This window comes from Oncorhynchus mykiss, chromosome 7 (genome assembly GCF_013265735.2).
Source record: "Oncorhynchus mykiss isolate Arlee chromosome 7, USDA_OmykA_1.1, whole genome shotgun sequence".
Lineage (NCBI taxonomy): Eukaryota > Metazoa > Chordata > Actinopteri > Salmoniformes > Salmonidae > Oncorhynchus > Oncorhynchus mykiss.
The window spans coordinates 5,007,847-5,079,935 of NC_048571.1; the positions used below are offsets into that span (position 1 = coordinate 5,007,847).

Sequence of the window (72,089 nt, forward strand, 5' to 3'; positions counted from 1 at the left end):
TGATGATTGATGATGATGATTGATGACATGGGGTCATACTGTAACTGAATGTTCACTGAGGCATGCCTTTAGTCTGGATACAACAATTTTGGAAATAATATCAGAATTCAGTTGGTGAAGGTTCATAAATAAATCAACAACAAATAGTTTCCTCATCTCTGATATTGTTTGTCAGCGTTTAAATCGTTGCCATGCAAATGACAAGCAAAATATCATCAGTCACGTGACCGGACCGGTTATAGCAGAGGCAGTAGCTTTCGCTGGTGGTCATTAAATTAAACTCTGGTTAGGATCCACCGAGCGAGCGCCTGTCCAAATGGAGGAGCGTCTACAGCGGACCGGTTGCCTTCGGAAATCTTTTGAGAGAATACATCTTTTTCATTGGACCTCCTCTCTCCTGATGTAAGGATCTACTTTTTGAAAGGACTAGTTTAACTTCCACCCCTTCGCAGCACCCGCGTTATCGCACCGATACCCCTCTGATGTCCGCCCGGTAGCAGCAACAACCGCAGCTTCCCCAGAGCCCCATCGCGTGCCACTTGCCAATGCAAACCAAGCGTAAGTGGGGAGAAGCGCTCCGTGGGTAAGGATTTTTACATTTTATAGCCTATTATTTCATGTCTGCGTAATCTAGGTTATTATTCATCACCATAATTCCTATATAATTACCTATTCAGGCGTCCAATGTAGGCTAATGAGCACGGGGAGCATCTGAGCGAGATTTATTGAGAAGTTCTGGAGTAGTTCATGCCCAAGCAGATTTAAATGTATATCTATGAGTGATGGTGAAACATAATTTCATCAACATTTATAATTCAATAACGTTAATAAACATTAATATTAATAAACATTAATAAACATGTAATACCTTCCTATGAACGAAGTGTTTTGGACATCTGTGTTGATATCTGTTAATAGCAAAGTGCAATACATCGATACATCAGATCCCCAAAGTATTGGCTGACGTCATGGAGATAAGAGATAATCAGAAGAGAAGAGATACTGTTTTAACCAGTACTTCCCGTTTGTTTGTTCATAAAACAGGTTCAGGACATTTCTACTGTCCAGGACATGAAGGCCTACAGATAGATGCAAATAGGCTACTGTTGGCTCTAGTTTAAAACACATTTCCTTATTCAGAATGACTTCGTTCATAGGAAGGTATTACATGTTTATTAATGAACCATCACTTTAGGGGTGATCCTACGTCTGATCCTACCACTGTGCTTAACAAATCTAAGTATTTTTACCACAGACAAGCCCCCCCCCCCCCCACCCCCACCCCACAGCCTGTCCTACAGCCTGCCATATTCCTATGGAGAAATCTAGTTGATAGAACCAGTATGATATACTACTATACAGTTCCTGCTTCCAGTCTGTAGTGAAAGACTACTATACAGTTCCTGCTTCCAGTCTGTAGTGGGGGCAAATGAGAGATGGAGGTCACATCCCAAATGGTACCCTATTCCCTATGAAGTGCACTACGTTTGACCAGAACCCCATAGAGAACTGGTCAGAAATAGTGCACTATATAGGGAATAGGGTGCCATTTGGGACGTATCCAGAGTTTCCTCCTACTACACAGCATCCTCACCCTCCCAGCCTCTGGAACCTTCCTCCAGCACTGCTCAGCGCTGAAGAGAGCACCTGACCTCTAACCTTTAACCCCAGGGGAAGGACATTTTTAAGCCATATTAAAACAGTAGAAGTTGTGTAACTGCTTGGCCGAATTCCACCGCAGCTCTAAATTCCTAAGGCAGAAATCTTAGTCCCTTGTGCACACAACCCCCCCTCCCTCTCCCCTCCCCCAGCTCCAGTCTGGTGGCTAAAAATACGATACAGGGCTCGCCGGGTCTGGGTTGGAGAATGTTTCCCAGCCGCTGTGACTGACGGTCCAGACATCCGGTCACATTCAGAAGGGCTCTGATCTCTCTGGTCACTGCAGCAGATCTACAGGTCTCTCTGGTCACTGCAGCAGAACTACAGGTCTCTCTGGTCGCTGCAGCAGAACTACAGGTCTCTCTGGTCGCTGCAGCAGAACTACAGATCTCTCTGGTCACTGCAGAAGAACTACAGGTCTCTCTGGTCACTGCAGCAGAACTACAGGTCTCTCTGATCTCTCTGGTCACTGCAGCAGAACTACAGGTCTCTCTGGTCACTGCAGCAGAACTACAGATCTCTCTGATCTCTCTGGTCACTGCAGCAGATCTACAGATCTCTCTGGTCACTGCAGCAGAACTACAGGTCTCTCTGGTCACTGCAGAATAGCTACATGTCTCTCTGGTCACTGCAGCAGAACTACAAGTCTCTCTGGTCACTGCAGCAGAACTACAGGTCTCTCTGGTCACTGCAGAAGAACTACAGGTCTCTCTGGTCACTGCAGCAGAACTACAGGTCTCTCTGATCTCTCTGGTCACTGCAGCAGAACTACAGGTCTCTCTGGTCACTGCAGCAGAACTACAGGTCTCTCTGATCTCTCTGGTCACTGCAGCAGAACTACAGGTCTCTCTGATCTCTCTGGTCACTGCAGCAGAACTACAGGTCTCTCTGGTCACTGCAGCAGAACTACAGATCTCTCTGATCTCTCTGGTCACTGCAGTAGAACTACAGGTCTCTCTGATCACTGCAGCAGAACTACAAGTCTCTCTGGTCACTGCAGCAGAACTACAGGTCTCTCTGGTCACTGCAGAAGAACTACAGGTCTCTCTGGTCACTGCAGCAGAACTACAGATCTCTCTGGTCTCTCTGGTCACTGCAGCAGAACTAAAGGTCTCTGGTCGCTGCAGCAGAACTACAGGTCTCTCTGGTCGCTGCAGCAGAACTACAGGTCTCTCTGGTCACTGCAGCAGAACTACAGGTCTCTCTGGTCACTGCAGCAGAACTACAGGACTCTCTGGTCACTGCAGCAGAACTACAGATCTCTCTGATCTCTATGGTCACTGCAGCAGAACTACAGGTCTCTCTGGTCACTGCAGCAGAACTACAGGTCTCTCTGATATCTCTGGTCACTGCAGCAGAACTACAAGTCTCTCTGGTCACTGCAGCAGAACTACAGGTCTCTCTGGTCACTGCAGCAGATCTTTAGATCTCTCTGATCTCTCTGGTCACTGCAGCAGAACTACAGATCTCTCTGATCTCTCTGGTCACTGCAGCAGAACTACAGGTCTCTCTGGTCACTGCAGCAGAACTACAGGTCTCTCTGGTCACTGCAGCAGAACTACAGGTCTCTATGGTCACTGCAGCAGAACTACAGGTCTCTCTGATCTCTATGGTCACTGCAGCAGAACTACAGATCTCTCTGGTCACTGCAGCAGAACTACAGGTCTCTCTGGTCACTGCAGCAGAACTACAGATCTCTCTGGTCACTGCAGCAGAACTACAGGTCTCTCTGGTCACTGCAGCAGAACTACAGGTCTATCTGGTCACTGCAGCAGAACTACAGATCTCTCTGGTCACTGCAGCAGATCTACAGGTCTCTCTGGTCGCTGCAGCAGAACTACAGGTCTCTCTGGTCACTGCAGCAGAACTACAGGTCTCTCTGATCTCTCTGGTCACTGCAGCAGAACTACAGATCTCTCTGGTCACTGCAGCAGAACTACAGATCTCTCTGGTCACTGCAGCAGATCTACAGGTCTCTCTGGTCACTGCAGCAGAACTACAGGTCTCTGGTCACTGCAGCAGAACTACAGATGTCTCTCTGGTCACTGCAGCAGAACTACAGGTATCTCTGATCTCTCTGGTCACTGCAGCAGAACTACAGATCTCTCTGGTCACTGCAGCAGAACTACAGATCTCTCTGGTCACTGCAGCAGATCTACAGGTCTCTCAGGTCACTGCAGCAGAACTACAGGTCTCTGGTCACTGCAGCAGAACTACAGATGTCTCTCTGGTCACTGCAGCATAACTACAGATCTCTCTGATCTCTCTGGTCACTGCAGCAGAACTAAAGGTCTCTCTGGTCACTGCAGCCGAACTACAGGTCTCTCTGGTCACTGCAGCAGAACTACAGGTCTTTCTGGTCACTGTAGCCGAACTACAGGTCTCCCTGGTCACTGCAACAGAACTACAGTTCTCTCTGGTCACTGCAGCAGAACTACAGGTCTCTCTGGTCACTGCAGCAGAACTACAGGACTCTCTGGTCTCTCTGGTCACTGCAGCAGAACTACAGATCTCTCTGGTCTATCTGGTCACTGCAGCAGAACTACAGGTCTCTCTGGTCACTGCAGCAGAACTACAGGTCTCTCTGGTCACTGCAGCAGAACTACAGGTCTCTCTGGTCACTGCAGCAGAACTACAGATCTCTCTGGTCTCTCTGGTCACTGCAGCAGAACTACAGGTCTCTCTGGTCACTGCAGCAGAACTACAGGTCTCTCTGGTCACTGCAGCAGAACTACAGGTCTCTCTGGTCACTGCAGCAGAACTACAGATGTCTCTGGTCGCTGCAGCAGAACTACAGGTCTCTCTGGTCACTGCAGCAGAACTACAGATCTCTCTGGTCTCTCTGGTCACTGCAGCAGAACTACAGGTCTCTCTGGTCACTGCAGCCAAACTACAGGTCTCTCTGGTCACTGCAGCAGAACTACAGGTGTCTCTGGTCGCTGCAGCAGAACTACAGGTCTCTGGTCACTGCAGCAGAACTACAGATGTCTCTGATCTCTCTGGTCACTGCAGCAGAACTACAGGTCTCTCTGGTCACTGCAGCAGAACTACAGGTCTCTCTGGTCACTGCAGCAGAACTACAGGTCTCTCTGGTCACTGCAGCAGAACTACAGATCTCTCTGGTCTCTCTGGTCACTGCAGCAGAACTAAAGGTCTCTGGTCGCTGCAGCAGAACTACAGGTCTCTCTGGTCACTGCAGCAGAACTACAGGTCTCTCTGGTCACTGCAGCAGAACTAAAGGTCTCTGGTCGCTGCAGCAGAACTACAGGTCTCTCTGGTCGCTGCAGCAGAACTACAGGTCTCTCTGGTCACTGCAGCAGAACTACAGATCTCTCTGATCTCTCTGGTCACTGCAGCAGAACTACAGATCTCTCTGATCTCTCTGGTCACTGCAGCAGAACTACAGGTCTCTCTGGTCACTGCAGCAGAACTACAGGTCTCTCTGATCTCTCTGGTCACTGCAGCAGAACTACAGATCTCTGGTCGCTGCAGCAGAACTACAGGTCTCTCTGGTCACTGCAGCAGAACTACAGATCTCTGGTCACTGCAGCAGAACTACAGGTCTCTGGTCACTGCAGCAGAACTACAGGTCTCTGGTCACTGCAGCAGAACTACAGGTCTCTCTGGTCACTGCAACAGAACTACATTGTCTATAGACTGCATGACTAGTATAAGAAATAGCATCATCATATAAATAAACACTAAAATCATCTGTAACAGTGAGAGAAGGGTCTGTTTTATCAGCTGAAAGACCCTTGATGTATTACTGACTCACCACATCTCACCTGTCTAGGTATTACTGACTCACCACATCTCACCTGTCTAGGTATTACTGACTCACCACATCTCACCTGTCTAGGTATTACTGACTCACCACATCTCACCTGTCTAGGTATTACTGACTCACCACATCTCACCTGTCTAGGTATTACTGACTCACCACATCTCACCTGTCTAGGTATTACTGACTCACCACATCTCACCTGTCTAGGTATTACTGACTCACCACATCTCACCTGTCTAGGTATTACTGACTCACCACATCTCACCTGTCTAGGTATTACTGACTCACCACATCTCACCTGTCTAGGTTTTACTGACTCACCACATCTCACCTGTCTAGGTGTTACTGACTCACCACATCTCACCTGTCTATGAATTACTGACTCACCACATCTCACCTGTCTAGGTGTTACTGACTCACCACATCTCACCTGTCTAGGTATTACTGACTCACCACATCTCACCTGTCTAGGTATTACTGACTCACCACATCTCACCTGTCTAGGTATTACTGACTCACCACATCTCACCTGTCTAGGTATTACTGACTCACATCTCACCTGTCTAGGTATTTAGTGACATCACACTTCACCCCTACCTATATGTACAAATTACCTCAACTAACCTGTATCCCGCACACTGACTGGGTACCGGTACCCCCTGTATATAGCCTCCACACTGACTCGGTACCGGTACCCTCTGTATATAGCCTCCACACTGACTCGGTACCGGTACCCTCTGTATATAGCCTCCACACTGACTCGGTACTGGTACCCTCTGTATATAGCCTCCACACTGACTCGGTACTGGTACCCTCTGTATATAGTCTCCACATTGACTCTGTACCGGTACCCCCTGTATATAGCCTCCACACTGACTCTGTACCGGTACCCCCTGTATATAGCCTCCACACTGACTCTGTACCGGTACCTCCTGTATATAGCCTCCACACTGACTCTGTGCCAGTACCCCCTGTATATAGCCTCCACACTGACTCTGTACCGGTACCCCCTGTATATAGCCTCCACACTGACTCTGTACCGGTACCCCCTGTATATAGCCTCCACACTGACTCTGTGCCAGTACCCCCTGTATATAGCCTCCACACTGACTCTGTACCGGTACCCCCTGTATATAGCCTCCACACTGACTCTGTGCCAGTACCCCCTGTATATAGCCTCCACACTGACTCTGTACCGGTACCCCCTGTATATAGCCTCCACACTGACTCTGTACCGGTACCCCCTGTATATAGCCTCCACACTGACTCTGTGCCAGTACCCCCTGTATATAGCCTCCACACTGACTCTGTACCGGTACCCCCTGTATATAGCCTCCACACTGACTCTGTACCGGTACCCCCTGTATATAGCCTCCACATTGACTCTGTACCGGTACCCCCTGTATATAGCCTCCACATTGACTCTGTACCGGTACCCCCTGTATATAGCCTCCACATTGACTCTGTACCGGTACCCCCTGTATATAACCTCCACATTGACTCTGTACCGGTACCCCCTGTATATAGCCTCCACATTGACTCTGTACCGGTACCCCCTGTATATAGCCTCCACATTGACTCTGTACCGGTACCCCCTGTATATAGCCTCCACATTGACTCTGTACCGGTACCCTCTGTATATAGCCTCCACATTGACTCTGTACCGGTACCCCCTGTATATAGCCTCCACATTGACTCTGTACCGGTACCCCCTGTATATAGCCTCCACATGGACTCTGTACCAGTACCCCCTGTATATAGCCTCCACACTGACTCTGTACCGGTACCCCCTGTATATAGCCTCCACATTGACTCTGTACCGGTACCCCCTGTATGTAGCCTCCACATTGACTCTGTACCGGTACCCTCTGTATATAGCCTCCACATTGACTCTGTACCGTAATACCCTGTATATAGCCTCCACATTGACTCTGTACCGGTACCCCCTTTATATAGCCTCCACACTGACTCTGTACCGGTACCCTCTGTATATAGCCTCCACATTGACTCTGTACCGGTACCCCCTGTATATAGCCTCCACATTGACTCTGTACCGTAATACCCTGTATATAGCCTCCACATTGACTCTGTACCGGTACCCCCTGTATATAGCCTCCACATTGACTCTGTACCGGTACCCTCTGTATATAGCCTCCACATTGACTCTGTACCGGTACCCCCTGTATATAGCCTCCACATTGACTCTGTACCGGTACCCCCTGTATATAGCCTCCACATTGACTCTGTACCGGTACCCCCTGTATATAGCCTCCACATTGACTCTGTACCGGTACCCCCTGTATATAGCCTCCACATTGACTCTGTACCGGTACCCCCTGTATATAGCCTCCACATTGACTCTGTACCGGTACCCCCTGTATATAGCCTCCACATTGACTCTGTACCGGTACCCTCTGTATATAGCCTCCACATTGACTCTGTACCGGTACCCCCTGTATATAGTCTCCACATTGACTCTGTACCGGTACCCCCTGTATATAGCCTCCACATTGACTCTGTACCGGTACCCCCTGTATATAGCCTCCACATTGACTCTGTACCGGTACCCCCTGTATATAGCCTCCACATTGACTCTGTACCAGTACCCCCTGTATATAGCCTCCACACTGACTCTGTACCGGTACCCCCTGTATATAGCCTCCACATTGACTCTGTACCAGTACCCCCTGTATATAGCCTCCACATTGACTCTGTACCGGTACCCCCTGTATATAGCCTCCACATTGACTCTGTACCGGTACCCCCTGTATATAGCCTCCACATTGACTCTGTACCGGTACCCTCTGTATATAGCCTCCACATTGACTCTGTACCGGTACCCTCTGTATATAGCCTCCACATTGACTCTGTACCGGTACCCCCTGTATATAGCCTCCACATTGACTCTGTACCGGTACCCTCTGTATATAGCCTCCACACTGACTCTGTACCGGTACCCCCTGTATATAGCCTCCACACTGACTCTGTACCAGTACCCCCTGTATATAGCCTCCACATTGACTCTGTACCGGTACCCCCTGTATATAGCCTCCACATTGACTCTGTACCGGTACCCTCTGTATATAGCCTCCACACTGACTCTGTACCGGTACCCCCTGTATATAGCCTCCACATTGACTCTGTACCGGTACCCCCTGTATATAGCCTCCACATTGACTCTGTACCGGTACCCTCTGTATATAGCCTCCACACTGACTCTGTACCGGTACCCCCTGTATATAGCCTCCACATTGACTCTGTACCGGTACCCTCTGTATATAGCCTCCACATTGACTCTGTACCGGTACCCTCTGTATATAGCCTCCACATTGACTCTGTACCGGTACCCCCTGTATATAGCCTCCACATTGACTCTGTACCAGTACTCCCTGTATATAGCCTCCACATTGACTCTGTACCAGTACCCCCTGTATATAGCCTCCACATTGACTCTGTACCGGTACCCCCTGTATATAGCCTCCACATTGACTCAGTAATGGTACCCCCTGTATATAGCCTCCACATTGACTCTGTACCGGTACCCTCTGTATATAGCCTCCACATTGACTCAGTAATGGTACCCCCGGTATATAGCCTCCACATTGACTCTGTACCGGTACCCCCTGTATATAGCCTCCACATTGACTCAGTAATGGTACCCCCTGTATATAGCCTCCACATTGACTCTGTACCGGTACCCTCTGTATATAGCCTCCACATTGACTCTGTACCGGTACCCCCTGTATATAGCCTCCACATTGACTCTGTACCGGTACCCCCTGTATATAGCCTCCACATTGACTCTGTACCGGTACCCCCTGTATATAGCCTCCACATTGACTCTGTACCGGTACCCTCTGTATATAGCCTCCACATTGACTGTACCATAACACCCTGTATATAGCCTCCACATTGACTCTGTACCGGTACCCCCTGTATATAGCCTCAACATTGACTGTACCATAACACCCTGTATATAGCCTCCACATTGACTCTGTACCGGTACCCCCTGTATAAAGCCTCGTTGTTGTTATGTTATTGTGTTACTTTTGATTATTTTGATTTGGTAAATATTTTCTTAACTCTTCTTGAACTGCATGGTTGGTTAAGGGCTTGTCAGTAAGCATTTCACGGTAAGGTCTACCTACACATGTGACAAATAAAGTTAGATTTTATCTCACCTGTCTAGGTATTTAGTGACATCACATCTCACCTGTCCTCTCCTTCTCTCCTCTTCTAGGTCTCCCTCCTCTATGGCCTCTTTTCCCTCCATCCCATCCCCCCTTCCCCTCCTCTCCCTCTTCCTCCTCCTCTCCATCCCTCCAGTGGCTCCTATCCAGCCCCAATGGCCCCTGCAACGCGTCCCTGTGGTCTTACCCCAGGTGACAGAGGACCGACCCGCCCCTCACTTCCAGGCTGACGCCCGATTGGACGTCGCCTCCCCATGTGACCCAGAATGTCACAAGAAGGCTCTTCCCCCCAGCTACTGGGACCTGCGTAGCATCCTGTCATACGAGACACTCCATAGCAACAGTCGCCTCACGGAAACCGCCGTGGGGATCTACGGGTACACTGCCCGCACCCAGACCACGCCGGCACTGCCTTCCCGACGCAAACGTCAGATCTTTGGCCATGACGGGCGTTTCAGCATTGTAGGGCAAGACTTCCTGTTGAACTACCCATTCTCTGCAGCGGTCAAGCTGTCCACCGGGTGTTCCGGAACACTGGTGGGCGACCGGCACGTTCTGACCGCCGCCCACTGCGTCCACGACGGGAAGAACTACGTGAAGGGGGCGCAAAAGCTCCGGGTGGGTTTCCTGAAGCCAAAGCAGCGTGACTCTCCCAATCCGGCCTCTGCCACCAATGCATCAAACACCCATCCATCACCCCCAGATAAGATGAAGTTCCAGTGGATTCGTGCCAAGCGCACCCACGTGCCCAAAGGCTGGATCAAGGGCAACGGCAACGACATCGGAATGAACTACGACTACGCCTTGTTAGAGCTCAAGAAGGCCCACAAACGACGCCACATGAAGCTGGGCGTCTCCCCGCCGGCGAAGCAGCTGCCCGGGCGCAGGGTCCAATTCTCCGGCTATGACAACGACCGGCCGGGCCAGCTGGTCTACCGGTTCTGCCGGGCTGGAGAGGAGACGCCAGACCTGCTCTACCAGCACTGTGACGCCCAGCCCGGGGCCAGCGGCTCGGGGATCTACGCTCGTATGTGGGACCGGAGGAGGCGGCGCTGGGAGAGGAAGGTGATCGGGGTGTTCTCAGGGCACCAGTGGGTGGATCGAGACGGGGCGTCGCAAGAGTTTAACGTGGCGGTGAGGGTGACGCCTCTGAAATACGCCCAGATCTGCTACTGGATCAAAGGAAACTATGTAGACTGCCGAGAAGGATGAAGAAGAGGTGGACATGTCATGCACATACTGTACACACACACACACACACAGAGGATTGATGGAGGACAAAGGGGGTCTTCACTTCCCTTGCTGAGGAAGTTTACAAGTGGACATGTCGTTCATACACATGCAGAACACACTTCATCATGCATTAATACTGTTTCATTACTAATACATACCATCGTTCTGCATGCAGAGACATCCCACCCAACACACAACTAGAACGACTCACATTTACATCCAGGAAGTCCTACTGTACATACATACATCCTCACTAACCCTTTCCGTCGTACATTAAATCAAATGTAAAACATGTATTCGTGCCCTTCTTACTGCATGATCAACACTGTGCTTTGAAACACAACTGAAAGGTGTTATGACTGAGCTTCAGAAGATGGCTTTGACCAGGGACTCCCTGTACTTCAGAAGATGGCTTTGACCAGGGACTCCCTGTACTTCAGAAGATGGCTTAGACCAGGGACTCCCTGTACTTCAGAAGATGGCTTTGACCAGGGACTCCCTGTACTTCAGAAGAGGGCTTTGACCAGGGACTCCCTGGACCAGCCATGTTATGACTGAGCTTTAGAAGATGGCTTTGACCAGGGACTCCCTGGACCAGCATGTCATGACTGAGCTTCAGAAGATGGCTTTGACCAGGGACTCCCTGGACCAGCGTGTTATGACTGAGCTTCAGAAGATGGCTTTGACCAGGGACTCCCTGTACTTCAGAAGATGGCTTTGACCAGGGACTCCCTGTACTTCAGAAGATGGCTTAGACCAGGGACTCCCTGGACCAGCATGTTATGACTGAGCTTTAGAAGACGGCTTAGACCAGGGACTCCCTGTACTTCAGAAGATGGCTTAGACCAGGGACTCCCTGGACCAGCATGTTATGACTGAGCTTTAGAAGATGGCTTAGACCAGGGACTCCCTGTACTTCAGAAGATGGCTTAGACCAGGGACTCCCTGTACTTCAGAAGATGGCTTAGACCAGGGACTCCCTGTACTTCAGAAGATGGCTTAGACCAGGGACTCCCTGTACTTCAGAAGATGGCTTTGACCAGGGACTCCCTGGACCAGCGTGTTATGATGGTGAAGAGAACATTTAATGCACTGAAAGAAAGGATGAAATAGGAGGAACAAGAAGATGTGTAAGAGATTGGTGGAGAGCCAGATGCAGTTTCACTGCTAATTCTATAGATTGTCAGAGCTCTGTTGGGACAACTTTTTTTTTCTGTTATTGCCAATGAATGTAACCCTGTCATCAACCAAAGGTGCTACCCTGCTCTTAAAAAAATGTCAACTCAAGGTATAGACTGTCACAGTACAAACGGTTGGTGTTTCAAATGGACCCAAGTCAAATATCCATAGCTCCCTCTGCTGGGCCAAATACAACACTACAGGCCACTTTGATGACAGCAGAGTGTTGACTCTGGAACACTGACCCTCAACTACTCATGATATGCACTTTGTCAAACCTTATGGGTGAGCTATTTTTCTGTTTCAAAAACAACTGTGCAGCACTATATCTATATATATCAACTTTATAATGCTTTGGAATAAAATGCATAATGTGGTTTTGTGGTTTCATCTCTTATCTACACGGTGTCATGGACAAACAGAAACATTTCACAAATGGGTCTTTGTGGTTTTATCTCTTATCGACACGGTGTCATGGACAAACAGAAACATTTCACAAATGGGTCTTTGTGGTTTCATCTCTTATCTACACGGTGTCATGGACAAACAGAAACATTTCACAAGTCAGTTTAACAGCATTATTTTAGTTTATTTCATATTTCAACAGCATGAAAAATGCTCATTGAAAATCCAACACTGTGAGCCATACGATAGTCCATGTCCCGCCCCTCCATCTTCCTTCCACCTCACCCACTGAAAATATAAACACACAGCTAACGTTCCAGGTCATCTTTATTGCAGTCATCCTGCACATATCAGATCTCACAACATCGCAGGTACCACATTCATTTCATATAGCAATCTGCTGAGAGGCGCCTACAACAAGGACTGCATTAAAAGACAAGGTTGGAACGCGCCCGTGAACAAACGTGATCATACAGGCAACCTGGGATTTTGGCACGTTGATAAAACATGAATCATTCTAGATCAGCTGCTCATAGAAAAGGAACAAGATAGAGTGGATGAGCGGACAGTTATGGCACTAGAAGCCATCCCACATGGTCATCTGGGACTGGCAACAAGGCAAGCTGTTTACAATAACACTGCTGGCAGCGGAGCACAACGTGTAGCATTGAAGATACCAAGTGTCATTTGTAATTTAATTTCAAACACACATTGGAAAGTAAAGCACATACACACGTCTGCACATTCAACGCGGTTCGTCTCCCATCTAGAAAAACGGCCATTCAATCTGTTGCGGTGGTGGTGTCCATTCTGTTCAGACTATATCTATGTTTTTCGCTTCTCGGGCACAGTGAAATGAAGAGCGGCTATTTGTGGCAAATTAATGACCTGAATGAACATGACGCTGCAAAGAAGACATTGGGCCTGTCCCAAATTATACTCTATACCCTACATAGTGCACTACTTTTAACCTGGGCTAATAAGGCTCTGGTCAAAAGCTGTGCACTATGTAGGGAATAGGGTGCCATTTGGGACGTGGGTATGTTCTACAGGCACCAGAGTCAGCGCTCATGGCCAAACTGCAGACGGTCTTGCTACGAAACGAATCCTAATAAAACACCGTAAAGGGATGGGATATGTTCTCTAAAGAGGCAGTGTGCAGGGAGAGGCGGGGTCTCCTCAGTCGCTTCCTTGATTGGCCAACCGAGCCAAAGTCTCTTCCTTGATTGGCCGCCGGTGCCATCTGATTGGCTCTGAAGCCTTCTTTAAGCATCTTTGGTGGAAGTCGGAACGCGGTGAGAATAGGAGGAAGAGCTTAGCACAGCACGTGGGCGGGGCCTCATGGCATTAAGAACACAACTCACTCTCTCCCATCCAATCGCTTTGCACCATGAAGCAACAACAAACATCACATGACAATACTACCGTAATGCCCTGTTACTTTTGAAAACAGTATACAAAATAAAATATTATTTAAATAGGTATAAACATTGCATGAAAAATAGAACCGTATCAAAACAATATGAGTTCACAGTCAGTCCCTCCTGCTGCCGGCCGACCCCCTCTCTCACCTCCACCCCTTCCACCCATCCCTCCGTACAGCCATAGTGGCAGGGAGGCTCGGGAGTTTCCGAACCCACGTCCCCCAGCTCCAGAACCCTCTCCTGGGGTGTCACTGGGACTTGAGCCCCAGGCCGTTGGTGGCGGTGCTGTTGTTGGTGCTGGACCCGGTACTGGAGGTAACAGGGTAGGAGTAGGCCTTGCCCAGCACGATGCGGTCCCGGAGCAGCTTGAAGAGGACGTAGTAGTTACAGAACAGGATGAGGCCCAGGGACAGGGTGTGGTTCCAGCTGTCAGAGCGGAGCAGGGAGTACAACTGGTACAGGACTACGCTGGACTCGATCCAGATTAACAGGTTCAGGATCCGCAACGGCTTGTGGAAAAGGAACTGCAACATAATAAATTACATCACAACTGGTATTTATTTGCTAACATGTCCCTTTTGTTTACAAGTCTAACTATAGATACATCTCAACTGGTATTTATTTACTAACATGTCCCTTTTGTTTACAAGTCTAACTATAGATACATCACAACTGGTATTTATTTACTAACATGTCCCTTTTGTTTACAAGTCTAACTATAGATACATCACAACTGGTATTTATTTACTAACATGTCCCTTTTGTTTACAAGTCTAACTATAGATACATCACAACTGGTATTTATTTACTAACATGTCCCTTTTGTTTACAAGTCTAACTATAGATACATCTCAACTGGTATTTATTTACTAACATGTCCCTTTTGTTTACAAGTCTAACTATAGATACATCACAACTGGTATTTATTTACTAACATGTCCCTTTTGTTTACAAGTCTAACTATAGATACATCTCAACTGGTATTTATTTACTAACATGTATCTATAGTTAGACTTGTACATAAAAGGGACATCAAAACTGGTATTTATTTACTAACATGTCCCTTTTGTTTACAAGTCTAACTATAGATACATCTCAACTGGTATTTATTTACTAACATGTCCCTTTTGTTTACAAGTCTAACTATAGATACATCACAACTGGTATTTATTTACTAACATGTCCCTTTTGTTTACAAGTCTAACTATAGATACATCACAACTGGTATTTATTTACTAACATGTCCCTTTTGTTTACAAGTCTAACTATAGATACATCACAACTGGTATTTATTTACTAACATGTCCCTTTTGTTTACAAGTCTAACTATAGATACATCACAACTGGTATTTATTTACTAACATGTCCCTTTTGTTTACAAGTCTAACTATAGATACATCTCAACTGGTATTTATTTACTAACATGTCCCTTTTGTTTACAAGTCTAACTATAGATACATCACAACTGGTATTTATTTACTAACATGTCCCTTTTGTTTACAAGTCAAACTATAGATACATCACAACTGGTATTTATTTACTAACATGTCCCTTTTGTTTACAAGTCTAACTATAGATACATCACAACTGGTATTTATTTACTAACATTTCCCTTTTGTTTACAAGTCTAACTATAGATACATCTCAACTGGTATTTATTTACTAACATGTCCCTTTTGTTTACAAGTCTAACTATAGATACATCTCAACTGGTATTTATTTACTAACATGTCCCTTTTGTTTACAAGTCTAACTATAGATACATCACAACTGGTATTTATTTACTAACATCTCCCTTTTGTTTACAAGTCTAACTATAGATACATCACAACTGGTATTTATTTACTAACATGTATCTATAGTTTACAAGTCTAACTATAGATACATCTCAACTGGTATTTATTTACTAACATGTCCCTTTTGTTTACAAGTCTAACTATAGATACATCTCAACTGGTATTTATTTACTAACATGTCCCTTTTGTTTACAAGTCTAACTATAGATACATCTCAACTGGTATTTATTTACTAACATGTCCCTTTTGTTTACAAGTCTAACTATAGATACATCACAACTGGTATTTATTTACTAACATGTCCCTTTTGTTTACAAGTCTAACTATAGATACATCTCAACTGGTATTTATTTACTAACATGTCCCTTTTGTTTACAAGTCTAACTATAGATACATCTCAACTGGTATTTATTTACTAACATGTATCTATAGTTAGACTTGTACATAAAAGGGACATCACAACTGGTATTTATTTACTAACATGTATCTATAGTTAGACTTGTACATACAAGTGACATCTCAAGGCAGGAGATGGACAGGATATAAACACACACAGACTACAGGGTCTAGTGAAAGGCAGTACATAAACACACACAGACTACAGGGTCTAGTGAAAGGCAGTACATGTGCAGTACATAAACACACACAGACTACAGGGTCTAGTGAAAGGCAGTACATGTGCAGTACATAAACACACAGACTAAAGGGTCTAGTGAAAGACAGTACATAAACACACACAGACTACAGGGTCTAGTGAAAGGCAGTACATGTGCAGGATATAAACACACACAGACTACAGGGTCTAGTGAAAGGCAGTACATAAACACACACAGACTACAGGGTCTAGTGAAAGGCAGTACATGTGCAGTACATAAACACACACAGACTACAGGGTCTAGTGAAAGGCAGTACATGTGCAGTACATAAACACACAGACTAAAGGGTCTAGTGAAAGACAGTACATAAACACACACAGACTACAGGGTCTAGTGAAAGGCAGTACATAAACACACACAGACTACAGGGTCTAGTGAAAGGCAGTACATAAACACACACAGACTACAGGGTCTAGTGAAAGGCAGTACATGGACAGTACATAAACACACACAGACTACAGGGTCTGGTGAAAGGCAGTACATGGGCAGTACATAAACACACAGACTACAGGGTCTAGTGAAAGGCAGTACATGGGCAGTACATAAACACACAGACTACAGGGTCTAGTGAAAGGCAGTACATGGGCAGTACATAAACACACACAGACTACAGGGTCTAGTGAAAGGCAGTACATGGACAGTACATAAACACACACAGACTAAAGGGTCTAGTGAAAGGCAGTACATGTGCAGTACATAAACACACACACACTAAAGGGTCTAGTGAAAGGCAGTACATGGGCAGTACATAAACACACACAGACTAAAGGGTCTAGTGAAAGGCAGTACATGTGCAGTACATAAACACACACACACTAAAGGGTCTAGTGAAAGGCAGTACATGGGCAGTACATAAACACACACAGACTAAAGGGTCTAGTGAAAGACAGTACATCAACACACACAGACTACAGGGTCTAGTGAAAGACAGTACATAAACACACACAGACTACAGGGTCTAGTGAAAGGCAGTACATAAACACACACAGACTACAGGGTCTAGTGAAAGGCAGTACATAAACACACACAGACTAAAGGGTCTAGTGAAAGGCAGTACATAAACACACACAGACTACAGGGTCTAGTGAAAGGCAGTACATAAACACACACAGACTACAGGGTCTAGTGAAAGGCAGTACATAAACACACACAGACTACAGGGTCTAGTGAAAGGCAGTACATAAACACACACAGACTACAGGGTCTAGTGAAAGGCAGTACATGGGCAGTACATAAACACACAGACTACAGGGTCTAGTGAAAGGCAGTACATAAACACACACAGACTAAAGGGTCTAGTGAAAGGCAGGATATAAACACACACAGACTACAGGGTCTAGTGAAAGGCAGTACATAAACACACACAGACTACAGGGTCTAGTGAAAGACAGTACATAAACACACACAGACTACAGGGTCTAGTGAAAGACAGTACATAAACACACACAGACTACAGGGTCTAGTGAAAGGCAGTACATAAACACACACAGACTACAGGGTCTAGTGAAAGGCAGTACATAAACACACACAGACTACAGGGTCTAGTGAAAGGCAGTACATGGGCAGGAGATAAACACACACAGACTACAGGGTCTAGTGAAAGGCAGTACATAAACACACACAGACTACAGGGTCTAGTGAAAGGCAGTACATAAACACACACAGACTACAGGGTCTAGTGAAAGGCAGTACATAAACACACACAGACTAAAGGGTCTAGTGAAAGGCAGTACATAAACACACACAGACTACAGGGTCTAGTGAAAGGCAGCGACTCACGTAAAACCTAGCGTGGGAGACGTCTGAGGGCAGGGCCACGTTGTAGGGTCCTACAGCCTTGTACAGGCTACGACTGTGACGTACCAACACCCCCTGGGGCCAGACTGTACTCTCAGACCACCTGCAACACACAACGAAGAGGTGGAGATTGATCCTACAGCCGACAGATCAACTAGAACCCTGCCTAGAAGACTAGACAGTCTGGTGGACAGCAGGGTGGCTAACCCTCTTCCTGGAGACAGCCTCCTTATGCAGGGCTTCGCTCCATCCCTGCTCTAACGCACCTGGTAGAGTCCTGAAGAACAGTTGATTAGAGTCAGATGTGTTGGAACAAAATCCTGCATATGTCTAGCTCTGACACACAAGTGTTGCGGGGCGTTGTTGTAGAAGTATGTGTGTGTGTGTGTGTGTGTGGGGACCACCTAAGCGTGCTGTGGGCCGTTGCTGTAGAAGTATGTGTGTGTGTGTGTGTGGGGACCACCTAAGCGTGCTGTGGGCCATTGCTGTAGAAGTATGTGTGTGTGTGTGTGTGGGGACCACCTAAGCGTGCTGTGGGCCATTGCTGTAGAAGTATGTGTGTGTGTGTGTGTGTGTGTGTGTGTGGGAACCACCTAAGCGTGCTGTGGGCCGTTGCTGTAGAAGTATGTGTGTGTGTGTGGGGACCACCTACACGTGCTGTGGCGCGTTGCTGTAGAAGCCGTGCTCCAGCTTCTGCCAGCGCCCCAGGTGGGCTGCAGAGCGGTGCAGCAGGTCACAGTAGCTGGGAGGTAACAGCTGGCTCATCAGCATCACAAACGCATTGATCCACACCATGATCAGGTGCTCACAGGACCAGCGCATGTCATAGTACTGGGTACTCTGGAGGGGGAGAGAAGACCACGTTTTAGGGTTCAGGGGCCTTAACACAAACGCAGGAGACAGCACCTAGGATACCTGGAGACTGAAGGAGGAAACTGTGAACACACAAAGGAACTGGGAGGGGAGGGGAGATGAGTACCAGGAGGGTTGACAGTTCCTTGGATAACGGAGAGGGGAGATGAGTACCAGCAGGGTTGACAGTTCCTTGGATAACGGGGAGGGGAGATGAGTACCAGGAGGGTTGACAGTTCCTTGGATAACGGGGAGGGGAGATGAGTACCAGGAGGGTTGACAGTTCCTTGGATAACGGGGAGGGGAGATGAGTACCAGCAGGGTTGACAGTTCCTTGGATAACGGGGAGGGGAGTTGAGTACCAGGAGCGTTGACAGTTCCTTGGATAACGGGGAGGGGAGGAGAAGGAAAGCAGCAACCTGCTAGAGGGAGGGAAAGAGTGGAGGAAGGAGAGGGAGAGAGAGAGGAAGTGTGACGTACCTTGATGAAGCAGAGGAGGAGGAATGCTATGTAGTAAGGGTTAGGGTTTGTACCTTGACGAAGCAGAGGGGGAGGAAGGCTACGTAGTAAGGGTTAGGGTTTGTACCTTGACGAAGCAGAGGGGGAGGAAGGCTACGTAGTAAGCGCTGAAGAGGGAGTTGAAGAGGACTTCCTTGATGCGACGGTTGAAGTCGCTCCGGAGTTCCTCCACCTCGCTGCGGATGAGTTCTGGAGACGGGGGCTGGGGACAGGTGTGGTGGGGGATGTGGCCTGGAGTGGTAAACTGCTCTCTCAGGTTCTCCCTTAGTAATGCTAGGAAGTCCTTAGGCCTGGAGGGAGAAGAGAGAAGTAATAATGATCTAGGATCAGTTTTTTCTTCAGTCTCCAGGTATCACTCATGTTTAATTGCATAGGGCATGCATAGTTTTAATATTATCCCTCTGATTACAATGAAGAGCAAGACGTTCTGCTTTGTTCTGGGCCAGCTGCGGGTTAACTAGGTCTAGAACATAGGGAATGATTTGTACCAAATACAAAGCTCTTAGTTTTAGAGATGTTCAGGACCAGTTAATTACTGGCCACCCATTCCAAAACAGACTGCAACTATTTGTTAAGGGTTTCAGTGACTTCACTAGCTGTGGTTTCTGATGTGTACATGGTTGAATCATCAGCATACATAGACACACATGCTTTGTTTAATGCCAGTGCCAGGTCATTGGTAGAAATAGAAAAGAGTAGAGGGCCTAGAGAGCTGCCCTGCGGTACACCACAATTTACATGTTTGACATTAGAGAAGCTTCCATTAAAGAAAACCCTCTGAGTTCTGTTAGATAGATAGCTCTGAATCCACGATATGACAGAGGTTGAAAAGCCACAACACACAAGTTCTCAAAAACAGGTTATGGTCAATAATATCAGAGGCTGCACTGAAATATAACAGTACAGCTCCCACAATCTTCTTAATATCAAAGGCTGCACTGAAATCTAACAGTACAGCTCCCACAATCTTCTTAATATCAATTTCTTTCAACCAGTCAGTCATTTGTGTCAGTGCAGTACATAGAGTGCCCTTCTCTATAAGCATGCTGAAAGTCTGTTGTTCATTTGTTTACAGAGAAACAGCATTGTATTTGGCCAAAAACAATTCCCCCAACAGTTTGCTAAGAGCTGGCAGCCAGCTGATTGGTCTGCTGTTAGAACCAGTAAAGGCCGCTTTACCACTCTTGGGTAGTGGAATGACTTTGGCTTCCCTCCAGGCCTGAGGACAAAGACTTTCCTCGGGGCTCAGATTAAAGATATGACAGATGGGATGGTAGCCGACTCTAGAGCCACTCCTATGTAGCGTTCCATCTAAGGTGTCAATGCCAGGAGGTTGGTCATTATTGATCGATAACAAATTATTCCACCTCTCCCAGACCAACTTCACAAAATTATAACTTAGAAAAATATGATTAGTTTTTTTATGTATGAATACGATGGACTCACTCACTGTTCGTTGTTGGCATTTCCTGCCTAAGTTTTCCATTAAGTAATTATTAAAATAATTGGCAACATCCAATGATGGAGAATAATCAAATCGCTGTGAACCCAATAGCATGTGTCAGACAACCACAGTGGATGGAGAATAATCCCTCGCTCTGAACCCAATAGCATGTGTCAGACAACCACAGTGGATGGAGAATAATCCCTCGCTCTGAACCCAATAGCATGTGTCAGACAACCACAGTGGATGGAGAATAATCCCTCGCTGTGAACCCAATAGCATGTGTCAGACAACCACAGTGGATGGAGAATAATCCCTCGCTCTGAACCCAATAGCATGTGTCAGACAACCACAGTGGATGGAGAATAATCCCTCGCTGTGAACCCAATAGCATGTGTCAGACAACCACAGTGGATGGAGAATAATCCCTCGCTCTGAACCCAATAGCATGTGTCAGACAACCACAGTGGATGGAGAATAATCCCTCGCTCTGGACCCAATAGCATGTGTCAGACAACCACAGTGGATGGAGAATAATCCCTCGCTCTGGACCCAATAGCATGTGTCAGACAACCACAGTGGATGGAGAATAATCCCTCGCTGTGAACCCAATAGCATGTGTCAGACAACCACAGTGGATGTGACTGTACATTAAAACATTGATAAAACGTTTGATATCCTTGTCACATGACACGACCACTTCCTTCTCTTAACTGTGGATGAATATGTTGGCAAGCATAACCATTTTTTTTAAAAACTCATTCTGATCATGTATGATAATGTTGCATACGACATTTGAAAGGTCTATAATTCTTTTCCCGAACACAATCAAAAGTTAACATAGGCCCTACATGCCTTCAACTGCCCAACTTAAAGGCATGTCCAATTTGGGCACCTTTTTAACAATGTGATATTGTGCTCCAACGGGATAACTAGAAGTAACATGATGTAGGTTAATGAAATAATACAAATAAAAATATGTGATTTATTATATTATGTGAAATAGGCCTCGTGTGAAATCACTGTCAAAGATACTGCTGCGTCGCCTCATGAGTGGAGCAGCGGTCTAAGGCTCAGCATCGCAGTGCATCGCATCACATCGCTGTGCCACTAGAGATTCTGGGTTTGAGTCCAGGCTCTGTCGCAACCGGCCGCGACCGGGAGACTCATGGGGCGGCGCACAATTGGCCCAGCGTCGTCTGGGTTAGGGAAGGGTTTGACCAGCAGGGATGTCCTTGTCCCATCACGCACTAGCGACTCCTGTGACGGGCCGGGCGCAGTGCTCGCTGACACGGTGGCCAGGTGTACGGCGTTTCCTCCGACACATTGGTGAAGCTGGCTTCCGGGTTAAGCGGGCATTGCGTCAAGAAGCAGTGCGGCTTGGTTGGGTTGTGTTTCGGAGGACGCACAGCTCTTGACCTTCGACCTCTCCCTGAGTCCGTACGGTAGTTGCAGCGATAAGACAAGACTAACTACCAATTGGATCCCACAAAATTGGGGAGAATGACAAATAAAAATGACAATTGAAAATAATGTTGCATTTAAGTCTAGATTTATCATACAGAAATATCAAAACATTCTTTCAACATCTCCAAAGCAATTGCCTGACTAAGGCGCAGGTACCACTGACTCACTGCCCTTCTCTATTATCAAGGAGTTTGTTTTAAAACAATGGTTCTAATAAAGTACCACTGACTCACTGCCCTTCTCTATTATCAAGAAGCTTGTTTTAAAACAATGGTTCTAATAAAGTACCACTGACTCACTGCCCTTCTCTATTATCAAGAAGCTTGTTTTAAAACAATGGTTCTAATAAAGTACCACTGACTCACTGCCCTTCTCTATTATCAAGAAGCTTGTTTTAAAACAATGGTTCTAATAAAGTACCACTGACTCACTGCCCTTCTCTATTATCAAGGAGTTTGTTTTAAAACAATGGTTCTAATAAAGTACCACTGACTCACTGCCCTTCTCTATTATCAAGAAGCTTGTTTTAAAACAATGGTTCTAATAAAGTACCACTGACTCACTGCCCTTCTCTATTATCAAGAAGCTTGTTTTAAAACAATGGTTCTAATAAAGTACCACTGACTCACTGCCCTTCTCTATTATCAAGAAGCTTGTTTTAAAACAATGGTTCTAATAAAGTACCACTGACTCACTGCCCTTCTCTATTATCAAGAAGCTTGTTTTAAAACAATGGTTCTGATAAAGTACCACTGACTCACTGCCCTTCTCTATTATCAAGAAGCTTGTTTTAAAACAATGGTTCTGATAAAGTACCACTGACTCACTGCCCTTCTCTATTATCAAGAAGCTTGTTTTAAAACAATGGTTCTAATAAAGTACCACTGACTCACTGCCCTTCTCTATTATCAAGAAGCTTGTTTTAAAACAATGGTTCTGATAAAGTACCACTGACTCACTGCCCTTCTCTATTATCAAGAAGCTTGTTTTAAAACAATGGTTCTAATAAAGTACCACTGACTCACTGCCCTTCTCTATTATCAAGAAGCTTGTTTTAAAACAATGGTTCTGATAAAGAAGAAGCCTGCTGGTAACTGGTAATTGATTAGGACAGCTGGTGTCCTAAAGATCTGTCAACTAGGTAGGACTCTTACGACTAGAGGTTTCATCAATAGCTCGTATACTGAACCATAAGAGCAGGAGATTCTCTATTCTCAGCACTTAAGACCAATTTTCTACTCTGAGCCTCTTTGTGGATACGGGGCCCAGCGCTCCTACTGTCATTATTAATACAGACACAGAAATAAAACAGATCAGACAAAAGCCAAATGACACTATTATTGCATTTATGAAAACGTCACATGACAGGAATATCACATTGTTGTCTCTTTGCAGTGTACTCTCCATGGTACTTTAAAATGCCCACCCTTTAGGTGGGGTGTCAGCTGAAAAGACCACGGACTAAACTCACACAATCAAACAAAGAGGAATCTGTCCCAGGCTGTGAGAGAGAAGAAATCAGGAGTTCCTGACTGCCTCTGATTCCACTCACTTCACAGGGAACTTTAACTGACATTTTGTTTTAAATCAATGTTCTGTCCCCCAGTCTGACCAGAAGGGGGTGTTTGGCTGGGGGAGACAACAGTGAAGTCTGGGGTTTCATTTGTTTAGCTGAATAAGGGGAGTGTGTGTGTTTATGTTTACCTGAATAAGGGGAGTGTGTGTGTTTATGTTTACCTGAATAAGGGGAGTGTGTGTGTTTATGTTTACCTGAATAAGGGGAGTGTGTGTGTGTTTATGTTTACCTGAATAAGGGGAGTGAGTGTGTGTTTATGTTTACCTGAATAAGGGGAGTGAGTGTGTTTATGTTTACCTGAATAAGGGGAGTGAGTGTGTTTATGAGTGTTTACCTGAATAAGGGGAGTGAGTGTGTGTTTATGTTTACCTGAATAAGGGGAGTGAGTGTGTTTATGTTTACCTGAATAAGGGGAGTGAGTGTGTTTATGAGTGTTTACCTGAATAAGGGGATAGTGTGTGTTTATGTTTACCTGAATAAGGGGATAGTGTGTGTTTATTTGTTTACCTGACTAAGGGGAGTGTGTGTGTTTATTTGTTTACCTGAATAAGGGGAGTGTGTGTGTTTATTTGTTTACCTGAATAAGGGGAGAGTGTGTGTTTATTTGTTTACCTGAATAAGGGGAGTGTGTGTGTTTATTTGTTTACCTGAATAAGGGGAGTGAGTGTGTTTATGAGTGTTTACCTGAATAAGGGAGTGTGTGTGTTTATGTTTACCTGAATAAGGGGAGTGTGTGTGTTTATGAGTGTTTACCTGAATAAGGGGAGTGAGTGTGTTTATGTTTACCTGAAGAAGGGCCCATGGGACAGGTCCTGGTCTGAGTAACCACAGTCTGAAGGCACTGGCTGGGCCCTACTCTCCTGATGGAAGCAACACAGGGGAACATACACCCCAAACCTGTTGTACAGAGAGACAGGGATGAAAGAGAGAGAGAAAAGGAGAGAGCGAAAGAGAAAAATGAAAGAGAGAGGAGAGAGAAAGAGAGAGAGGACAACGGGAAATAAGAATATGACACTGATCAACTAGATAATGGATAATATGACACTGATCAACTAGATAATGGAGAATATGACACTGATCAACTAGATAATGGAGAATATGACACTGATCAACTAGATAATGGAGAATATGACACTGTGATCAACTAGATAATGGAGAATATGACACTGATCAACTAGACAATGGAGAATATGACACTGATCAACTAGACAATGGAGAATATGACACTGTGATCAACTAGATAATGGAGAATATGACACTGATCAACTAGACAATGGAGAATATGACACTGTGATCAACTAGACAATGGAGAATATGACACTGTGATCAACTAGATAATGGAGAATATGACACTGATCAACTAGACAATGGTGAATATGACACTGTGATCAACTAGATTATGGAGAATATGACACTGATCAACTAGATAATGGAGAATATGACACTGTGATCAACTAGATAATGGAGAATATGACACTGTGATCAACTAGATAATGGAGAATATGACACTGTGATCAACTAGATAATGGAGAATATGACACTGTGATCAACTAGATAATGGAGAATATGACACTGTGATCAACTAGATAATGGAGAATATGACACTGTGATCAACTAGACAATGGAGAATATGACACTGTGATCAACAAGATAATGGAGAATATGACACTGATCAACTAGATAATGGAGAATATGACACTGATCAACTAGATAATGGAGAATATGACACTGATCAACTAGACAATGGAGAATATGACACTGATCAACTAGATAATGGTGAATATGACACTGTGATCAACTAGACAATGGAGAATATGACACTGTGATCAACTAGACAATGGAGAATATGACACTGATCAACTAGATAATGGTGAATATGACACTGATCAACTAGATAATGGTGAATATGACACTGATCAACTAGATAATGGTGAATATGACACTGATCAACTAGATAATGGTGAATATGACACTGTGATCAACTAGATAATGGTGAATATGACACTGTGATCAACTAGATAATGGTGAATATGACACTGTGATCAACTAGACAATGGTGAATATGACACTGTGATCAACTAGATAATGGTGAATATGACACTGATCAACTAGATAATGGAGAATATGACACTGTGATCAACTAGATAATGGTGAATATGACACTGATCAACTAGATAATGGTGAATATGACACTGTGATCAACTAGACAATGGAGAATATGACACTGATCAACTAGATAATGGTGAATATGACACTGTGATCAACTAGATAATGGTGAATATGACACTGATCAACTAGATAATGGAGAATATGACACTGTGATCAACTAGATAATGGAGAACAATAAAACACACTACTTCCCAGTACACACACCATCTCTGAATCAAACCACCAGACCAGACTACCATCTACAGAGCTGTACTGACACATCAACTGTAGAGCTGCTGTCCTACAGTAACTAGTCTGAAACCTCTGGTAGCTCCGCTCTCTGAACACAGACACTCACGGGTATCCAAGGAAGAGCAGGTTGAGCACCGAGTGGTTCTTGAACAGGTTGACCAGGGTCCAACAGAGAACCCAGCCACACAGAGTGAGGAGGCTGAGCCGTGCTGCGATCAGAACCACGTACCGTACCAAGGAACATGGACTGGTCTGAGACGCCTGGTGGGGGGGGGGGGGGGGGGAGACAGACAGAGAAACACACGCACAGGTTAGAGGTTATACAAACACGATCCACCGACAGACAGCACAATCAACCACAATGCATTGCTACACACTAAGCTCTTAACTTGGACATAACAAGACCACAATCCTCAATATAAAGCACAAGTCAGTCAAACACACACAACCCTGGCCAGAGTCCAGACACAACAATACTAAGCCAGTCACACACGAACGATGCAACTAGGAGGATCAGCGTAGGCCTAAATACTAGAAACAAGTTCATTCCCATCCCCACTACTACACCACAAACATGATGCAACCAGGAGGATCAGCGTAGGCCTAAATACTAGAAACAAGTTCATTCCCATCCCCACTACTACACCACAAACATGATGCAACCAGGAGGATCAGCGTAGGCCTAAATACTAGAAACAAGTTCATTCCCATCCCCACTACTACACCACAAACATGATGCAACCAGTTTAGAAACAGCTGATGAATAGGCAGATAAAGTTGAGGAAGGGAGAGAGAGGTAGAAAGAGAGAGAGGTAGAAATAGAGAGAGGTAGAAAGAGAGAGAGAGGTAGAGGAAGAAAGAGAGAAAGAGAGAGAGATAAAGAGAGAGAGAGGTAGAAAGAGAGAGAGATAAAGAGAGAGAGGGGTAGAGAGAGAGAAGATGAGGTAGAAAGAGATAGATGGAGAGAGAGAGAAGATGAGAGGTAGAAAGAGATAGAGATAACACGAGAGAGAGGTAGAGAGGTAGAGAGAGATACCTCTGACACTATAGTCCACACCAGTCTCCTGGCCAGCATCACTGTGATGAAGATAGCCAGGTGGTAGTCCATCAGATGGAAGTTCTGCAGAGAGGAGACAACAAATGGACTGAAGGTGTGTTCACTACTACTCACCAGAGTTGTAGGTTATCTCTGTGTGTGTGTTCACTACTACTCACCAGAGTTGTAGGTTATCTCTGTGTGTGTGTTCACTACTACTCACCAGAGTTGTAGGTTATCTCTGTGTGTGTGTTCACTACTACTCACCAGAGTTGTAGGTTATCTCTGTGTGTGTGTTCACTACTACTCACCAGAGTTGTAGGTTATCTCTGTGTGTGTGTTCACTACTACTCACCAGAGTTGTAGGTTATCTGTGTGTGTGTGTTCACTACTACTCACCAGAGAGGTGGAGGCAGCAGGGTGACTATAAGGGTACCACCACACAGTCCTGTAGATATTAATATACTGAACAAACAGCGCCACCAGCAGGTAGAGGAAGAGCAGGAACTCAAACAGCAGGCTGCTGTCCAATGGGAGGTCAGGGATCCGGTAGTGACGGACGGGTTCCGGCGTGATGAGGGCCGAGAGGGGCGGGGCAGAGAGACCCACACAGTTACTGCTCCTGGAGGGAGGGGGGCATAGAGAGAAGCTGGGGTTACTGGTGTGTTGTGGTTCTGGAGGGAGGGGGGCATAGAGAGAAGCTGGGGTTACTGGTGTGTTGTGGTTCTGGAGTAGCCTTGAGCTTGAGTGTTAGTGTGCTGAGCATCTGAGTCCGCCGGACAACCACTCCCTGGAGAACGAGTCCGCCAGACTGCTCCCTGGAGAACGAGTCCGCCAGACTGCTCCCTGGAGAACGAGTCCGCCAGACTGCTCCCTGGAGAACGAGTCCGCCAGACTGCTCCCTGGAGAACGAGTCCGCCAGACTGCTCCCTTGAGAACGAGTCCCCCAGACTGCTCCCTGGAGAACGAGTCCGCCAGACTGCTCCCTGGAGAACGAGTCCGCCAGACTGCTCCCTGGAGAACGAGTCCGCCAGACTGCTCCCTGGAGAACGAGTCCGCCAGACTGCTCCCTGGAGAACGAGTCCCCCAGACTGCTCCCTGGAGAACGAGTCCGCCAGACTGCTCCCTGGAGAACGAGTCCCCCAGACTGCTCCCTGGAGAACGAGTCCGCCAGACTGCTCCCTGGAGAACGAGTCCGCCAGACTGCTCCCTGGAGAACGAGTCCCCCAGACTGCTCCCTGGAGAACGAGTCCCCCAGACTGCTCCCTGGAGAACGAGTCCGCCAGACTGCTCCCTGGAGAACGAGTCCGCCAGACTGCTCCCTGGAGAACGAGTCCGCCAGACTGCTCCCTGGAGAACGAGTCCGCCAGACTGCTCCCTGGAGAACGAGTCCGCCAGACTGCTCCCTGGAGAACGAGTCCGCCAGACTGCTCCCTGGAGAACGAGTCCCCCAGGCTGCTCCCTGGAGAACGAGTCCGCCAGACTGCTCCCAGAACAATAGAAGTGAAATGATCTCGATGCCTCTTCCTCATCGGTGTTGATCTGAGCTGGCATACCTTCCTCCTCAGAGGAGGTGTGGTATTAATAATCTGACTCCACCCCCCTCACTCACACCAATCATCTACAGGACTAACACTAATTATGTTTGAATGTTAAATCACAGTCAGGACGGGAAGGAAGAAGCCGTCTCATGGTAGATACAGACAGTAACATTTTAAAAACAGAAGGTGTGATCAAATAGCCTAGAACTACACATTTAACTTCCCATTAGGCTTGGCTCAATAAATCATGTAGGCCTGTTTGTGTTTGGTGGGGTAGGAGGGTTAGGTCTGCTTGTTGTAGTACACTACTTTACCCCATCTGTGTGTGTGTGTGTTAGGGGTGTCGACAATATCTGTGTTCGTATCCTAACCTGTTTCTGAGTCCGTTGCCGAGGCTGCCCCCCACCAGAGTCTGCAGGGAGGGCAGAGCAGAGCGGCTCAGCTGTTGTCTACTTGGCCCCCTGCGGCCCCCGGGCATGGCCAGGCACCACCTCAACACCCCCTGCTACTGCCTCTCCACCTAGACCCAGAGACCAGCACCACCTCACAGCCCGGCCCAACACAGCCAGGCCACTGGAGAGACGGACAGAGAGAGAAAACAACGTCAGGGTCATGTTCATTAGGCACAACACGTTAGAAAACAGAGTCAAACAGGGAGGTAGAATACCATCTGAACTTGTGCACATTGCAACCCATTTTGTTATAGTGTGTGCTCTAATGAACACAACCCAGGTGCAATAAAGAACAGTCCCAATAGAGGACAGAATGTGTACACACACCCGTTGCAGATAGACGTCTCCTGAAAAAACATGCCATGAATGAGTCGCTACTCTTCTCATCGGAGAGGCACGTAGGATGATATGACGTAGGATAAACAATGTATTTCTGTCTAAACTTTCCAGAACATGGTGTCCTACTGAACGCAGCCCTGGGGAAGATGGTGACAAGACAAGGCAAGACTAGGTCAGAGTCAATAGAACAGAGGTGGGTGAATAGGTCCTGGGTTACTGGTAGGACAACATCACCACAGTCAAGCACCCAGGGTCATGCAACTTTACATAAGACGACATCCTCAGACTGATCACAGACATCAACACAGAGACACACAGACAGACAAGGCATCACAGACAGACAGAGACAGGCATCAGACACAGATACCCAGAGACAGACAGACAGACAAGGCATCACACACAGTCAGACAGACAGGCATTAGACACAGAGACAGACAAACAGGCATCACAGACACAGACAGACAGGCATCACGCAGACACACAGACAGACAGACAGACAGGCATCACACAGACAGACAGAAAGACAGGGAAACATCACACACACACAGACAGGCATCACACACAGACAGACAGGCATCACACACAGACAGACAGGCATCACACAGACAGACAGGCATCACACACAGACAGACAGGCATCACACACAGACAGACAGGCATCACACAGACAGACAGGCATCACACACAGACAGACAGGCATCACACACAGACAGACAGGCATCACACACAGACAGGCATCACACACAGACAGACAGGCATCACACACAGACAGACAGGCATTAGACAGGCATTAGACACAGACACACAGAGACAGACAGACAGACAGACAAGGCATCACACACAGTCAGACAGACAGACAGAGAGGCATCACACACAGACAGACAGGCAACACACACAGTCAGACAGGCATCAAATGCATGTACAAGCACACAGTCACCAAACACACTTTACAATGGCAGCCAGGTGAGAGACAACAACCATAGCTACTGTAGATGCCACGGTTATAGAACAAGAGATAAGCAAACCAGGTTATCGCAATTACCTTTGTCTCTGTGTGTGTGTGTGTGTGTGTGTAATTGAGGAGCTTCCTAGTGCCTGTACATAGGCTAATGTATAGTTTGCTGGAACAATCCACACACACAGCCATTCCATTAAGGGAGACTGAACAGAAAGGAGTTAGGGAGAGAGACAATGCCCACAACCACAAAACAAAGGTAGCTGGCTAGTCCAGTACACTACAACCTTGACTACTGGAGGAGCAGGGAAGGGATGCAAAGGTGCCAGTCAACTTAGACTAGCTAGGCTGTCCTTCCATGTACTAATGTTGCTGGTGATGATGAGTGATAACGGCTTTAGAAACATCCCCTTTAGCCATGCTCGCATCAGATCAGAGTAGCCTATCTGCAAACATAGCTAGCTACTGTTCTCAGGCAACACTTTCTTAAGCATGACTGTACTGTATGTAGTGTTGTATCGAAACTGCAGTTTTTCAACTTTGCAAAATGCGGAAATCAGATCAGAAGGCATGCGCAATAAAGTAACGGCTTTATGACAGTTCGTGGTAAACTGTGGCTGATAGAAGCTGTTACAATATTATAGGCAACTGTTACACAAGTCTGACACTTGTATTGAGAGTGCAATATTCCCAAATGGCAGAACATCGAATTTCTAACTACTTTATAACATTCAAGAAGATGAAACATTCTCATAGAAGTTGAAAAGTTGTATTTTCAAGACACGTAGCTAAAGTTAGCTAGCTAAACACATATTGTACTTACTACACATTTAACTAGATATGTATAAGCAATTTGTAGCTAGCTAGATATTTTCAGTAACATTGTCAAGCTACTTAACGAACGGTGCTAGCTAGTTTTTGTGTGTTATTGGACATGATCGAACTGTTATTTGTTATTATAGAGACACGAGACAATGCACAGGATTCATCATTTCAAATGGGGGAAGTTAGCTAGCCTAGGTATATTATGTTTAATAGTATGCATCGTATACAAAAACAGCTAGCTAATTAGCTACTCGTGCAGGAATTAAACAGAATACTCACACAACATTGACAAAAAGCGGATGGTATGGACACGGATGCATCAGTCAATTGTGGGTTGACAAGCCGAGACAGGAGCGAACATTTCTCTCGTCTTAAAAGGGAATATATTCATAGGTTTTAGCGGGGACGGGGGTTGTGTGCTACTTATAAACACACAGGACGTTATATCGGTTTACCTCCAACAACAAACATACGGTTAAAAACGAGTCTGTTTGCAGTGCAACAGTAGCTAGCTACAGTCACTAGTAGCACACAGAGACCGACGTGGCAAAGCGATGCCTGTTTTGCCAAAACGTCATCATTCATGCGACGTGTTCTTCAGCCACGCAGCCGCACACGAATTTGGTGACGAATATTTACACAAATTGTACAATCCTCTTGCAAAGCAGTGGCTTTTCAAGTTAACATTTTCAACACAGGGTAAATGTTAAATAAAAAAATATGCATTTAATTCCTGCTAACTTTGTTATATTGAATAAATTAATCACAAGCGAGTATGACATCCCATGGCACACATCTTATATGGATGGCCTTTGACCCTGAATGTAATTTGACAAATCAATTCTGCCAATTTGTCTTTACCTTGCCTTGAGCTAATCTGATCACAACACAAAGGTGATCATATATAGGTCTGAAGCAGGCATTCACTGTCTGTGTAACTTACTGGACAATGGAGGAGCTTCCTAGTGTCTGTGTGTCCTATAGGCCAGCCTGTTGGGTGTCAGTGTGTGAGTGTCATTTGCCTCCAGCATGTTTGAAATGGAAACCAGTTGGGTGAAGAAGACACCTGTACACAAAAGGTATCTATAAAATAACTTTATTGAAAACATTTCCTTCATTGTCCCTAAGAGGGAGTAACTTACACCAACACCATTTTCTATCCAGAGACATCAAATCATACAGCTGTGATCTTCACATCAAAGCCTAGTTCACCCTGAGGAGATGGTGGTGGTTTTGCTTTCTCTAATAGGATAAGTCCCCAAGCAAACTTCAGCAACTTCACGTAACAGCACATCGTTTTTGCTCATTTTTCTCACATTTTAAATATCCTGAGCCATATCGATACATACATAACTGAATATTCACAAGTCAAGATGTCCAGACAGAGCACACAGTTCAAAACTATTTACATGTACAACATGTAGAAAAGGGACCTGAGTGATCATGGAGTACAAGCCTACATAGGCTATGGCTAAAAACAAACAGGAAACACATTTTGTTTTCTGGTTTACTTTTGACAAACAATTAAATAAGGCATATTATGTATTATTCTCATCTGTTAATGTTATGGCAATGATACAAATAAAATGGTGTGTGTAGTACCTTCAAAAACGTTAAAGAAACTGTAAACGTTCTAGAGTCCTAGTTCTAGAGTTCTAGAATCTGGAAAATCAGATCGACATGTCGAATTGCACGCCGCCAGCTATCATTCGCGCTTTCTACGTCTTTCATATGTAGTCATTCATTTCTCTCGTTTAGTCCTTTCTTTCCCCGTTAGGATAATACAAGATGGAGAGATGTAAGGCGGATGGAGGAAAACAAGAGGGCGAAGGTGAAGGAGGAGGACAACATGGCCGATGACCAAAGACAATTGCTTAGTTCTACATAATTGCCAAACTTCATCTCTTTCATATGTTGTCATTCATCCCGCTCTTTCCCCATTAGAATTAGAGGTTGACCGATTAATCAGAATGGCCGATTAATTAGGGCCGATTTCAAGTTTTCATAACAATCGGAAATCTGTATTTTTGGGCGACGATTTTGCCGATTTAAATGTATTTTTTATACCTTTATTTAACTAGGCAAGTCATGATGGCCTAGGAACGATGGGTTAATTACCTTGTTCAGGGGCAGAACGACAGATTTTCACCTTGTCAGCTCGGGGGATCCAATCTTGCAACCATACCGTTAACTAGTCCGACGCTCTAACCACCTGCCTCTCAGTGCACTCCACGAGGAGCCTGCCTGTTACGCGAATGCAGTAGAAGCCAAGGTAAGTTGCTAGCTAGCATTAAACTTATCTTATAAAAAATCAATCATAATCACTAGTTAACTACACACGGTTGATGATATTACTAGTTTATCTAGCGTGTCCTAGGTTGCATATAATCGATGCAACGCTGGGGGATGATTTAACAAAAGTGCATTTGCGAAAAAAGCACAATCGTTGGACGACTGTACCTAACCATAAACACCAATGTCTATCTTAAAATCAGAACACAGAAGTATATATTTTTAAACCTGCATATTTAGCTAAAAGAAATCCAGGTTAGCAGGCAATATTAACCAGGTGAAATTGTGTCACTTCTCTTGCGTTCATTGCAAGCGGAGTCAGGGTATATGCAACAGTTTGGGCTGCCTGGCTCGTTGCGAACTAATTTGCCAGAATTTTATGTAATTATGACATAACATTGAAGGTTGTGCAATGTAACAGGAATATTTAGACTCATGGATGCCACCAGTTAGATAAAATACCGAACGGTTCCGTATTTCACTGAAATAATAAATGTTTTGTTTTCGAAATGATAGTTTCTGGATTCAACCATATTAATGACCAAAGGCTCGTATTTCTGTGTGTTATGTTGTAATTAAGTCTGATTTGATAGAGTAGTCTGACTGAGCGATGGTAGGCAGCAGCAGGCTCGTAAGCATTAATTCAAACAGCACTTTCGTGCGTTTTGCCAGCAGCTCTTCGCAAGCACTGCGCTGTTTATGACTTTAAGCCTATCAGCCTAATGGCTGGTGTAACCGATGTGAAATGGCTAGCTAGTTAGCGGGGTGCGCGCTAATAGTGTTTCAAACGTCACTCGCTCTGAGACTTGGAGTAGTTATTCCCCTTGCCTCGCAAGAGCCGCGGCTTTTGTGGAGCGATGGGTAACGCTGCTTCGAGTGTGGCTGTTGTCAATGTGTTCCTGGTTCGAGCCCAGGTAGGGACGAGGAGAGGGACGGAAGCTATACTGTTACACTGGCAATATATAGTGCCTATAAGAACATCCAATAGTCAAAGGTATATGAAATACAAATGGTATAGAGAAATAGTCCTATAAATACTGTATTAACTACAACCTAAAACCTCTTACCTTGGAATATTGAAGTCTCATGTTAAAAGAAACCACCAGCTTTCATATGTTCTCATGTTCTGAGCAAGGAACTTAAACGTTAGCTTTTTCACATGGCACATATTGCACTTTTACTTTCTTCTCCAACACTTTGTTTTTGCATTATTTAAACCAAATTGAACATGTTTCATTATTTATTTGAGGCTAAATTGATTTTTATTGATGTATTATATTAAGTTAAAGTGTTCATTCAGTATTGTTGTAATTGTCATTATTACAAATAAATAACTTTTAAAAATTTTAAATAATAAAAAAAAAAATAATAAAAGTTGGCCGATTAATCGGTATCGTCTTTTTTTGGTCCTCCAATAATCGGTATCGGTGTTGAAAAACCATAATCGGTCAACCTCTAATTAGAATAGCACAATATGAGGAGATAGAGGGTGGAGGAGGACATGACAGTGTGACCTGAGACAGTTGTTTAGCTCTGCAAAATTGCCCAACCTCAGCTCTTTCTACAGTCTCTGATTTCCCATTGCTGAGCCTTTCAAACTGCTCATCTACTGTTGAGGGCTGACTCACTGGCTGACTACTGTACTGTACACACAGCTTTTGTTTGCACAACAGATTGTTAAGATTGGGCACTTATCTGCACTGAGAGCGTTCAACCAGCAGAGGGGGCTGTTGTAATGCCATTCAGCAGAAGGAGAGGAGAGGTAGCCAGTGAGAGCCCAGATCAGATGACCACAGTGCCCCTGCCAGAACTCTTGCCCTGTAGCGGGACAGATTAATTAAAGGCTCCCTGAATGGAAGAAGTGACGAAACCAAGTAGTGTGCACCAGTGTGTCTTTGTGAGTGATTCTTTCATATCTGCGTGATTATATGATTATGTGTAATTGAAGGCATGGATCAAATGCCATTGTCAGATGGTAAATGTTTTTGAAGGGGTTGTGTGAGTGTGTGTGTGTGTGTGGTTTGTGTGTGTGTGTGGTTTGTGTTTAGGAGTGTGTATTCAGTGTACTAACTAAAGCAGAGTTTTAACAGAGTAACGCTCATTCCTCCTTGGTGGTTTCTGTCCCGGCTCGTATTCAGAATAGCTGGGCGGAATGTCTGAATACATCTCTCCTCCTCCTCCTCTCCGGTGACCTCTGCCCTCTCCTCTCCTGCTGTTTTCATCCTCATCTGAACTGAACGACCCTCTGCGGGAGCGGGAGTAGTTGCTGGGAGGCGGGGCGCGACGCTGCTCCTCGAACAGGTCGTCTCTGGAGCGGGATCGAGGGACCCTGTCGCTGAGGTCGTCACGTGAACCCAGTCGACCCCGCGCCCCCCGGCTCTCCCCGTCTAGAAAGTCTTCACTGTAGCTCCTTGGCATGCCACGGCTCCTTGACGGCGACGGGTAACGGCTCCCGCTGGCTTCGCTGCGGTCGTCACGGTGACTGGTGAAGCGACTCTCGCTGCGGCTGCTTCCTCTGGAGCTGGGTGGACGTGTTTTAGGAGCAAGCGGCGGCTGGCCCCCTCTCCGACCTCCTCGTCCAGGCTGCTCTACGATGGGAGGCATCTGGATGATCCCCCGGTACTCCACGGCCCCGTCGTCCAGGCCAGAGAGCATGCTGGGAGGACCCGCTGAGAAGGGGACGTGCTGGGGCATCATGTGCTGAAGGGGAGGGGGTATCATCTGGAGCTGCTGGTGGTGGGGTTGGGGCTGCATCATGGGGCTGGTCCCATCCATGCCCCTCACCTGGCTCTCCAGGTAGTCCAGCATCTGCTTGTTGCCGGGATGTTGGTTGCCGTAGATGCTGGCAGCGTGGACACTGGGGGGCATGTTGTAGCCAGATGGGGGAGGGGGTAGGGGCATGGGGGCCATGGCGATGCTCTTCCCTGATTGGGAGCCTGATGGGACAGAGAAAACCATGATAAGTGACAAATATGGATTTGTTTAAAACACATTTAGAAGATCAGAAGCATAGCTCTGCTGTGTGTGTGTGTGTGTGTGTGTGTGTGTGTGTGTGTGTGTGTGTGGGGTACTAACCTGCATACAGCAGAGGGTTCATCTGTGAGGATCCGTGGCTCATGGGGCTGTAGATGGGCTGACCTCCCATCCATGGACCCATGGCCCTCTGGGCATCCTTCATCATCCTGTGCTGCATCACCGCTGGAGAGAGAGAGAGACACAGAGGAAGAGGTGAGATGGAGCCTAAGTGTGTGAGAAAGAGAGAAGAGAGGCCCTTCCCTATCTTTCTCAGGACAGCAGGTCTGTGGGCAGCAGGGACAGACAGAGGCCCTTCCCTATCTTTCTCAGGACAGCAGCAGGTCTGTGGGCAGCAGGGACAGAGAGAGGCCCTTCCCTACCTTTCTCAGGACAGCAGGTCTGTGGGCAGCAGGGACAGACAGAGAGGCCCTTCCCTACCTTTCTCAGGACAGCAGCAGGTCTGTGGGCAGCAGGGACAGCAGGGACAGACAGAGGCCCTTCCCTACCTTTCTCAGGACAGCAGCAGGTCTGTGGGCAGCAGGGGCAGCGGACATAGCAGCAGCACCTCTGAGGACAACACTGGCAGCAGCAGATACAGAAGAGCAGGATGAGGAGCAGAGCTCCAATCACTATGAACAGCACCGTCAGCCAGTCTGGAGACAACAACACAGGAAATCATTACATCAGATGATACTTACTAGGTCAGGAAACAGACATGCACTTATACCCATGTCACTTCATTTAGAGTCCATTCCCACCAGGGTCCGTATTTACAAAGTGCTTCACAGTAGGACTAGTGCTGATATAAGCTATGGCTTCTCCTAATGAATAAGATGACATGAAAACATAAATCTGTGATAATCGATCATTTCAATAAGCATTTTTCTACAGCTGGCCATGCTTTCCACCTGGCAAACCCTACCCCAGCCAACAGCTCTGTACCCCCCGCAGAAACTTTCCCAAGCCCCCCTCCCCACTTCTCCTTCACCCAAATCCAGACAGCTGATGTTCTGAAAGAGCTGAAAAATCTGGACCCCTACAAATCAGCAGGACTAGACAATCTGGACCCTCTCTTTCTAAAATGATCCGCCAAAATTGTTGCAACCCTTATTACTAGCCTGTTCAACCTCTCTTTTGTATCGTCTGAGATCCCCAAAGATTGGAAAGCTGCCACGGTCATCCCCCTCTTCAAAGGGGGAGACACTCTAGACCCAAACTGTTATAGACCTAGCTTCATCCTGCCCTGCCTTTCTCAAATCTCCGAAAGCCAAGTTAACAAACAGATCACCGACTATTTTGAATCCCACCGTACCTTCTCCACTATGCCATCTGGTTTCCGAGCTGGTCACGGGTGCACCTCAGCCACGCTTGAGGTGCTAAACGATATCATAACCACAATCGACAAAAGACAATACTGTACAGCCGTATCCATCGACCTGGCCAAGGCTTTCAACTGTCAATCATCGCATTCTTATCGGCAGACTCAATAAGCCTTGGTTTCTCAAATGATTGCCTCGCCTGGTTCACCAACTACTTCTCGGATAGAGTTCAGTGTGTCAAATCGGAGGACCTGCTGTCCGGACCTCTGGGGTGCCTCAGGGTTAAATTCTCGGGCATAGTCTTTTCTCTGTAAACATCAATGATGTCGCTCTTGCTGCTGGTGATTCTCTGATCCACCTCTACGCAGATGACACCATTCGGTATACATCTACCCTTTCTTTGGACACTGTGTTAACAAACCTCCAAACAAGCTTCAATGCCATACAACACTCCTTCCGTGGCCTCCAACTGCTTTTAAATGCTAGTAAAACTAAATGCATGCTCTTCAACTGATTGCTGCCTGCACCCCCGTCTAGCATCACTACTCTGGATGGTTCTGACTTAGAATATGTGGACAACTACAAATACCTAGGTGTCTGGTTAGACTGTAAACTCTCCTTCCAGACTCACATTAAGCATCTCCAATCCAAAATTAAATCTAGAATCGGCTTCCTATTTCGCAACAAAGCATCCTTCACTCATGCTGCCAAACATACCCTCGTAAAACTGACTATCCTACCGATCCTTGACTTCGGCGATGCCATTTACAAATTAGCCTCCAACTCTACTCAGCAAACTAGGTGCAGTCTATCACAGTGCCATCCGTTTTGTCAACAAAGCCTCATATACTACCCACCACTGAAACCTGAATGCCCTCGTTGGCTGGCCCTCGCTACATATTCGTTGCCTAACCCACTGGCTCCAGGTCATCTATAAGTCTTTGCTAGGTAAAGCCCCGCCTTATCTCAGCTCACTGGTCACCATAGCAACGCCCACCCGTAGCACACGCTCCAGCAGGTATATTTCACTGGTCATCCCCAAAGCCAACATCTACTTTGGCCTCCTTTCCTTCCAGTTTTCTGCTGCCAATGACTGGAATGAATTTCAAAAATCACTGAAGCTGGAGACTTATATCTCACTCTCTAACTTTAAGCATCAGCTGTCAGAGCAGCTTACCGATCGATCACTGTACCTGTACACAGCCCATCTGTAAATAGCACACCCAACTACCTCATCCCCAAGACTTAGGAAGTGCAATCGGACCAAATTTACACTATCTTGGATAGGCATATACTTGAAAATCTACAAACCTCAGATTTCCCACTTCCTGGTTGGATTTTTTCGCAGGTTTTTGCCTGCCATATGAGTTCTGTTATACTCACACATCATTCAAACAGTTTTAGAAACTTCAGAGTGTTTTATATTATATCCAAATATACTAATAATATGCATATATTAGCAACTGGGCCTGAGTAGCAGGCAGTTTACTCTGGGCACCTCTGGGCACCTTATTCATCCAAGCTACTCAATACTGCCAACAGCCATAAGAAGATATTTAAAATTCCTCAAACATTCAAGTATTATGAGATTTCTGTTGTTTGAATTTGGCGCCCTGCACTTTCACTGGCTGTTGTCAAATCGATCCCGTTAACGGGATTTCAGCCGTAAGAAGTTAACGAATCAGATGACATAGACAGGAAAGACATCTTAACGAATCAGATGACATGGACAGGAAAGACATCTTAACGAATCAGATGACATGGACAGGAAGGACCTCTTAACGAATCAGATGACATGGACAGGAAGGACCTCTTAACGAATCAGAAGACATGGACAGGAAGGACCTCTTAACGAATCAGATGACATGGACAGGAAAGACATCTTAACGAATCAGATGACATGGACAGGAAAGACATCTTAACGAATCAGATGACATGGACAGGAAGGACCTGATCCTAGATCAGCACTCTGACTCAGAGACGCTTTATGAACACGGCCCAGGTTGTGGTCATAGCTGTGGTCGTGGTCAACCTACTGTAGACCATGAGTTGGATCACGCCATCCAAGCCGCCGCTGGTGTCTCCCGTGGCTTCCACAGAACAGTAGTAAACTCCGTTGTCCCACCACATGATCTCATTGATCACCAGGTCAGCCTCTGTGGGGGAAGACAGGCCCAACAACGTCAAAACATGTCAGCTTAGCAACAAACAGCACACATTCACACGTTGTTTCTCAATCCATTCTTCTGGGAACCTCCAGTCATTTCACATTGTTGTTGTATTCCACCACTATTTGGATTAGTTAACGCAGGTGTGACATTGTGACTGGATTAAAGTTACAGAATTCCAGTAACGTTCCTAAAAATCCCAGGTTTTCCAGAAATGCCCAGGTTGGATGACTTCCGGTATCAGGAGGGATTTAAGCAGGGAATTTGGAATTCTCCCACCAGGATTTCTATCAAACTGGGGGATTTAGGGGAAGTTACTGGAATGTTGCAACACAAGGCTGTCTAGACTCACTGTTCTGGACGGAGATCTTGCGTTCCCGGTACTCTGTGCCCAGTATGGCCTCGTTGGAGCCTCTCTTCTGGACGATGATCCTCACCGTGCGCTGGCGGTCTGGGCAGTCATTGGCCGGGTCCTGACCCAGCTGCAGAGCATTCTGGTACGCTATAGAGGGAGATATGTTTCATTCAGAAGTGAGTTACTGTACATTACCAGTAATTGAATTCATATTTCAGGTTCTAGAGTGAGACAGGAAGTTTGGGCCTCACTACAAACCTGAAGAAAACACTAAAGCAAACTCATCTACCCAACCACTAACAACCTTAGAATTTGCCTATATACACCGACAAACTGTAGCCCAACTAGTTAACATGTAGCCCAACTCCCAAACCCAGCTCCAGGCCAGTTCCCTTCACTTCCACCATAACTAACCTGGGGACTAGTACAGGGTCCATAACTAACCTGGGGACTAGTACAGGGTCCATAACTAACCTGGGGACTAGGACAGGGTCCATAACTAACCTGGGGACTAGGACAGGGTCCATAACTAACCCGGGGACTAGGACAGGGTCCATAACTAACCTGGAGACTAGGAAAGGGTCCATAACTAACCTGGGGACTAGGACAGGGTCCATAACTAACCTGGAGACTAGGACAGGGTCCATAACTAACCTGGAGACAGTACAGGGTCCATAACTAACCCGGGGACTAGTACAGGGTCCATAACTAACCCGGGGATTAGTACAGGGTCCAAAACTAACCTTGGGACTAGTACAGGGTCCATAACTAACCTGGGGACTAGGACAGGGTCCATAACTAACCTGGGGACTAGGACAGGGTCCATAACTAACCCGGGGACTAGGACAGGGTCCATAACTAACCTGGAGACTAGGAAAGGGTCCATAACTAACCCGGGGACTAGGACAGGGTCCATAACTAACCTTGGGAGTAATACTCCAGGATGGGGTCCTTGCAGAAGGACTTGTATCGCCAGGTGACCTGGACATCCTGCTGGTTAGCGGAGGTGGAGTAATCACACTTCAGAATGACGGAGGCAAACAGAGCTGTACTCCTCTCTGTCTGAGGAACATTCACCTGGACGCCCTGCACCTCTGATAGGAGAGAATACATCATGTCAGTGTGTATGTATGTATGTATGTGTGTATGCGTGTATGCGTGTGTGTGTGTGTGTGTGTGTGTGTGTGTGAGAAAGGGGGAATGTACAGTTTTTGAAAGAAAAGTCGATTTTTGTCCATTAAAATAACATTAAATTAAATCAGTGTAGACATTGTTGATGTTGTAAATGACTATTGTAGCTGGAAACGGCAGATTTTTCATGGAATATCTACAGTTGAAGTTTACATACACTTAGGTTGGAGTCATTAAAACTTGTTTTTCAACCATTCCACAAATTTCTTGTTCACAAACTATAGTTTTGGCAAGTCGGTCAGAACATCTACTTTGTGCATTACACAAGTAATTTTTCCAACAATTGTTACAGACAGATTATTACAGTGAATTATAAGTGAATGTGGTCTGAAGTTTACATACACCGAGTTGACTGTGCATTTAAATAGCTTGGAAAATTCCAGAAAATGTAATGGCTTTAAAAGCTTCTGATAGGCTAATTGACATAATTTGAGTCAATTGGAGGTGTACCTGTGGATGTATTTCAAGGCCTAACTTCAAACTCAGTGCCTCTATGCTTGACATCATGGGAAAATCAGCCAAGACCTCATAAAAAAAAATGTAGACCTCCACAAGTCTGGCTCATCCTTGGGAGCAATTTCCAAACACCTGAAGGTACCACGTTCATCTGTACAAACAATAGTTTGCAAGTATAAACACCATGGGACCACGCAGCCGTCATACCGCTCAGGAAGGAGACGCATTCTGTCTCCTAGAGATGAACGCACTTTGGTGCGAAAAGGCAATGCTACCAAATACTAATTGAGTGTATGTAAACTTCTGACCCACTGGGAATGTGATGAAAGAAATAAAAGCTGAAATAAATCATTCTCTCTACTATTATTCTGACATTTCACATTCTTAAAATAAAGTGGTGATCCTAACTGACCTGAGACAGGGAATTTTTACTAGGATTAAATGGTCAGGAATGGTGAAAAACTGTGTTTAAATGTATTTGGCTAAGGTGTATGTAAACTTCCGACTTCAACTGTACATAGACATACAGAGGCCCATTATCAACAACCATCCCTCCTGTGTTCCAACAGCACGTTGTGTTAGCTAATCCAAGTTTAGCATTTTAAAAGGCTAATTGATCATTAGAAAACCCTTTTGCCATTATGTTAGCACAGCTGGAAACTGTTATGATTAAAGAAGCAATAAAACTGGCCTTCTTTAGACTAGTTGAATATCTGGAGCATCAGCATTCGTGGGTTCGATTACAGGCTCAAAATGTCCAGAAACCAAGTACTTTCTTCTAAAACTCTTCAGTCTATTCTTGTTCTGAGAAATGAAAGCTATTCCATGCAAGAAATTGCCAAGCAACTGAAGATCTCGTACAACGCTGTGTACTACTCCCTTCACAGAACAGCGCAAACTGGCCCTAACCAGAGTGAGAGGCCCCAGTGAACAACTGAGCAAGAGGGCAAGTACATTAGAGTGTCTAGTTTAAGTAACAGACGCCTCACAAGTCTTCAACTGGCAGCTTCATTAAATAGTACCCGCAAAACACCAGTCTCAACGTCAACAGTGAAGAGGCAACTCCGAGATGCTGGCCTTCTAGACAGAGTTGCAAAGAAAAAGCCATATCTCAAACTGGCCAATAAAAATAAAAGATTAAGATGGGCAAAAGAACACAGACACTGGACAGAGGAACTCTGCCTAGAAGGCCAGCATCCCGGAGTCGCCTCTTCACTGTTGAAGTTGAGACTGGACAGAGGAACTCTGCCTAGAAGACCAGCATCCCGGAGTCACCTCTTCACTGTTGAAGTTGAGACTGGACAGAGGAACTCTGCCTAGAAGGCCAGCATCCCGGAGTCGCCTCTTCACTGTTGAAGTTGAGACTGGACAGAGGAACTCTGCCTAGAAGACCAGCATCCCGGAGTCGCCTCTTCACTGTTGATGTTGAGACTGGACAGAGGAACTCTGCCTAGAAGGCCAGCATCCCAGAGTCGCCTCTTCACTGTTGACGTTGAGACTGGTGTTTTGTGGGTACTATTTAATGAAGCTGCTTTGTGAGGCGTCGGTTTCTACAACTAGACATTCTAATGTCCTTGTTCTTTTGCTCGGATGTGCGTTAACCCCATCAGTCCCGAGGCCACAGCAAAAATCAGCTTCTCATTGATCTGACTTTCTGCACGGCCAGCCCTTATATTTATTCTCACCATGAAGTGTTTTAACATTGTATTTTCAGGACAACCAGGGCTACAAGTAGAACACAACAACTATTTCACATAAACAGTTGTATTCATGAGTTTTATTGACAAATGCCAATACAAAACATAAGGTCCACCAAAGCAAAAACAAGTACAGAAATGGTTTGCTCACTGGGAAATGTCCAACTAGTCAGTGACAACTGTGTGGAGTTTGTGACAGCAACTATGTCAGCTTATTACAATATTATAGACACGATGTCCTGGGATTTCCTATGATCTATGTAGAAGAACCCCTTACAGTATTATAGACACTATGTCCTGGGATTTCCTATGATCTATGTAGAAGAACCCCTTACAATATTATAGACACGATGTCCTGGGATTTCCTATGATCTATGTAGAAGAACCCCTTACAGTATTATAGACACTATGTCCTGGGATTTCCTATGATCTATGTAGAATAATCCCTTACAGTATTATAGACACTATGACCTGGGATTTCCTATGATCTATGTAGAAGAACCCCTTACAGTATTATAGACTATGTCCTGGGATTTCCTATGATCTATGTAGAAGAACCCCTTACAGTATTAGAGACTGTCCTGGGATTTCCTATGATCTATGTAGAAGAACCGTATCTTCTAGCGACTCTTCTGTAGCTTGTGAGGTCATAGACCTAAACATGTCACACGTGCGTGTTCCTGAGAGTCTCAGCTTTTCAGAGATCGCTTTAAATAGTTTGTAGCTCAATCCATTCGGACTGCCCTGGTCTCACAAACACCGCTCTAGCTCAGCCCCCGTTAAATCACAGAGGAATCGTTGGTACCAAAATGCGCTGGCGTTCCGGTGGGAATCATTGGGTTAAAGCATATTGAATGAGATAGAGAGAATAAAAGAATGGGGTAGAGTATGTGTACGTGTGTGTGACAGAGCCCTACTGAAGGTGGTTCAACCAGAAAAACTAGTGACAAAGCAAGAGACAGCCTGCCACAGGAAACAGTTTGATGCTATTCAAATAGACTCAACTTCCATTGCAAAAATACCTCTACAGTATAGGCCAGGTGTATTCAACTCTTACCGTACGACAGCGTTCTCCAACCCTGTTCCTGGAGAGCTACCCTCCTGTAGGTTTTCACTCTAAGTCCAAGTATAACTAACCTGGTTCAGTTTATCAACCAGCTAATTATTAGAATCAGGTGTGCTAGATTAAGGTTAGAGTGAAAACCGACGGGACGGTTTCTCCCCAGGGACAGTTTTGGAGAGCCCTGACAAAACACAGTGGAACTGGCGTTGAGGGATATCGGCAATAGACCACCCTTTACAACCTGGTTGTAGAGCATTCCGTATTATTCTGTATGTAAATCCGAGACACTCCATTTATTATCATATAATACGTTTCATATGGTATGCATTAATTTGTGGATGTCCATCACACATTACCTATGATATGTTAAAACTTACAATTCATATTACGTGTTACGAATTTGCAAAAAGTACAATATGTTACGAATTTGCAAACAGTATGATATGTTACATTCTAGCTAGGTGGTTAACGTTAGACAGCTTGCTAACGTTAGCTAGGCTAGGGGTTAAGGTTGAGTTTAGGAGTTAGGTTAAAGGATTAAGGCTAGTGTTAGGGGAAGGGTTAGCTAACATGCTAAGTAGATGCAAAGTAGCAAGTAGTTGAAAAGTTCCTAATTAGCTAAAATGCTGAAGTTGTCTGTGATGAACTCGTAACCTTTGGGTTGCTAGAGCTAGACGTTTGCATTATACACCCACCCATCCACCCTACTTTCGTTTTTGCCTTAAGTAACAGTTTGTCTTCTGTAACCATACCAAACATAACATATCACACTAAATGGAGTGTCCCGGATTTACGTACAGAATAATACGAAATGCTCTGAGACCAGGTTGCCATTTAGGCTAGTCAGGTTACTCTGTAACTGTCGGGGTCTATGTCCTTAAATACCCTACATAATTACTATTATTGAGGTGCAATGTCAGGATAACTAACACCCATTCTCCCCCCAGCTGGAGCCAAACCAACAGGAGTTTTGCTCTAAAAAAAAGGTGAATTCCATTTTCAATCTACAGTATTTCATTATGAGTAGGTCTAAATCTAGATAAGGATCAGTATCTGTAACTTGACAGGACGACAGTGCGAGTCATCGTGAGAACTCATCGGTATCTGTCCATCATGTGACCGATACCCCGGCTCCTGCCTAACTGGCTAGTCATTGGAACTTTTTGGGTTGTGGATGGATACATTAGAATAGCATAAACTTTTGACGCGACTTAATGAAACGAAGCTCTAATGCAAGAACAGGACGAATTGACAACATTTAACGATTCAAATATAAATTGCTCATTTTCATCAACAAAAACTCACCTGTCGGTAGGGAAGAGAGGACGAACGCGGCCAGTATCAACCTCCTCATCGTTGATGATTGATCCATTAAACTAATAAATATTATCTCGCCCAATTTATTATCTATTAAAAAAAAGGAAAGACCTAAATTATCCTCCTAAACAGACTCCCCATTGTTCTGTCTGTCTTGTGTTTTGTCTTCCTTGTCCGACACCTTTCGGGAATTTGCTTTGCTGGCTGCGGAGACAGACAGACCCCACCCCGAAACAGGTGCTGTATGTGACGTAGACAGGTGCTTCCTACCGCAGAATGGCAGGAAGCCGCTATGAGAATACAGAATGAAAGCGACGGTAAATCTGTAATATGTTAATTCATTCGATATTTAAATAATTACTTTAATACATACATTAATATTCAGCCTTTTTTAAATGTGATTTAGGGTCTTTTTTTTTACACATGACATTGTTAGGCAATAATTAGCCTACAGTGAGATGTTTTTACTTCGTTTGGAATACATTCATTCAAAAGGTTCATTTTTAATGTTAGAATGAATATAATTTAAAAGGCAAAGACCCTGTAGCCTACAACAGGTGAAGTGATCCAGGGGACTGGAGGCCTAGTATGAAACCCCTGGATGTTCCCAGTAGCCTAGACACTGTAGCCTACAACAGGGGAAGTGATCCAGGAGACTGGAGGCCTAGTATGAAACCCCTGGATGTTCCCAGTAGCCTAGACCCTGTAGCCTACAACAGGGGAAGTGATCCAGGAGACTGGAGGCCTAGTATGAAACCCCTGGATGTTCCCAGTAGCCTAGACCCTGTAGCCTACAACGGGTGAAGTGATCCAGGGGACTGGAGGCCTAGTATGAAACCCCTGGATGTTCCCAGTAGCCTAGACCCTGTAGCCTACAACGGGTGAAGTGATCCAGGGGACAGGAGGCCTAGTATGAAACCCCTGGATGTTCCCAGTAGCCGAGACACTGTAGCCTACAACGGGTGAAGTGATCCAGGGGACAGGAGGCCTAGTATTAAACCCCTGGATGTTCCCAGTAGCCTAGACCCTGTAGCCTACAACAGGTGAAGTGATCCAGGGGACAGGAGGCCTAGTATGAAACCCCTGGATGTTCCCAGTAGCCTAGACCCTGTAGCCTACAACAGGTGAAGTGATCCAGGGGACTGGAGGCCTAGTATGAAACCCCTGGATGTTACCAGTAGCCGAGACCCTGTGCTGATGCAAACGTTGCTGACTTTGGGATGGTTGTAGACGAGGGTGGGAATCCATTCAGTCCACATCATAATACTTGTTCATTCATTTGATGGAAATAATCCCATTCTAGCTGTTTGATGATAGACAGTGTAGCAGCCTAACACCTGTAAACTAAGCAAACATTGTAGCAGCCTAACACCTGTAAACTAAGCAACCAGTGTAGCAGCCTAACACCTGTAAACTAAGCAAACAGTGTAGCAGCCTAACACCTGTAAACTAAGCAACCAGTGTAGCAGCCTAACACCTGTAAACTAAGCAACCAGTGTAGCAGCCTAACACCTGTAAACTAAGCAACCAGTGTAGCAGCCTAACACCTGTAAACTAAGCAACCAGTGTAGCAGCCTAACACCTGTAAACTAAGCAACCAGTGTAGCAGCCTAACACCTGTAAACTAAGCAAACATTGGCTTAGCATCTCTCTCCCTCCCCTTCTTTCTCTCTCCCTCCCTCCCCTTCTCTCTCCCTCCCTCCCCTTCTTTCTCCCTCCCTCCCCTTCTTTCTCTCTCCCTCCCTCCCCTTCTCTCTCTCTCCCTCCCCTTCTTTCTCTCTCCCTCCCCCCTTCTTTCTCCCTCCCTCCCATTCTTTCTCTCTCCCTCCCTCCCCTTCTTTCTCTCTCTCCCTCCCCTTCTTTCTCTCTCCCTCCCTCCCCTTCTTTCTCTCTCCCTCCCCTTCTTTCTCTCTCCCTCCCCTTCTTTCTCCCTCCCTCCCCTTCTTTCTCTCTCCCTCCCTCCCCTTCTTTCTCTCTCTCTCCCTCCCCTTCTTTCTCCCTCCCTCCCCTTCTTTCTCTCTCCCTCCCTCCCCTTCTTTCTCTCTCCCTCCCCTTCTTTCTCCCTCCCTCCCCTTCTTTCTCTCTCCCTCCCTCCCCTTCTTTCTCTCTCTCTCCCTCCCCTTCTTTCTCCCTCCCTCCCCTTCTTTCTCTCTCCCTCCCTCCCTCCCCTTCTTTCTCTCTCCCTCCCTCCCCTTCTTTCTCTCTCTCTCCCTCCCCTTCTTTCTCCCTCCCTCCCCTTCTTTCTCTCTCCCTCCCTCCCATTCTTTCTCCCTCCCTCCCCTTCTTTCTCTCTCTCTCCCTCCCCTTCTTTCTCCCTCCCTCCCCTTCTTTCTCTCTCCCTCCCTCCCCTTCTTTCTCTCTCCCTCCCCTTCTTTCTCCCTCCCTCCCCTTCTTTCTCTCTCCCTCCCCTTCTTTCTCTCTCCCTCCCCTTCTTTCTCCCTCCCTCCCCTTCTTTCTCTCTCCCTCCCTCCCCTTCTTTCTCTCTCCCTCCCCTTCTTTCTCCCTCCCTCCCCTTCTTTCTCTCTCCCTCCCCTTCTTTCTCCCTCCCTCCCCTTCTTTCTCTCTCCCTCCCTCCCCTTCTTTCTCTCTCCCTCCCTCCCCTTCTTTCTCTCTCCCTCCCTCCCCTTCTTTCTCTCTCTCTCCCTCCCCTTCTTTCTCCCTCCCTCCCCTTCTTTCTCCCTCCCTCCCCTTCTTTCTCCCTCCCTCCCCTTCTTTCTCTCTCTCTCCCTCCCCTTCTTTCTCTCTCCCTCCCCTTCTTTCTCTCTCCCTCCCTCCCCTTCTTTCTCTCTCCCTCCCTCCCCTTCTTTCTCTCTCCCTCCCCTTCTTTCTCCCTCCCTCCCCTTCTTTCTCTCTCCCTCCCCTTCTTTCTCTCTCCCTCCCTCCCCTTCTTTCTCTCTCCCTCCCTCCCCTTCTTTCTCTCTCCCTCCCCTTCTTTCTCTCTCCCTCCCCTTCTTTCTCTCTCCCCCCCCTTCTTTCTCCCCCCCCCCTGTTTTGTGTGTTATTTGGCACTGTCTTGTGTAGACCTCTTAGCAATGTTTTAGTGCCCTGTGAACATAGTTTCCCAATGGACAAAGCATGCAACCCCAGAACATTACCATGTGAATGTAAAGCCTATAAAGCCCCACAGGCCTAGGGCCAACAGGTCTCAGAGCAGAGCCAGCGGCTCCCTGGTTCCCCCCAGCCGGGGACCGACAGGCTGCTTGTTCAACTCTGAGGAGACAACAGGACTTAGGGCAGAGCCAGCGGCCCCCTGGTCCCCCCCAGCCAGAGACCGACAGGCTGCTTGTTCAACTCTGAGGAGACGACAGGACTTAGGACAGAGCCAGGTTGCCCCAAAATGGCATCCTATATTCCCTATGTAGTGCACTACTTTTTGGGCTCTGGTCAAAAATAATTTACTATGTAGGGAATAGGGTGCCATTTGCCCCAGTAAAAAGTAGTGCACTATATATGAAATAGGTTGCCATTTGCCCTGGTCAAAAGTAGTGCACTATACAGGGAATAGGTTGCCATTTTCCCTGGTCAAAAGTAGTGCACTATATAGGAAGTAGGGTGCCATTTGAGACGCACTCCCTGTCTCTCACCCAGGCCAACCAACCACTCTCACTACACCACTTGGTAGTACTCATAGACAATGTCCACAAATGGAAGTGTGTGTGTGTGTGTGTGTGTGTGTGTGTGTTTTTGTGCGTGCATGCTTGCAAACGTCTGTGTCTCTGTCTGTGTAGGTAAGGTATGTGGATCTAGGAATTCCTTAACAGATTGTTTCTCTCCCATGAGCACACCCACTCTACTCTGCACCTGCCCAGCTTTACCACTGGTGGTTTCCTGCTATTGTATTCTCATCCACAGAGGATGACAGCAGGTACTCTATCTTTCCTACTCAGTACTCAGTTGTATCCTGTCCCTGGGTTTCCAATATGGACCAGATGTTATTATTTGTAATGGAAATAAAACCTCAGAAGCGGTTTGACTTCTTGGACCAGTTTCCCGGAACCAGTTTGGGCTTAGTCTTAGACTAAAAGCATGCTGCTTCTGTGTCCAGGAACCAGACCCCTTGTGTGCTACTGGTGTAACTGACAGAGTTGTTGTTATCTATCTGACATAGTTGTTATGATCTATTCTGACATAGTTGTTATGATCTATCTGACATAGTTGTTGTTATCTGACAGAGTTGTTGTTATCTGACAGAGTTGTTGTCATCTATCTGACGACAGAGTTGTTGTTTTCTATCTGACGACAGAGTTGTTGTTTTCTATCTGACGACAGAGTTGTTGTTTTCTATCTGACAGAGTTGTTGTTTTCTATCTGACGACAGAGTTGTTGTTTTCTATCTGACGACAGAGTTGTTGTTTTCTATCTGACAGAGTTGTTGTTATCTGACAGAGTTGTTGTTGTCTAGCTGACAGAGTTGTTGTTATCTGACATAGTTGTTGTTATCTATCTGACAGAGTTGTTGTTATCTGACATAGTTGTTGTTATCTATTGTGGAAGGACCACCAGAGGGCAGGCTGGGCTCATGGATAGTAGCCCAACAAGGCATGGGAGACAAGGTAACCAGAGGCAATTAAGCACAGCTGACGGTACTAATGACATACTCTCCTTCCCCTATAAGAGAGAGAATGGAACCAGCAGAAAAGGGGGGGAAACTATCTCTGGAAGATGGCCACCGAGAGAGAGGAGCTATCCAGGAAGAACCACTAAGACGGTGACAATCCCGTGACTTTTTGTTGTAGTTTAAAGATACTCCTATTATGTTCTTGTTTCATCTGGAGAAGAAGATGTATGTTTTTCCTTGGAAGATTTTCATTGATTATGTTGGAGTGTTTGTGTTGACCAAATGCCCTCAATAGAGAACTGTGTTCAATCAAGAAAACTTACTCCTGACTCGTTTATTCCACCTTCCCGCTTTAGAGTGACGCCCAATTACTTGGTCCGCTCACATTGGTGGAGAATGCGGGCATTAGGTGGACGAGTGACACAAGGATAAGTGAGTAAATCAAGATTCTTCCAGTAGACCCGGAGGAACCATTCAAGAACGATGGATAACGCCCTACTACAACAATTGATCACGGCACAGCAGACAACCATAGAACTCCTGCAACAACAGCTGAGCCGACGAGAAGAACCTAGAGTTAAGCCAAGAGCGGCTGCTCACGCCATCTTACCTCGTCTCTCCAAGGAGGATGATATTGAGGCCTTCCTCATGACCTTCGAAAGGACGGCCACCTTGGAAGAGTGGCCGCCCACAGAATGGGCGAGCGCATTAGCCCCTCTTTTGACCGGGGTGGCTCAGGAAGCCTATTTTGACCTGGATTCCCGCGAAGCTGCGGACTATGGGCGACTAAAAACCGAGATCCTGTCCCGGTACCAGCTGACTGCCAGAGATAGGGCTGTAAAATTCCATCAATGGACCTATACAGCTGATCAACCCGTCCGTGCCCAGATCTTCGCATTAATACGACTGACGAAACAGTGGCTAGAACCTGGAAAGGGAGTAGGACATGTGATAGAGACTCTCGTAGTGGACAAGATATTGAGGGAATTACCCAGTGACTTAAAGAGGGTTGTGGGGCAAGCCAACCCGTTGTCAGCCGACGACATAGCCCAGGCGGTAGAAACATATCGGTCTACAGGGGAGTTGTTAAAAAGTGACAAGGAAGAACGGAAGGAGTCTTCCAATCCCGTACCACGACTCACCCCGGCGCGCCCGCCACCGAAACGTCCAAACCCCCCCCGGAGGTGGGAGAAGTCAGCCACCACACAGCAGGGCCGGTGTTATAAATGTCAGTCTCCCAACCATTATGCCCCACAGTGTCCTAGCAAGGATGAGCCCATGGTCACGGAGTCATCACTGCCTATCCCCACACATCCCGTTTTGAGGGGACAGGATCAACACTGTTGGTTAGCAGAGATAGCCCCAGCCTCAGAGATTCCGGTGCGAGTCGAAGGACAAGATGTGGTAGCTATTCTCGACTCGGGAAGTATGGTTACGTTAGTAGAGGAGCGGATGGTGACCTCTGCAGCACTGCTACCAGACAAAGTAGCCGTGTCCTGTATCCATGGAGACACCCACTATTACCCCACTGTGAATCTGCCTATTCTCACTCCAAAAGGAAGGTGTACAGTCAGGGCAGGGAAAGTGCCCCAGCTGAAGGTGCCATTATTGATCGGGAGAGACTGTCCCCTATATAAGGAGCTTCGGCAGATGACGTTATGTCCTGGAAGAAGAGGGACAGGAAAGAAGAGAAAATCCAAGCCCGAGGTAGTAGTCCTACAAGGAGACGTAGCCGCGTCATCGTCCTCTGCAGCAGAGGAAGAAATAGCAACCCAACGTTTACGACAGATATTCCAGGAAACCACCGATGAAGACACATGTGAAGGGTTATACACAACGCAGGAAGAAAGGAGCAACCAGGCGCTAAGGGATATATTTGAAGCTCCATCCGAGGAGGGAACCTGGAAGGGATTCGCCTCGGTCACCCTTGATGGGGATGTGGAACATCCTCCACATCCCTCTACCGAGGTCGACCTGCCCCAGGAATTAAAGGGACAGTTCGGCACCTCGCAGCATAGAGACCCAGACCTAAGGGAGGCCATGAGGAAGGTGAAGGTGATTGACGGGAGGAACGTCGACGGATCAGGTGAGCCCCCTCTTCCTTACTATGCAATCAGGCGGGGTCTCTTATACTGGGTCGTACGACGAAGGGGGGAAAACCAGGAATTACTAATGGTGCCTAGGCCATACAGGGATACAGTTCTACAGTTAGCCCATTCCCACGTCCTAGGAGGACACCTGGCACGGGACAAGACTATTGACAGAATCATGCAGAGATTCTATTGGCCCCGGGTCACCCGGGATGTGGCCAGGTATTGTAGGACGTGTGATCAATGTCAACGTACAGCCCCACGGCCACACCTACGTAACCCTTTGATTCCTCTCCCCATCATAGAGACTCCCTTTGAACGCATAGCTATGGACCTCGTAGGACCCCTCCCAAAATCCGCCAGAGGACACGAGTACATCCTAGTGGTTATAGATTACGCTACCAAGTTCCCGGAGGCCATACCCCTGCGTAACATGTCGTCAAAGGGAATTGCCAAGGAGTTATTCCTGATGTTCTCTCGGGTGGGTCTCCCCAAGACTATCTTAACCGATCAAGGAACCCCGTTCATGTCCCGGTTGATGAAGGACTTGTGTCGGTTATATCAGGTTCAACAGATACGTACAAGCATATTCCACCCTCAAACAGACGGGTTGTGTGAACGCTTGAACAAAACGATTAAAAGCATGTTGAGAAGAGTGGTGTCCCGAGACGGGAAGAACTGGGACATGCTTCTCCCACACTTAATGTTTGCCCTGCGAGAAGTACCCCAGGCATCCACTGGATTCTCTCCGTTTGAATTGCTCTATGGCAGACCCTGTCGAGGAATCCTCGACTTAGCCAAGGAGACCTGGGAGACCCAACCATGCCCCTTTCGATCCACAATAGAGCACGTTACCCTGATGAGAGACCGCCTGTCAGCAGTGTGGCCCATAGTCAAGGAGCATATGGAGAAGGCCCAAAGGACCCAAGGCCGGGCCTATGATAAGTCCGCGACCCCCCGTGAGTTCACCGTGGGAGAGAAAGTGATGGTGCTTGTGCCCACGGCCGAACATCGCTTGCTGGCGCAGTGGAGGGGGCCCTACGAGGTAATGAAAAGGGTCTCACCGGTTAATTACCTCATCAAGCAACCTGACAGGAGGAAGAAGGTCCAACTCTATCACATAAACCTGCTGAAGACGTACCATGGACGAGAGGAGGGGGTGGCTTTGATGGCCCTGGAGGGCAAAGGAAAAGAGGAGGCTCTACCACAGGTGCGCCGTGGCCAAACTCTCCTACCGGAGCAGTCAAGACAGCTAGACAAGCTGATTATGAACTTCGGTCGAATATTCTCTCCATTCCCAGGACAAACAGATGTCCTGTTCCACCATATCCACACTGAACCCGGCAAGAAGGTGCATATCCGCCCTTACAGGATTCCTGAGGCTCGCCGAGTCATCGCTAAGAAAGAGGTGAGGGAAATGTTGAGGATGGGCGTGATCGAGCCCTCGACGAGTGAGTGGTCCAGTCCCATAGTCCTGGTCCCCAAATCCGATGGTAGTATGAGACTCTGCAACGACTTTAGGGGCGTGAATGCCATCCCTACATTCGATGCGTATCCCATGCCCCGCGTGGATGAACTCTTGGAGCGCTTAGGAAAGGCCAAGTTCATCACTACCCTGGATTTGACGAAGGGATATTGGCAAGTGCCGGTGGCTCCGGAGGATCGCCCAAAGACTGCCTTCGCCACCCCAGAGGGGCTTTTCCAGTATGTGAGGATGCCCTTCGGACTGCACGGTGCCGCTGCAACTTTCCAACGCCTCATGGATGCCATTCTACGGCCCCATCAAGAGTATGCAGCGGCGTACATAGACGATGTGGTCATCCACAGCGAGGACTGGGATAGTCACCTCCTGCGATTACGGGCGGTGCTCGTGAGTTTGGAAGCCACAGGGTTGACAGCCAATCCAAATAAATGCTGCCTGGGCCTGTCCGAAGCGGAATACCTGGGGTACACCGTGGGGAATGGGAAAATACGCCCACAGGCAGAGAAGACAAGGGCCATTCGTGACTGGCCTCGACCCCGGACCAAGCGAGACGTTCGGGCCTTCTTAGGGATAACAGGATATTATCGCCGTTTTATCCCGGGATATGCAACCATTGCCAACCCCCTCACAAACCTCATCAGGAAAAACCTGCCAAACCAGGTAGAGTGGAAAGACGAGACGGAAGAGGCCTTTCAATTGCTAAAAGATGGCCTGTGTTCTGATCCCGTTCTACAGGCTCCGGACTTCTCACAAGAGTTCATTGTGCAGGTCGACGCCTCGGATACAGGGCTTGGGGCCGTACTAGCTCAGGGTAAAGGTGAAGAAGAGAAGCCGATTCTCTTCATTAGTAGGAAGCTCAGCGATCGGGAACAGAGGTATGCGACCGTAGAGAAAGAGGCCTTAGCCATCAAGTGGGCCCTCGATTATCTCCGGTACTACCTACTGGGTCGGAGGTTTGCATTAGTTACTGACCATGCGCCCCTCACGTGGATGGCTGGTAAGAGAAACAATAACAACAGAATAGCCAGATGGTTTTTGTCTTTACAACCGTTCTCTTTCCATGTCATCCACAGGGCCGGATCGAGGAACGGGAATGCAGACGCGCTGTCCCGACGCGACCAAGACGGTGCGTCTGGCGCCCGACCCTCCGGTTCGGTCCTGGGGGGGAAGGTATGTGGAAGGACCACCAGAGGGCAGGCTGGGCTCATGGATAGTAGCCCAACAAGGCATGGGAGACAAGGTAACCAGAGGCAATTAAGCACAGCTGACGGTACTAATGACATACTCTCCTTCCCCTATAAGAGAGAGAATGGAACCAGCAGAAAAGGGGGGGAAACTATCTCTGGAAGATGGCCACCGAGAGAGAGGAGCTATCCAGGAAGAACCACTAAGACGGTGACAATCCCGTGACTTTTTGTTGTAGTTTAAAGATACTCCTATTATGTTCTTGTTTCATCTGGAGAAGAAGATGTATGTTTTTCCTTGGAAGATTTTCATTGATTATGTTGGAGTGTTTGTGTTGACCAAATGCCCTCAATAGAGAACTGTGTTCAATCAAGAAAACTTACTCCTGACTCGTTTATTCCACCTTCCCGCTTTAGAGTGACGCCCAATTACTTGGTCCGCTCACACTATCTGATGCCATAGTTGTTGTTATCTATCTGACAGTTGTTGTTATCTGACAGAGTTGTTGTTATCTATCTGACAGAGTTGTTGTTTTCTATCTGACAGTTGTTTTCTATCTGACAGAGTTGTTGTTATCTGACAGAGTTGTTGTTATCTGACAGAGTTGTTGTTATCTATCTGACAGAGTTGTTGTTATCTATCTGACAGAGTTGTTGTTATCTGACAGTTGTTGTTATCTGACAGAGTTGTTGTTTTCTATCTGACAGAGTTGTTGTTATCTATCTGACAGAGTTGTTGTTATCTATCTGACAGAGTTGTTGTTATCTAGCTGACAGAGTTGTTGTTATCTGACATAGTTGTTGTTATCTGACATAGTTGTTGTTATCTAACTGACAGAGTTGTTGTTATCTAGCTGACAGAGTTGTTGTTTTCTATCTGACAGAGTTGTTGTTTTCTATCTGACAGAGTTGTTGTTATCTGACAGAGTTGTTGTTATCTAGCTGACAGAGTTGTTGTTATCTAGCTGACAGAGTTGTTGTTATCTAGCTGACATAGTTGTTATCTAGCTGACATAGTTGTTGTTATCTAGCTGACATAGTTGTTGTTATCTGACATAGTTGTTGTTATCTAGCTGACATAGTTGTTATCTAGCTGAAAGAGTTGTTGTTATCTGACAGAGTTGTTGTTATCTAGCTGACATAGTTGTTATCTAGCTGACATAGTTGTTGTTATCTAGCTGACATAGTTGTTGTTATCTAGCTGACATAGTTGTTATCTAGCTGACATAGTTGTTATCTAGCTGACATATTTGTTGTTATCCTCTCATAGAAGTGATGTCATCACTCCCCTCAGGCTAGCGTGTGTGTAAGCTCTGAGACTCTCAGGCCTAGGAAGGACTTGCTCAACCACATTCCTCACATACAACCCTGAGCTGAGTGGTCAGCCCCTCCCCAACCTCCCAAGCCACATCATGAGTCGCCGGGCGGAAAACAGCCAGCGCCTCAGACACAACAGAGGACATGTGTATCAGAAAACAGAACAATTAACTGACCCACTTATATCAAGACTTTCTAGAGCATTCATATAGTCTTCATAAGAACTACATTGTTGATTCACAAATAGTTTATAAAACATACCACAGTTTACAAGTCTACAGTGATTTATAAGACATACTTTACTACAGTGATTTATAAGACATACTTTACTACAGTGATTTATAAGACATACTTTACTACAGTGATTTATAAGACATACTTTACTACAGTGATTTATAAGACATACTTTACTACAGTGATTTATAAGACATACTTTACTACAGTGATTTATAAGACATACTTTACTACAGTGATTTATAAGACATACTTTACTACAGTGATTTATAAGACATACTTTACTACAGTGATTTATAAGACATACTTTACTACAGTGATTTATAAGACATACTTTACTACAGTGATTTATAAGACATACTTTACTACAGTGATTTATAAGACATACTTTACTACAGTGATTTATAAGACATACTTTACTACAGTGATTTATAAGACATACTTTACTACAGTGATTTATAAGACATACTTTACTACAGTGATTTATAAGACATACTTTACTACAGTGATTTATAAGACATACTTTACTACAGTGATTTATAAGACATACTTTACTACAGTGATTTATAAGACATACTTTACTACAGTGATTTATAAGACATACTTTACCACCATAAAGACATAACACCTGAAGGATGACAAAAGGTCCTTATAAACTGAATGAAGGACAGTGGAGAAGATGTGTAGATTAAGTAGACTTTATTGAATGAGATTGAAGCTGCCTGGTCAACAGTATTTGAGGTAAAGGCTGTGGTTAAACTGCGTCTCTGGAGGTAAATAATAAATAATAGTTAATTAGGTATTAGTTTGTAACGGACGGTAAGTGTTATTGCAAAAAGCCCCACTTATGGTATAAGTTACTATAACAAGGTGACCTAAAGGAGAAATACAACTTCAGTGTTTATTTATTTTACCTTTATTTAACTAGGCAAGTCAGTTAAGAACACATTCTTATTTACAATGACGGCCTAGGAACAGATTTGTACCTTGTCAGCTCGGGGATTTGAACTTGCAACCTTTCGGTTACTAGTCCAACACTCTAACCACTAGGCTACCCTGCCGCCGTTTAGTGTTCACCAACATGCACTTTCCAAGATACTGTGTGTGTGTGTGTGTGTGTGTGTGTGTGTGTGTGTGTGTGTGTGTGTGTGTGTGTGTGATTACCAGATCTCTTAGAGTAACAGTCAGTTGGTGATGATCATAAATAGACAAAGCCATTGTTGCCTGTCGCCTATGACTTCAACTCAGTGAAACAACGTCTCATTGACAGACAGGGAGCTGGGCTGTGAAACAACCGTCTCATTGACAGACAGATAAATGGAACACAGGAACACGATGACGTAGAACAAGCATAGAAAGAAAATAACATAGAAAAGCACAAAAGCTATGAACAATAACTACACTGAAAGAAGTGGAAAAAAACAACAACACTAAACATGAACAATTGTAACGAATCCTTCTACAAGGCGCGAGAAAGAGCTGTGGTAAGTTGACAGCCAGTATGTTTGCATGAAGGTCAGTAAATGTGTGTGTGTGTGTGTGTGTGTGTAAGTGCTAATGAGTGGAGATAAAGTTGTGTGTTTAGCGGTTTACACAACAATGATAAGAAAACTAAACACACCTTGGTTATCTTATCTTAAACACACACAGACATACCCACAAGTGCTTTCAGTTACACTTGCACAATCATTTACTGCATTGTAATCACAACATGATTTAACACAGAGACAGGCAGAGTTGATAAACTATGTATAAAACTATTATAAACCAAATACAGTCTTCGAAGGATAGATGGCACATAATCACAACCCAGTACATTTACGTCATCTAGCAGACACTCTTATCCAGAGCGACTTACAGGAGCGATTGGGGTTAAGTGCCTTGCTCAAGGGCACATCAACACATTTCTTTTCACCCTAGGCGGCTCGAGGATTTGAACCACCGACCTTTCGCTCTTAACCGCTAGGCTACCTGCCGTCCCTAAAGTTCCAGTTTCTCTCCCCGGCTCTGTTAGTAGTACCCTCTAGTCCAAACTTACTGGGTATAACCCACATTGTATCATTGCATTAAACACAATGATTAAGAAACACTGTGTCCTCTATCCACAGAGTCAAGGCCAAGCAAGGCCAACAGGTGCTTTACACTGACAAACACAATGGTATGGGGGATCCACACCATTCACACAACAGAATCCAAACGTTGTCTCAACGGCGGCCTTCGGCCGTGACTGGGCAGTGGTGGTGCAGGCTGTGGCAGAAACCCCAGAGTGACATCATCATTCAGCGACTTCACAGAGAGAGCGTTGCACTGTGTAGAGGTGGCAGTGACAGAAACTCCGGAATGACATCGTCATTCAGTGTGTGTTGTAAGTGAGAGAGGAGAATAGAATGGAGAGGGAGATGGAGAAACTATTCACTCTGACACACAAAAGAGCAGACAGGAATAAGCACCATACTTCGTCTCTCACACACACACAGTGCTATTTGTCCTGTGCATCCAGAGGTCTTTGTCACAGCTCTGAACAGTACTCTTCTTCTTAGGTCATGGTGATTGATGTGTATCTAAAGTCTGATCAGACCGTCCCACGTCCTGTGCCATGGTCAGTCCAGTTGTTGTACTGCCTGTCACTCAGAGGTAGCCATTCCCTCTGCTGGTCACTGACCTCTCCATGGGGTTCTCTGCTTGCCTAGTGTGCTCTGAGAACCTCTCTCCTCCCCAGTGTGGGGTGATGGGGGGGGTAGAGGATGATCCCCTGTGTGGGGTGATGGGGGGGTAGAGGATGATCCCCTGTGTGGGGTGATGGGGGGAGTAGAGGATGATCCCCTGTGTGGGGTGATGGGGGGGTAGAGGATAATCCCCTGTGTCTTTCCCAGAGTCTGTATGTGTCCTCTCCAGGCATCAAACTATGAGAGAGTCTCTGCTAAGAAGAGTGCTCTGTTAAAAGAAAACAGCAAGAGAGCTTCACGTTAGTCACGTGTGTGCAGAGTGATGGAAGCTGTGCTTTGTGCTCATTTGGCTCAGTGTAATGGTGAAAATACCCCGCTCGTCTCAGCCAAGCTCTGTCAGTTAGTTGGGAGAGGAGTAGCAAGCCAAGCTCTGTCAGTTAGTTGGGAGAGGAGCAGCAAGCAGGCAGAATAAGAAGGATAAGTGACGTCAGGTTCTGGGGTCACATTGGGGGCACAAAGGTTACAAAGAGATTTGACCTGGCTCTGCCATTTCAACTGAGGTAAAACAAAAAAACTGTTAGAAGGCTGAACACAACGCTGGCATTAGCCAAGTAGTAGTAGTGGTAGTAGTAGTAGTAGTAGTAGTAGTGGTGGTAGTAGTAGTAGTTGTAGTAGTAGTAGTGCTAGTCAATATGTTAAGTTGAACAAATGTGATATCTAATCACCTGTGCCTTTTAATTGTAACTGATTGCAGACAAATGGAGTTAGATCCATAAAAGTCCATATAAACACAGTTGTAAACCATTAGATTAGAAAAACAAACCCAGGGAATAAGAAAACCCCCAGAATGGAACGCTATAAAAGGTAAGCAGTGGTTCAGGTTCAGATCTTGACGATAGTTTTCCAGCTTTTCTTATTATGGTCTGATTCTGCTTATCTCTCTGGCTAAAGAGGCACAGGTGCAATGACTTCTAAAACAGATTCCTTTCTCACCTGAGTCACAGTATATCTGTTAAGGTGAGCCTCCATACCTGAGAAAAATGGGCATAAAGCTTATCTCTTGTCTTACCTTAAAGGGATACTTGGGGATTTTGGCAACGAAGCCCTTTATCTACTTCCCCAGTCAGATTAACTCATGGATACCAATTTTATGTCTCTGCATTCAGTAGTTTTGCAAACCAATGCTAACTAGCATTGCTAGCAGTTACCATAGACGTCCAGTCATTGTGCTAACGTTAGTTAGCATCTTCCTTCAAACTGTACGCAGAGACATAAAAACGGTATCTACAGGTTAATCTTACTCTGGGGAAGTAGATAAAGGGATTCATTGACAAAATCCTGAAGTATTCCTTTAAGCAGTCTTAGCTACAGTACTGTATGAGCATAAGGATATCTTTGCCCTAAATCAGTAGTCTCAACTATAGTACAGTATCTCTTCAGTGTATTTCTACTGTGGATGAAGTGAACCCATACTGGGTGTACCCTAAATGTAGCTCACCACTTTCCGGGGCTTATCCCGCTCCTCTCCGCTCTCCTGCTGTAGGGTATGGGTGTGGCTATGGGTGGAGCCTCCGTTGGAGGGGCGGGAAGAATGGGTGGAGGGGCGAGGGGAGGGGGAGGGGCGCTCAGCGGCTCTGAACCGCTCTAACGCAGTCTGGCAGTACGGGGGTAGAGAGTCTTCTCCCCGTGAGTCTAATACCAACTCCACCTCCCTGTTGCTAGGACAACGGCCATGGTGACGCTCACCGCCACTGCCGCTGCTCTTCTTAGAGCCCTTAGAGCCCTTAGAGGGTGTGTCTGAGGGCGTGTCCTCTTCGCTGCGCCCCCCTCCCCTGCCCCTATCACCTCCACTGTCACTGGCCCCACCCCGTCTGGTCTTGCGCTCCAAAAGAGTGCTCAGGAGTTCGTCATCGTAGTCCCGCCCCCGGGGGCTCTGGCGAGGAGGAGGAGGAGGGGCGGGGGGTTTAGGGGGGCGCTGCTCCAGCTCATTGTCCCACGTGCCCCGTCTCTTCTTGGGCGAGGGTGGCGGACTGCGTTGTCGGTTTCCCTGACGATCTCCATGGCAATCCTCTTGGCGATCTCGTTCTCGCCAAGTCTCTGCGCGGTCATCGCGATCTCTGTTATCACGGTAACCACGTTTCGTCGTCTTGTCCCGGTAAGAAGGCGGACAGTATTCCCGATCTCGATCCCTATCCCGGTCACCTTCTCGTTCCCGCAGCTCCAGTCTCTCGTACTCCTGGTCGGTGTCTCTGATGTCCCTGACAGTGAGCTCCTCCCTGGGGCCTCTCTGTCTGTAGCACTGGGAAAACTCCTCCAGCTCATCCAGAGAGCCTGACTTCCCACCCAGGAGGAAGGCCTTACGCTGCAGGTGCTCTGAACGAGGGTTCCACCTGGACATAACATCTCATTAGGGACTTAGAACATGCAGAACATGCAGAACACACACACACACACACAACCCCTATGAAGACACACACACACACACACACAACCCCTATGAAGACACACACACACACAACCCCTATGAAGACACACACACACAACCCCCACTCCCCTCCACACACACAACCCCTATGAAGACACACACACACAACCCCTATGAAGACACACACACACACACACACACACACACACACACACACACACACACACACAACCCCTATGAAGACACACACACACACACACACACACACACACACACACACACAACCCCTATGAAGACACACACAACCCCCACTCCCCTCCACACACACAACCCCCACTCCCCCCCACACACAGTCAGTCTAAAGGTGTTTCTGGCGACCTGCTGTTATTATCATGATGATGGTCCTCCTCAATGCTGCGGTTGCGGCGGTGCTGGTAGCGTGTGGGGCGACGGGTCTGAGAGGAGGACGAGGGAGGATGGAGGTCAGGGATGTCTTCAAGGTCACGGTCGTGGTCAGGGATGGCTGGCAGGGCCTTCTTCTGTATCTGGCGGTAAGACTGACGGAAACCCCCTGTATCCACCTCATGGAGAGAACTGAGCTCTGAGATACTGCAGGCTGAGGAAGAGGAGAGGGAAGGGGGAGGAGGAGGAGGAGGAGAGAGGAGGGGTGGAGACATGAGTACGTTTCTATATTTATGATACTATGAATCACAGTGTTAGTATCACAGTGACCTGGCCTAAGATAAGATGCCAGGTGAATGAAGAATCCAGTGGACATGCACAGAACATAGAGAGAGAGGAAGTCCTAGATGAAAAACCTCTGAAACAAACAGACACATTACAATAGGTCTTCTTTTACAGACTGTCTTTGACACACAAGGCCAACACATCCAATCGGAGAAGGAAAACAATCTACCAGCAGTTGATGAGGATTGGAGGAATTCGAGGAATGAATCATTAGATGAGGATCAACAAGGTGGTGATGTACGGATAGTGTGAGACTGGCTCAGAAAACGAGGAAGAACAGGTGTGTTGTCTTTATGAAGTAGGAATAATCAGGTGTGTTGTCTTTATGAAGTAGGAATAATCAGGTGTGTTGTCTTTATGAAGTAGGAAGAATCAGGTGTGTTGTCTTTATGAAGTAGCATGAATCAGGTGTGTTGTCTTTATGAAGTAGGAAGAATCAGGTGTGTTGTCTTTATGAAGTAGCATGAATCAGGTGTGTTGTCTTTATGAAGTAGGAAGAATCAGGTGTGTTGTCTTTATGAAGTAGAAGGAATCAGGTGTGTTGTCTTTATGAAGTAGGATGAATCAGGTGTGTTGTCTTTATGAAGTAGGAAGAATCAGGTGTGTTGTCTTTATGAAGTAGGAAGAATCAGGTGTGTTGTCTTTATGAAGTAGGAAGAATCAGGTGTGTTGTCTTTATGAAGTAGCATGAATCAGGTGTGTTGTCTTTATGAAGTAGGAAGAATCAGGTGTGTTGTCTTTATGAAGTAGAAGGAATCAGGTGTGTTGTCTTTATGAAGTAGGATGAATCAGGTGTGTTGTCTTTATGAAGTAGGAAGAATCAGGTGTGTTGTCTTTATGAAGTAGCATGAATCAGGTGTGTTGTCTTTATGAAGTAGGAAGAATCAGGTGTGTTGTCTTTATGAAGTAGGAGGAATCAGGTGTGTTGTCTTTATGAAGTAGGATGAATCAGGTGTGTTGTCTTTATGAAGTAGGAGGAATCAGGTGTGTTGTCTTTATGAAGTAAGAGGAATCAGGTGTGTTGTCTTTATGAAGTAGGAGGAATCAGGTGTGTTGTCTTTATGAAGTAGGAGGAATCAGGTGTGTTGTCTTTATGAAGTAGGATGAATCAGGTGTGTTGTCTTTATGAAGTAGGAGGAATCAGGTGTGTTGTCTTTATGAAGTAAGAGGAATCAGGCGTGTTGTCTTTATGAAGTAGGAGGAATCAGGTGTGTTGTCTTTATGAAGTAGGAGGAATCAGGTGTGTTGTCTTTATGAAGTAAGAGGAATCAGGTGTGTTGTCTTTATGAAGTAAGAGGAATCAGGTGTGTTGTCTTTATGAAGTAGGAGGAATCAGGTGTGTTGTCTTTATGAAGTAGGAGGAATCAGGTGTGTTGTCTTTATGAGTTCAAATCAAACACATTTTTATTGGTCACATATTTAGCAGATGTTATTGCGGGTGTAGCGAAATGCTTGTGCAGTTGCAGGAGAAGAGAGAAGAGGAGCACTGTTGAAGCTAGGATTTCAGAGAGTAGTGTGTAGGCAGAGGTTATTTCAGAGAGTAGTGTGTAGGCAGAGGTTATTTCAGAGAGTAGTGTGTAGGCAGAGGTTATTTCAGAGAGTAGTGTGTAGGCAGAGGTTATTTCAGAATGGATTTCAGAGAGTAGTGTGTAGGCAGAGGTTATTTCAGAATGGATTTCATGCAGATTATAGCTAGAGTATAAAAAGCATGTTGACTCTGTCCTACACAGGGGTTGTCGGGCTTACAACCATGAGTCAGGTTGATTTCAGAGTGGATTTGATTTCACAGAGGATGTCAGAGTGTAGTAGATTATAAGTCCTGCTGAGTCTACACAGGGTAGGGTAACTATCTGTCTGTCTGTAGGGCTTACAGTCATGACACATGCAGAAGTGGATTTCAGACAAAGTAGAGTATAGGGTGTATAGAGTCTACTGTCTGTTTGTCTGTCTGTCGGGCTTACAGTCGTGGCTCTGGGCCTTGGCCGGGTGGAAAAGAGCCAGCTGTTTCTCTACGTGCTGCAACACCTTCAGAGAGTCCTGATCCAGAGAGGACTGATCCAGAGTAGACTGCAGCCGGTACACAGGCCGCACTGAGACGTATATGAGACAACAAACACTTGTCAGGCAGGAGAGGAGAGACAGGCCTCACTACGACAAACTGTTGGGACTCTGTATGAGCTTTCCACACGTTCAACAAGGTGAAGAAATGGCTGTTCAACTATACCAGTATGTTTCTTAATATTGCTGCTTTAAATTAAGTTCAAAATGAAAAGGCAGTTTGTTAGATAACGTTTAAAACATCAGAACATCAATAGACAACACCAGACCCAGTACCCACCTCCAGCTGCACTGCTCTCTGACACAGAGGGGGGAGCGGACATCATCGTGGTGTCCACCAGGGAGGGGGGAGCGATGGGGACCATGGCCGGGACCCCAGGTACGTAGTAGGGTGGATAGACAGCGATCTGGGGGGACGAAGCCCTGCTCCTCAACCCCTTTCCTGCCTCGTACACTACATGGAGAGAGAACAGAGAGATAGAAGACACAGAAAGGACTGAAGGAGGAACCTTCATCACTTCAGGTATTCCAGACTCCACAGGTAATACTGGAGGTGGAACATTCATCACTTCAGGTATTCCAAACTCCACAGGTAATGCTGGAGGAGGAACATTCATCACTTCAGGTATTCCAGACTACACAGGTAATACTGGAGGTGGAACATTCATCACTTCAGGTATTCCAGACTCCACAGGTAATACTGGAGGTGGAACATTCATCACTTCAGGTATTCCAGACTCCACAGGTAATACTGGAGGAGGAACATTCATCACTTCAGGTATTCCAGACTCCACAGGTAATACTGGAGGAGGAACATTCATCACTTCAGGTATTCCAGACTCCACAGGTAATACTGGAGGTGGAACATTCATCACTTCAGGTATTCCAGACTCCACATGTAATACTTCAGGTATTCCAGACTCCACAGGTAATACTGGAGGTGGAACATTCATCACTTCAGGTATTCCAGACTCCACAGGTGCTCTGGGAATTCTACAGTAGTAGACATTATATCCACTAAAAAGGTGGTAGTGGATTGGTAGAATGAGTGACATACAGTGTGATATGCTACAATAACTGTAGTATGCTACAATATTAGTTTACTACAACAGTTGATCTAACATGGTATGATCTCCAGTGGAAGCAGCAGGACTCACAGTGTCGTGGGCAGCAGCAGGTCTCAGGGCAGCACCAACAGGACACATAACAGCAGCAGGAGTGAGGACAGCACTGGCACCAACACACACCAAACAGCAAGATGAACAGGATAATACCCAGGGCTACCGAGCCCACAAAGGCCCATTCTGGAAGAGAGAGAGATGAAAGTTACATTTCAAAAACATTCTAGAGTAGGAAGTGGTATTTGTTTTTGCTTGGAAGAGTATTCCCTCGCACTCTCCACACACACACACACACATCCTCTCAACTTTTCAGGAAGTCTGGTCAGGGGACTAGGCTACAGGCAGGAAAGGGAAAGAGTGTTTCCTGTTACAGTATGTCATGCAGAGAGTACATTGTTGATACTGATCTAATCGACTACCATCATTATGACAGAATGATGACTACACACAGAGACATATATTTATATTCTATATTCTACACACAGAGACATATATTTATATTCTATATACTACACACAGAGACATATATTTGTATTCTATATACTACACACAGAGACATGTTTGTATTCTCTCTAATACACAGAGACAAACAATGCATTCGGAATGTATTTAAACCCCTTCCATTTTCCCACATTTTGTTTTTACATTACAGCCTTGTTCTAAAATCGATTAAATCATTTTGTTCCTCATCAATCTACACACAACACCCCATTATGACAAAGTGAAAACAGTTTTTCAGAAATTTTAGCAAATGTATTCAAATTAAAAAAGTAGAACCTTATTTACATAGGTATTCAGACCCTTTTCTATGAGACTCTAAATTGAGCTCAGGTCCATCCTGTTTCCATCCTTTAGATGTCTCTACATGTCAACCAAGCCAAGAGGTCGAAGGAAGTAGAGCTCCGAGGCAAGATTGTGTCGAGGCACAGATCTGGGGAAGGGTACTAAAAATGTCTGCAGTATTGAAGGTCCCCAAGAACACAGTGGCCTCCATCATTCTTAAATGGAAGAAGTTTGGAACCACCAAGACTCTTCCTAGAGCTGGCCGCCCGGCCAAACTGAGCAAACGTGGGAGAAGGGCCTGGTTGAGTGGTCAGACAGAAGCCACTCCTCACAATAAGGCACATGACAGCCCACTTGGAGTTTGCCAAAAGGCACCAAAAGGTCTCTCAGACCATGAGAAACAAGATTCTCTGGTCTGATGAAACCAAATCGAAATCTTTGTCGTGAATGCCAAGCGTCACATCTGGAGGAAACCTGGCACCATCCCTATGGTGAAGCATGGTGGTGGCGGCATCATTCTGTGGGGATGTTTTTCAGCGGCAGGGACTGGGAGACTAGTCAGGATCGAGGGAAATATGAACAGAGCAAAGTACAGAGAGGTCCTTGATGAAAACCTACTCCAGAGTGCTCAGGAGTTGAACCCGATCGAACATCTCTGGAGAGACCTGAAAATAGCTTTGCAGCGACGCTCCCCATCAAACCTGACAGAGCTTGAGAGGATCTGCAGAGAAAAATGGGAGAAACTCCCCAAATACAGGTGTGCCAAGCTTTCAGCATCATACCCAAGAAGACTCGAGGCTGTAATCACTGCCAAAGGTGCTTAAACAAAGTACTGAGTAAAGGGTCTGAATACTTGTGATATTTCAGATTTTTTAAAATAAATTTGTACAAATATTCTACAAACCTGTTTTTGCTTTGTCATTATGGGGTTTTGTGTGTAGATTGATGAGGGGAAAAAACTATTTAATCAATTTTAAAATAAGACATAACAAAATGTGGGAAAAGTCAAGGGTTCTGAATACTTTCCAAATGCCCTGAATATTAATATTTTACCTACTACAAACACAAACACTACAGTACGATGTGGGAGCTGCTAAACACAAACACTACAGTACGATGTGTGAGCTGCTAAACACAAACACTACAGTACGATGTGTGAGCTGCTAAACACAAACACTACAGTACGATGTGGGAGCTGCTAAACACAAACACTACAGTACGATGTGGGAGCTGCTAAACACAAACACTACAGTACGATGTGGGAGCTGCTAAACACAAACACTACAGTACGATGTGTGAGCTGCTAAACACAAACACTACAGTACGATGTGGGAGCTGCTAAACACAAACACTACAGTACGATGTGTGAGCTGCTAAACACAAACACTACAGTACGATGTGTGAGCTGCTAAACACAAACACTACAGTACGATGTGTGAGCTGCTAAACACAAACACTACAGTACGATGTGGGAGCTGCTAAACACAAACACTACAGTACGATGTGGGAGCTGCTAAACACAAACACTACAGTACGATGTGGGAGCTGCTAAACACAAACACTACAGTACGATGTGGGATCTGCTAAACACAAACACTACAGTACGATGTGGGAGCTGCTAAACACAAACACTACAGTACGATGTGGGAGCTGCTAAACACAAACACTACAGTACGATGTGGGAGCTGCTAAACACAAACACAAACACTACAGTACGATGTGGGAGCTGCTAAACACAAACACTACAGTACGATGTGGGAGCTGCTAAACACAAACACTACAGTACGATGTGGGAGCTACTAAACATAAACACTACAGTATGATGTGGGAGCTGCTAAACACAAACACTACAGTACGATGTGGGAGCTGCTAAACACAAACACTACAGTACGATGTGGGAGCTGCTAAACACAAACACTACAGTACGATGTGGGAGCTGCTAAACATAAACACTACAGTATGATGTGGGAGCTGCTAAACACAAACACTACAGTACGATGTGGGAGCTGCTAAACACAAACACTACAGTACGATGTGGGAGCTGCTAAACACAAACACTACAGTACGATGTGGGAGCTGCTAAACACAAACACTACAGTACGATGTGGGAGCTGCTAAACACAAACACTACAGTACGATGTGGGAGCTGCTAAACACAAACACTACAGTACGATGTGGGAGCTGCTAAACACAAACACTACAGTACGATGTGGGAGCTGCTAAACACAAACACTACAGTACGATGTGGGAGCTGCTAAACACAAACACTACAGTACGATGTGGGATCTGCTAAACACAAACACTACAGTACGATGTGGGAGCTGCTAAACACAAACATTACAGTACGATGTGGGAGCTGCTAAACACAAACACTACAGTACGATGTGGGAGCTGCTAAACACAAACACTACAGTACGATGTGGGAGCTGCTAAACACAAACACTACAGTACGATGTGGGAGCTGCTAAACACAAACACTACAGTACGATGTGGGATCTGCTAAACACAAACACTACAGTACGATGTGGGAGCTGCTAAACACAAACACTACAGTACGATGTGGGAGCTGCTAAACACAAACACTACAGTACGATGTGGGAGCTGCTAAACACAAACACTACAGTACGATGTGGGAGCTGCTAAACACAAACACTACAGTACGATGTGGGAGCTGCTAAACACAAACACTACAGTACGATGTGGGAGCTGCTAAACACAAACACTACAGTACGATGTGGGAGCTGCTAAACAAAAACACTACAGTACGATGTGGGATCTGCTAAACACAAACACTACAGTACGATGTGGGAGCTGCTAAACACAAACACTACAGTACGATGTGGGAGCTGCTAAACACAAACACTACAGTACGATGTGGGATCTGCTAAACACAAACACTACAGTACGATGTGGGAGCTGCTAAACACAAACACTACAGTACGATGTGGGAGCTGCTAAACACAAACACTACAGTACGATGTGGGAGCTGCTAAACACAAACACTACAGTACGATGTGGGAGCTGCTAAACACAAACACTACAGTACGATGTGGGAGCTGCTAAACACAAACACTACAGTACGATGTGGGAGCTGCTAAACACAAACACTACAGTACGATGTGGGATCTGCTAAACACAAACACTACAGTACGATGTGGGATCTGCTAAACACAAACACTACAGTACGATGTGGGAGCTGCTAAACACAAACACTACAGTACGATGTGGGAGCTGCTAAACACAAACACTACAGTACGATGTGGGATCTGCTAAACACAAACACTACAGTACGATGTGGGAGCTGCTAAACACAAACACTACAGTACGATGTGGGAGCTGCTAAACACAAACACTACAGTACGATGTGGGAGCTGCTAAACACAAACACTACAGTACGATGTGGGAGCTGCTAAACACAAACACTACAGTACGATGTGGGAGCTGCTAAACACAAACACTACAGTACGATGTGGGAGCTGCTAAACACAAACACTACAGTACGATGTGGGAGCTGCTAAACACAAACACTACAGTACGATGTGGGAGCTGCTAAACACAAACACTACAGTACGATGTGGGAGCTGCTAAACACAAACACTACAGTACGATGTGGGAGCTGCTAAACACAAACACTACAGTACGATGTGGGAGCTGCTAAACACAAACACTACAGTACGATGTGGGAGCTGCTAAACACAAACACTACAGTACGATGTGGGAGCTGCTAAACACAAACACTACAGTACGATGTGGGAGCTGCTAAACACAAACACTACAGTACGATGTGGGAGCTGCTAAACACAAACACTACAGTACGATGTGGGAGCTGCTAAACACAAACACTACAGTACGATGTGGGAGCTGCTAAACACAAACACTACAGTACGATGTAGGATCTGCTAAACACAAACACTACAGTACGATGTGGGAGCTGCTAAACACAAACACTACAGTACGATGTGGGAGCTGCTAAACACAAACACTACAGTACGATGTGGGAGCTGCTAAACACAAACACTACAGTACGATGTGGGAGCTGCTAAACACAAACACTACAGTACGATGTGGGAGCTGCTAAACACAAACACTACAGTACGATGTGGGATCTGCTAAACACAAACACTACAGTACGATGTGGGAGCTGCTAAACACAAACACTACAGTACGATGTGGGAGCTGCTAAACACAAACACTACAGTACGATGTGGGAGCTGCTAAACACAAACACTACAGTACGATGTGGGAGCTGCTAAACACAAACACTACAGTACGATGTGGGAGCTGCTAAACACAAACACTACAGTACGATGTGGGAGCTGCTAAACACAAACACTACAGTACGATGTGGGAGCTGCTAAACAAAAACATTACAGTACGATGTGGGATCTGCTAAACACAAACACTACAGTACGATGTGGGAGCTGCTAAACACAAACACTACAGTACGATGTGGGAGCTGCTAAACACAAACACTACAGTACGATGTGGGATCTGCTAAACACAAACACTACAGTACGATGTGGGAGCTGCTAAACACAAACACTACAGTACGATGTGGGAGCTGCTAAACACAAACACTACAGTACGATGTGGGAGCTGCTAAACACAAACACTACAGTACGATGTGGGAGCTGCTAAACACAAACACTACAGTACGATGTGGGAGCTGCTAAACACAAACACTACAGTACGATGTGGGAGCTGCTAAACACAAACACTACAGTACGATGTGGGATCTGCTAAACACAAACACTACAGTACGATGTGGGATCTGCTAAACACAAACACTACAGTACGATGTGGGAGCTGCTAAACACAAACACTACAGTACGATGTGGGAGCTGCTAAACACAAACACTACAGTACGATGTGGGATCTGCTAAACACAAACACTACAGTACGATGTGGGAGCTGCTAAACACAAACACTACAGTACGATGTGGGAGCTGCTAAACACAAACACTACAGTACGATGTGGGAGCTGCTAAACACAAACACTACAGTACGATGTGGGAGCTGCTA

At 46.0% G+C, this 72,089-nt stretch overlaps 4 protein-coding genes across 8 annotated transcripts in view; 1 reads left to right on the top strand and 3 right to left on the bottom strand.

Annotated features, from left to right (window-relative positions):
• The first annotated feature begins 243 nt into the window (after positions 1-243).
• On the top strand, positions 244-12,422 carry LOC118965217 (serine protease 23-like). The gene is made up of 2 exons (XM_036982128.1): positions 244-583; positions 9,684-12,422. The coding sequence occupies exons 1-2, from the start codon at positions 546-548 to the stop codon at positions 10,843-10,845; spliced, it is 1,200 nt and encodes a 399-aa protein (XP_036838023.1). The 5' UTR covers positions 244-545; the 3' UTR covers positions 10,846-12,422.
• Positions 12,423-12,613: 191 nt separating this feature from the next.
• On the bottom strand, positions 12,614-32,124 carry LOC110496982 (transmembrane protein 39A). Its single transcript, XM_036982127.1, has 11 exons — positions 31,984-32,124; positions 31,808-31,898; positions 29,330-29,531; positions 27,817-28,039; positions 27,418-27,501; positions 26,488-26,642; positions 24,768-24,878; positions 19,562-19,784; positions 18,776-18,963; positions 18,106-18,226; positions 12,614-14,398 (listed from the first exon to the last, which is right to left on the bottom strand). Exons 3-11 carry the CDS (start codon positions 29,434-29,436, stop codon positions 14,123-14,125), a joined length of 1,488 nt encoding a protein of 495 aa, XP_036838022.1. The 5' UTR covers positions 29,437-29,531; positions 31,808-31,898; positions 31,984-32,124; the 3' UTR covers positions 12,614-14,122.
• A 2,948-nt stretch (positions 32,125-35,072) lies between these two features.
• LOC110496983 (immunoglobulin-like domain-containing receptor 1) lies at positions 35,073-46,685 on the bottom strand. Its single transcript, XM_036982129.1, has 7 exons — positions 46,390-46,685; positions 41,601-41,771; positions 40,675-40,824; positions 40,191-40,310; positions 37,342-37,488; positions 36,896-37,018; positions 35,073-36,756 (listed from the first exon to the last, which is right to left on the bottom strand). The coding sequence occupies exons 1-7, from the start codon at positions 46,454-46,456 to the stop codon at positions 35,891-35,893; spliced, it is 1,644 nt and encodes a 547-aa protein (XP_036838024.1). The 5' UTR covers positions 46,457-46,685; the 3' UTR covers positions 35,073-35,890.
• Positions 46,686-57,450: 10,765 nt separating this feature from the next.
• LOC110495405 (immunoglobulin-like domain-containing receptor 2) overlaps positions 57,451-72,089 on the bottom strand; it is a 58,096-nt gene continuing 43,457 nt past the window's right edge. For 2 of the 5 annotated variants that reach the window (XM_036982133.1, XM_036982130.1), the window contains 6 exons: positions 66,321-66,467; positions 65,444-65,617; positions 65,067-65,195; positions 62,737-62,974; positions 61,432-62,323; positions 57,451-60,201 (listed from right to left, as the gene is read on the bottom strand). In XM_036982133.1, the coding sequence (XP_036838028.1) occupies positions 60,166-60,201; positions 61,432-62,323; positions 62,737-62,974; positions 65,067-65,195; positions 65,444-65,617; positions 66,321-66,467 (1,616 nt within the window). In that variant the 3' untranslated portion in view covers positions 57,451-60,165. Of the gene's footprint in view, positions 60,965-61,431; positions 62,324-62,736; positions 62,975-65,066; positions 65,196-65,443; positions 65,618-66,320; positions 66,468-72,089 lie in introns of all 5 variants that reach the window. The other 3 variants (XM_036982132.1, XM_036982131.1, XM_036982134.1) reach the window with 3 other exon arrangements.

Coding starts and splice junctions, on each gene's coding strand:
- LOC110496982 (XM_036982127.1), bottom strand. CDS start 29,436: ATGCCCGGGGGCCGCAGGGGGCCAAGTAGACAACAGCTGAGCCGCTCT. Junction 19,785..24,767: donor TCCCATGGGCCCTTCTTCAG/GTAAACATAAAC, acceptor TTCTCCCTCCAG/GCCTAAGGACTTCCTAGCAT. Junction 14,399..18,105: donor TCTCCCACGCTAGGTTTTAC/GTGAGTCGCTGC, acceptor ATTATGTTGCAG/TTCCTTTTCCACAAGCCGTT.
- LOC118965217 (XM_036982128.1), top strand. CDS start 546: ATGCAAACCAAGCGTAAGTGGGGAGAAGCGCTCCGTGG. Junction 584..9,683: donor TGGGGAGAAGCGCTCCGTGG/GTAAGGATTTTT, acceptor CTCCTCTTCTAG/GTCTCCCTCCTCTATGGCCT.
- LOC110496983 (XM_036982129.1), bottom strand. CDS start 46,456: ATGGATCAATCATCAACGATGAGGAGGTTGATACTGGCCGCGTTCGTC. Junction 40,825..41,600: donor CCTGGAGTATTACTCCCAAG/GTTAGTTATGGA, acceptor CTCCCTCTATAG/CGTACCAGAATGCTCTGCAG. Junction 37,019..37,341: donor CTGCTGCTGTCCTGAGAAAG/GTAGGGAAGGGC, acceptor CTCTCTCTCCAG/CGGTGATGCAGCACAGGATG.